General features: G+C 38.7%; 3 protein-coding genes and 1 long non-coding RNA gene across 17 annotated transcripts; all 4 read left to right on the top strand.

The window, feature by feature from the left end:
• Window positions 1-29,998: 29,998 nt before the first annotated feature.
• On the top strand, window positions 29,999-32,012 carry LOC120292199 (toll/interleukin-1 receptor-like protein). The gene is made up of 2 exons (XM_039310349.1): window positions 29,999-30,580; window positions 31,399-32,012. The coding sequence occupies exons 1-2, from the start codon at window positions 30,063-30,065 to the stop codon at window positions 31,697-31,699; spliced, it is 819 nt and encodes a 272-aa protein (XP_039166283.1). The 5' UTR covers window positions 29,999-30,062; the 3' UTR covers window positions 31,700-32,012.
• Window positions 32,013-34,175: 2,163 nt separating this feature from the next.
• Window positions 34,176-37,825, top strand: LOC104436190 (disease resistance protein RPV1-like). Its single transcript, XM_010048924.3, has 4 exons — window positions 34,176-34,457; window positions 34,658-35,755; window positions 36,212-36,493; window positions 36,578-37,825. The coding sequence occupies exons 2-4, from the start codon at window positions 34,829-34,831 to the stop codon at window positions 37,823-37,825; spliced, it is 2,457 nt and encodes an 818-aa protein (XP_010047226.2). The 5' UTR covers window positions 34,176-34,457; window positions 34,658-34,828.
• LOC104436189 (putative adenylate cyclase regulatory protein) lies at window positions 37,825-41,990 on the top strand. Of its 6 annotated transcripts, XR_005549841.1 has the most exons (4): window positions 37,825-38,758; window positions 40,119-40,493; window positions 40,737-41,564; window positions 41,639-41,990. XR_005549841.1 is itself a non-coding variant. In XM_039310158.1 (2 exons), the coding sequence occupies exon 1, from the start codon at window positions 37,921-37,923 to the stop codon at window positions 38,704-38,706; it is 786 nt and encodes a 261-aa protein (XP_039166092.1). In that variant the 5' UTR covers window positions 37,825-37,920; the 3' UTR covers window positions 38,707-38,758; window positions 40,119-41,990. The 6 variants fall into 6 exon arrangements, 4 of the variants coding, with proteins under 4 accessions (XP_039166092.1, XP_018725221.2, XP_018725220.2 ...); XR_005549840.1 differs by having other exon boundaries at window positions 40,737-41,990; XM_039310158.1 differs by having other exon boundaries at window positions 40,119-41,990.
• Window positions 41,991-51,076: 9,086 nt separating this feature from the next.
• Window positions 51,077-57,347, top strand: LOC104436198. Of its 9 annotated transcripts, none has more exons than XR_005549886.1 (8): window positions 51,077-51,737; window positions 52,671-52,890; window positions 53,204-53,366; window positions 53,463-53,725; window positions 54,426-54,476; window positions 54,701-54,848; window positions 54,935-55,651; window positions 55,799-56,044. It is a non-coding gene; the product is annotated as an uncharacterized LOC104436198 (long non-coding RNA). The 9 variants fall into 9 exon arrangements; XR_005549884.1 differs by having other exon boundaries at window positions 51,077-51,862; XR_005549891.1 differs by lacking the exon at window positions 51,077-51,737 and having other exon boundaries at window positions 51,921-52,890; window positions 53,463-53,558; window positions 53,633-53,725.
• Window positions 57,348-72,089: the final 14,742 nt, after the last annotated feature.

The raw sequence follows: 72,089 nt of genomic DNA, 5'->3' as shown, positions 1-72,089 counted from the left end.
ACCTTTACTTTTAACCTGAGTCTGAATAACAACAGACTTTTCAAACTAAGTCTGAAGAGCAGCAGACTTTGAGCGAGTTCAGACTTTAATAGTTAAATAGAACTATGAACAAAATAAAGGAGTTCAAGGAAGAAAATAAGAACACAAGGTTTATAGTGGTTCGGCTTAATCCAAGCCTATGTCCACTCTCCCATGCTAACAGCCTTTTTGGCTGGATTCCACTATACAATCAACAAGAGATTACAACTTTAAGTGCAAACACTTAGTAGTAGATCACACTATCTCACTAAGTCACTCGTTTGGTATTTCTCTCACGATCACAAACATTTAAGCTCAACAAAGATAAGTGTATGATTGAAGGTCGCTTAGACTTTGGAATTATAAATTCTACGCTCCGTCTCTTATTTGCTCATCAGTCCTTGATCTCCTTAAATACTCCTCCACTTCCAAACTAGCCATTGGATAGTATCACGAGGATCGTCTTCCAATCTACCCATTGGACAGATCTGTATCTAGAATATTTGATAGCCGTTGAGTGATAAAAGTAGAATCCCAAATTGATTCCGATCGCCCATACAAACAAAATCTTGGTTTCCATAAGTAGAGCTTCTTCGTATAGAAAGTTCTCGTCTTCAAGATCCAATCGTCAATCAATTAGATTGAGTCAATCAAATCAATCTTGATGTATAATCCAAACCAGATTACTAGTCGTTATATGATTGAGACTTGAGTTACGATTTATCTCGTTCTAGATGTAAAGTCTGAGAGCAATAGACTTTACAATCTGAGTCTAAACATATTATGTTTCTGAATAGATTTAGCTTTAAGGTCTGGATATAGTCTGAATAAGTTTAGCTTCAGCATAGAGTCTACCTTCTGGTTCTTCATTCACGTTCAATCTGGAATTTGTTAGAGTGAACAGACTTCTGATGTATAACAGACTTTGACACTAAAGTCTGGCAGTCTTTAGACTTTGACACAGAAGTCTGGAAATTTTCAAAATATACTTTGGACATGTGTTACATTCAGTCTTCTGGCCGTTTTTAGACTTTGTTAATATCATTTACATGTTCTATCATCTGCATGGTCTATTACTTAACCATTAAACACGTTAGTAGCTTTTGATTTATTTTGTCATCTTCAAAACATCATAAGGGATTTCCCTAACAATCTCCTCATTTTTGATGATAACAAAACAATCTCTGAATATGCAGATGTATAATCATGCTTTTAAAGATAATAATAAATCAAGGCAATCTTAAAAGAATAATGTAATTCAAGATAGCAAATAGATTGAGCATATAATTATATATGTAAAGATAATCGCAGCTCAATAAATATCAACACATATGCATATTTATATTCTCTCCCCTTTTTGTCATAATAAAAGCGATAACAATAGAAATAGTATCACGTAGAGAATATAAAATGATAACAAATATATCTTGCACAATTTTAAGAAAAATCAGCATTTATAAAGTAAGTCGAATATTAAAAATATGCAATATAGCTCACTTCGATCATATATATCAGCAAATATCCCATAAAAATCACGGATGCATTATAAAATTCACTTATCATTTTTGTCATAATAAAATGATAATATCAATAAGAGATTTGTTAATGACAAAAGGTAATAAGAGATGCACTAACCGGATTTTGTAGAACTTAAATTCTGACGCATTTACCTTTTCCTTCTTTCCATAACAAGATCACGATCAATCCAAAAAGATTTTTCCATAAATGATCAACACTCCTCCTCAATTTGTTGCCTTTTTTGAGATGATCAAGATTCTTTCCTTTCTTTTAGATTCACATTCTCCCATTGTGATCATGACAATATTTGCAAATAAAAACAATTGTTGCTTGTGCACGTTGAACATAATATTTTTCCAGTATTTCCTTTGTAGCGACAATATTTGCAACGATCACTTGCATTTTGAAATTCGAGGCAAAAATTCATTTTCTTCAATCAAGCTCGTCTCGAATTCAACTTGCATCAACTTAACAAACTTTTTGCACAAATAAGCTGTAATAATATCCTCAGAATATATAATACCCTTTTCTTCAAATAAATAAATTGAATAGCATATATCAAATTATCAATTATTAAAATTCATAACTACTACCTTTTGTATGACACATAAGGGTATCCTCAACAATTTGCAAAAACTTTGCACAAGGAATAGAATCTTTGAGCCTCCAAAAAAATAGTATAGAATCTCCATTGTGACATCCCGATTTTCCAATTCTATTTTCAATGAATTGAGACGGGCATTTCGTTGGCACGCATATAGTTCATTTCCTTGAGTCGGCTACTCATGTGAAAACTAGTTTATCAGGTGAAGCCGTTAAGAAATTCTAATGCATCAGACTCGAATATTTGACCAGGAAGTGATCTTTCGACCGAGCTAATCTGCAAGGGTCATTGCGGCACAATTAAAAATTGATTAGAGATAAGAGATAGGTCGACTCGACAGAGACATGCGATCAGGTGTGGGTGATTCCACCAGATTGCATAATTCTTGTCGATCGGCACTGGACCGACTTTTCTATCGATTGGGTACCATGTGTCCATATTTGAAATCTTGAGATTACCCCGACAACCGAAATTCACCAATGTTTCAAAGATGTACATTGTGGCTTGAGATGATCAACCACAGGTCAAATGCATGAAAATTTCTAAAGACTACCCGATAGGTTGGGCCGCGCTAGTATCGTGCCAAAGTGAAATTAACCGTGGAATTGAGATCGAATTCATAAATTGGAAGTCCGGGTGTGTCACAAATCATTTTAGAAATATTAACTCATCTTTGGAAGATTTTTCATGCAAGTTGAGTTTTTCGGCAAATTAATCAGAGAATGGCTAATTTGGCTCGAGAAATTAGTAGGCCCGTATTTGGTCGTGCTTTTGGGACTTAAGTGGGTTCTATGGACAAGTGAAGATGTGAATTGAAGTTTGGTGACATCAGATTAATTTTATGATCTTCAATTTGATTCAATTGGAAGAGAATCAAGTGGAATTAAAGAAATTAATGTACAAAGTTTCATGCCCCGACGGAAAAATAAAATGGACCCATTGAAGATTGTTGTGGAAGATTTGAAGTTAGTGGAGCATGTCATGGTGGGCCCTTTTGTTGGATTAAAGAAAGAGAAAAAGAAAAAGAAATTGCCCCCTCATTCTCTCTCCTCCCTCTCTTCTTCCCTCTCTCCCTACCGTGCGACCACCTCTCCATCTCCATCTCCATCTTCTTCTTCTTTGGACGTCACCGGAGCAGCAGCAACCGTCGCAGCCACCGCCGGAGCGAGATTCGCCGCTGAGCTGCTCGCTGTCCGCCAGCACCATCACCCGCACCACCGTTGCCCTCTCTCCTCCATCTTCGCTGCAGCTCGACGCACCAGTAGATCCGAAGATGCCGGAGCAGCCCACGATCCAGCTGGATCGCCGTCGCGCACCCCTCGCGCGCCATTCGCCGCTCGCGCGCCTCCAGCGCATCACCGCCATCCTGGCCGTTGTCCCGGCCTCCTTCTCGCCCAGCTCGTCGTCCCGAGCTGCTGTTCAGCTCGTGCAGGAGCCACCAAAGCTCCCTTCGACCGTCGTGCACTGCCGCCTCAACCTGCCTGACCAGCTACTGCCTTCCGCCGATCTTCCTTCGCCCGACCCGCCGCCATGCAGCCCTCTATCGGCCTCAAACAATAGCCAAGAAAATGGGTATGGTAGCCCGTGTTTGGCCCGTTTTGGCTGCCTTCCTGACCCCGGATGCTTGGCCCGCCTTGAGAAAAGTCGATCCCCTCGACGTCCTCGTTGTTTTGGTCCACTCGACTCGCTAATTCGGTAAGTTTAGCTCACTAAACCTTGATTAGAGGGTTAATGATGCTTTAGGTATGTTTAGTTTATGTTAAGTGTTATTAGGTGGTTAGTTTAATTTATTTAAGTGTAGATTATATTAATGTGCTTGATTAACTTAAAGTGGGTTTAATTTAAGGCTAAATGAATGTTTATATTAATATAAGCTTTGATGTGACTTAAAGGGATTTGTTTTTTATTTATTTAAGTATTCCGAAATTATTAAATAATTTAATAATACATATTTATTCGAAATTATTAAAATATTATTATTTAAATAAATTTCGGAATAAAATTAATTATTTAATAAATTTCGAAATTTATCTCGGACCTTATTTGCTTAGAATTTCGTGGCCGATCGCGGTTGTGTATTCGGATTTTGAAATTGATGATTGGATATTATAAATTGAGTGTGGATTGAAAAATATGGATATTATTATTTAATTAATTTTCAGAATAAATTTAATTATTTATTAAATTTCGAAAATTTCGTCGGGACCTTATTTGCTCAAAATTTCATGTTGATCGCTGCTGTGTATTTAGAATTTGAATGTGATGATTGATTGTGGCAAATAGAGTGTGATTGCGATAAATAGGGATTCCTTTTATAAGTCCCAAGTGTGGAAATTAATGGGAGATTGGCTACGATTAACCACCTGTTAGAGGTCGTGCTCGGTGAGGCAGTGATTGACCACCTATTAAATGTTGTGCCCGGTAAGGCCGTGATTCACCACCTGATAATGGTCGCGCCCAATCGGGCCGTGATTTGCCATCTGATAAAAGTCGCGCCTAGTGGGGCCGTGAATTACCACCTATTAGAGGTCATGCCCATCAGGCCGGGATCTACCACCTTTTAAAGGTTGTGCCGAGTGGGGCTGTGATGCCACTAATTCTAATTGTGCCCGGTGAGGCCGTGATTCGCCACCTGATAAAGGTCGCGCCCAGTGGGGCCGTGAGTTGCCACCTGATAAAGGTCGCGCCCAATGGGGCCGTGAATTACCACCTATTAGAGGTTGTGCCCATCGGGCCGGGATCTACCACCTTTTAAAGGTTGTGCCGAGTGGGGCCGTGATGCCACTAATTCTAATTGTGCCAAGTGGGGCTGTGATTGCCACTGGTTGTTAAACCTTCCTATATGGTCGTGATTGGAAGTAGTGATTGATTTCCTAGAATGACATGAAATCGGCCAAGTCGATTGATCGCTGAGACGATCCAAGTGGTTGAATTGTTTTGATGATGTGATTGTGCCGCAGTTGTTTGGTTATCATAATTGCACGTGGTTGAATTATATAAACTGTGCTAACCTGCAGATGAAGACTAATGCGAGGTAAGTCTTTGTGTGATATGGCTAGGCCACCCGGGGCGTATTTTCTATCTAATAGGGGTTTAGGGGGTTGATCTTGCTGAGACATTGTCTCATCCCGGTTTGGGGATTACAATTTCAGGTCCCTGGTGGATGGAGCGGCTAGATAGCTTTGGTTGGCCTTGAGGAGTTGCAGAGGCGAAGTCATAAGGATTGGAGAACGTGTCCTGCTAGTTGGTTTTAGGATAATTCCCATTTTTGTCGAGCTGGTCTATTTTGTAGACAATCTAGTGTTGTATTTAAACCCTTTGTGTTTGTAAATGAGTATTCGGTATTGTGATTGATTGCCTGCTTTGCTATCCCAAGTTAAATGTTGTCAGGGGATTTGTTCGCTTCCGCATGCGTAATGAAATGAATGGGTCAGCGACGTATCCTGGGATGTCGCATATTTGATCGACCACAAGTGGGATGTGTGCGCGGGGGTTCGGGCGTGACATCCATGATTTTCATATTTAGCTTTCCAAAATTCAAATGGAAGGTTCTTTTGCGACCTGCAAATTCTTGTATAACAAATGATAATCCTTGAAAAATATCACGTAATACCTTCATCCGATTTGCGGATCAAAACTTGCTAGATATAAGATATCTTTTAAATATAGCGAGAATATTCATAAATATGCAATAATATTTTCAAGATCAAAGGGATTTCCTTGAGCATAAATCTCATATATATATTATTGATGCATTTTGCAAAAAGAAAATAGATATTTATCACGTACCAAAATTGCAATGCCTTATTTTTATGACAAAAGATATTTGCAATATAATAAACAATGATCCAAAATTATGATAAATGCATGTAGAGATTTGTAAGGCGGGATGATAAAAAATTATCTTACCCATTGTATATGTTTGAAATATACAATTGAAAATAAAATCATTACCAATCTTCGCAGGAGATATTTTTCAGATTGTACCAAAATCTACGTAGATTCACGATCGTTCTTCCCTTATAGAATTTCCTGCAATCAACTCATTTCCTTTTTGGTATCCATCAATTTGGATCCTTTCATTTTGTTAGAGTAAAATAGAAAATCTCCATGGATAAACAAATATTCTTTCTTAACTCATCATAACATGTTATTTAAGGAAAGAATATTATGCAAAATAATATCTTGAAAAATAAATTCTCATTTAGTCAAAGCACAATAAAATCAGGGAGAATGAAATCTTTGAGTATCTAGGAATATCTTGCAATATCACGTAAAACAGATTTCTACTTTGCAAAATATGACAATTTGAGAGCACAAAATAAAATCAAATAAACTCAATTGTCTCTAAGCAAGATATAAAAAATAACCACACGTATTAAATCAAATCTCAACTCACGAATCACAAAAACAAATCATACGATTCTTTCTTCAATAAAGCAAATCAAAGAATATGATCAGAATAAAATCTAAATCAATCAAGGCACAAAGAGAATATAAGTATTATGTGCCCAAATCAAATTAAAAAAATTTACCTTCCTTACCAAATTCTCTTTCTTCTTCTTCTTTATATCCTACAAAAACAACTCACATTTTCTTTGGTACCCAGATTTTCTTGGGTCTATGAGAGTTAGTAGAGTATGTTGCTTTTACCCAATCTTTCTTAAAATGTCTCCAGACTTTAGGACATTCTTTCTCAATGTGTTTTGAGTCTCCACAATTTGAACACTTGAGGGCATTTCGACCAACAGGTTTTGTAAAAATCATTTCAAAATGTTTCTTGTAAGCAAGTCTAGGAGGTCTTTGTCTAAGTCTCTCCTTGACTTTAGGAAAATCTATTAGAGAATCACTTTCCTTTTGGAAACGAAGTTCCAACTTATTATAGTTAAATACTTGTATGGAAAGAATATGCTTTAATATTTTTAAACCATTTGAAAATCTTGTCGAAATATTTGAAAATTCTTTCTTCAAAAAATCATTTTCTTTGATAAGTAAATCTCGATTTTCTTTTGTTTGTAGAAAATCTTTTTGCAAAATTTCAAAATTTTCTTCTTGAGAAAGATCATGTTGCCTAAGCCGAGAATTCTCATTTTTTTTTAGTTCGGAGATCCTTTTAAGAGAAGATTTGAAATTTAAGCAGAGCTCATTTATATACTTAAGAACTTTGATAGGAATTTTTGAACGGCTTACCTCGATTTCCTCATCGGATTTTGAGTCTATGTCTAGGTTAAACTTTGATTTTGAGTCTGTATCTGAGTCAAACTCAGATTCTGAATGTGCCATCAAACATATATTTCCTTGCTCATCATCTTCTTTTATCATCTTCTTTTATTCTTCTTTTATGGCCATTCTGCTTATATTGTCTTCTTTCACTGAATTTCCTTCCTTTTCTACTTAGCTTTTTGAATTTCTTGATCATAAAAGCAAGTTCTTCGTCGTCCATGTCATTTTCTGAGTCTGTATCATCAGAATCAGCATTAGATATTAAAGCGATGGACTTCTTACCTTTGGAATCTTCGTCATTAATTTGTTCCACTTCGTAGGATTGAACAGTGCCAATCAATTCATTAACAAAGAGTGGCATAATCCTCTGAGTCTCTCGGATTGAGGTCTTGACATGTTTCCAATCCTTTGAGAGATCTTGCAAAAGTTTGTTGACCTTCATTGGGGAAGAAATTGGCTGACCTTGATATACTAAACCATTTACAATTTCTGTAAAACGGTTGAACATATCTCCAATTGACTCTTCTTGCTTCATCTTGAAGGATTCATATTGGCCAAGTAGGAAGTTTACTTTTGTCTCTTTTACATGATCAATCCCTTCATATGTAACATGAAGTCTATCCCAAACTTATTTTGCTATTTCACATGAAGAGATTATGTTATATTCAGCAAGAGACAAAGCCAATATAAAGAATAAATGGCTTTTGCATCAAGCACTTCTCTTTTGGATATTTCCGTCCGAGACATAGAAGTAAGGGGTTTGGTTTATTTGTCTTTGTCATTCTTATTTGATGTAGACGCAGTAGTGGGATTGATTCCTTTTTCCACAACATCCCATTGCAAGGGATCTCTGGATCTTATGAATGCCTTCATTTTGTTCTTCCAAACGTTATATTCCTTTCCATCAAAATATGGTGGTCTGATGTTACTTTGCCCTTCCATAAGTCCTGGTGCCAAGATACTAGCCATAGAAGATCTTTAGCTCAAAAGTAAAAATACTTTTATAAACCGAACACTTGGCTCTGATATAAATTGAAAGTGCTAATATGAACACCTAGAAGGGGGGGTGAATAAGTGTAAAAACAGATTTTGCAATATGCCGTAAAACCTTTATTTTTAATCTGAGTCTGAATAACAACAGACTTTTGAAATTGAGTCTAAAGAGCAGTAAACTTTGAGCGAGTTCAGACTTTAGCAATTAAATAGAACTACGAACAAAATAAAGGAGTTCATGGAAGATAATAAGAACACAAGATTTATAATGGTTCGGCTTAATCCAAGCGTACGTCCACTCTCCCACGCTAATAGTCTTCTTGGCTGTATTCCACTACGCAATCAACAAGAAATTACAACTTCGAGTTCAAACACTTAGTAGTAGATCACACTATCTCACTAAGTCACTCCTTTGGTATTTCTCTCACGATCACAAACGTTTAAGCTCAACAAAAACAAGTGTATGATCGAAGGTCGCTTAGACTTTGGAATTATAAATTCTACGCTCCGTCTCTTACTTGCTCATTGGTCTTTGATCTCCTTAAATACTCCTCCATTTCCAAACTAGCCGTTGGACAGTATCTTGAGGATCGTCTTCCAATCTACCCATTGGACAGATCTGTATTTAGAAGATTTGATAGCCGTTGAGTAATAGAAGTAGAATTCCAAATTGATTCCGATCGCCCATACAAACAAAATCTTGGTTTCCATAAGTAGAGCTTCTTCGTATAGAAAGTTCTTGTCTTCAAGATCCAATCGTTAATCAATTAGATTGAGTCAATTAAATCAATCTTGATGTAGAATCCAAACCAGATTACTAGCCATTATATGATTGGGACTTAAGTTACGATCTGTCTCGTTCTGGATGTAAAGTCTGAGAGCAATAGACTTTACAATCTGAGTCTGAGTGCGATAGACTTTACAATCTGAGTCTGAGTGCGATAGACTTTACAATCCGAGTCTGAACATATTCTACTTATGAACAAATTTAGCTTTAAGGTCTAGATGTAATCTGAAGAAGTTTAGCTTCAGCATAGAGTCTATTTTCTAGTTCTTCATTCACGTTAAGTTTGTAATTTGTCAGAGTGAGCAAACTTTTGATGTAGAACAAACTTTGACACTAAAGTCTGGTAGTCTTCAGAATTTGACACAAAAGTCTGGAAATTTTCAAAATATACTTTGGACATGTGTTACATTCAGTCTTCTGGTCGTCTTCAGACTTTGACAATATCCTTTACATGTTCTATCATCTGTGTGATTTATTACTTAACCATTAAACACGTTAGTAGCTTTTGATTTATTTTGTCATCTTCAAAACATCATAAGGGATTTCCCTAATAGGTACGATCTATAAGAATATACATATTGACTTTATTCGCCGCTAAGATGGAACCGTAGTGGGACAATCCTTGAAAGGCAACCACTAATCACGTGGATAGGAAGACTACTGGAGGTGAAACAGAGTGGCCCAGTTGAAATGATCATTCAAAGGATGATAGCTAATAAGACAATGACCCGTAGACTTTGCCAACAGGTCAATCGACTAGCTTATTTTTCTAATTACGTCAATTATATTATTAACAGCTGAGGAATTTTTCAGTCAATTGACAAGTTTTTTTTATTTTTTTTTATTTAAGCTTAAATTTGTGTACAGTCTATGCAAATAAGTTTGCAAATGGCAATATTTCTATTCCAAGGAACAATTTCTTTTTAAAAATAATTCTTTTATATTTCTACTGCCTTGAACAATTTCTTATTAAAATAGCGTGTTTGGTAACTATAGAAAATTTCTATTCCCAGAATAGAAAAATAATAGGAATTCCCAGAATAGAAAAATAATAGGAATGCGTTTAGGACGATCCATAAGAATAGACATATTAACTCCATTCACCGCCAAGATGGAATCGTCGTGGGACAATCCTTGAAAGGCAACCACTAATCACGTGAAGAGGAAGACTACTGGAGGTCAAACAAAGTGGCCCAGTTGGAATGATCATTCAAAGGATGATAGCTAATAAGACAACGACCTATAAACTATGCCAAGTCTAGGTCAATCGACTAGCTCATTTTTCTAATTACGTCAATTATATTATTAATGGTTTAGGAATTTTTCAGTCAATTGACAAGTTTTTTTATTTTAGCTTAGATTTGTGTACAGACAATGCAAATAAGTATGTGAATGGTAATATTTCTATTGCGAGGAATAATTTCTTTTTGAAAATAGTTCTTTTATATTTCTACTCCCTCAAACAATTTCTTATTAAAATAACGTGTTTGGTAACTATAAAATTTTTTTATTCTCATAATAGAAAAGAATCGGAATGTGTTTTAGGACCCGTGAGCTTGGTCCTTGTTTGTTTGTGACCTCTTATTGCCTATAAAAAGCGAGAATGGTGCATTGTATTGGGCAGAGTCCCTCGAGTAAAGTGAGTGTTTTGTGTATGTTCCTTGGATGATGTAGCTTGCCTGAAATCTTCGAGTACTTCCTTGGCTTTTGATGCTATGTCATAATGATTCCATGCAGTGGGTACATCATAATTCCATGCATATAGAGGAATGGTCATGTTTTCCTAGTATAGGATTCTCTGGAGTTCTCGATACTGGTGCTCACAGCAACCAACAGGTCATGGATAAGATTTGTGAACTCGAGCCTCTACACTATGTGGAATATGTCTATAGGATGATGTTCCTATACTCAGGGGAGCTTTGATGATGTTACCATTATTAGTGAGAAAAGTCCATGGTCTTCGGAAAAACATAATGGTATGAATTTCAGGGTTTGGCTGTGTAGGTCTCAATTTTTTCTCCAAGAGCCATTTTTAGTGAGTTGAAGGATAAAACCAATTAAGAAAATCTAAAAGGTTTTTATCATTCTCATTTTCAATCTTACCTTTGCCAAGTCCAAATATCTTGGTGAGGCTGGCAATGAATCTTTTGGTTGGAATTTCAATGGCTATTAAGTACTTATTGATTAAGTACCATAATAACTATCGAAGTTGATCAGGAAAATCATATTCTTTCCAAATTAAAGGATGTATGAACGGATCATCTGCATTTAATCAAAAATGATAAAGAATCGAACCTCCATTGAGTCTGAACAAGTCTGCATGGTATTGCCACATGAGTTTATTCAGATTTTCGGAAGACCGTCTTTCTGGATTTGTTCAATGATCTCCGGGGTATTGCCGGCTTTGGCCAGTCTTTAACTTTCTCAATTTTATACTTCTTATTGTGATGAGTAGTATGAAAGACATGCTTCATGATATACATGTTGATTTCTGTTGGGGCTTTTGGTCTTGACAAAAAGTCAGCAATCACATTTTTCTTTCCAGCAATGTGTTTAGTTTCAAAAGAATATTTTGAAAACCATTCAACCCATTGAAGCAGTTGGGAATTTAGAATCTGCTTCTATTTGAATTTGGTCATCTAAGGGAAAGATATCACATCCAATTTTACTAGGAAGTGATGGCCAATGAGATGAAACTCAAACTTTTTTTATGTCATTTTTTACCGCCAAGATTTTTTTGAAAGTGGAATAATAATGCATTTTAGTTTGAGAAAATTTTCTACTCTTGTAAGCACATAAATGTCTCTTACCATCAATTTCTTCGAATAGGATGGCGGCTCAGTATTCATTACTGGCGTCAGTCTGGAGAATTCTCTTCCCAGTTGATGGGATTTGTAATGGAGGAAGAGACTGCATAATTTCTTTGAGTTCAGCAACTGCAGTAGTCTGAGATTTTCCCCAAGGTGGGGGATTTATTTTCAACATTGTCTGCAATGGGATTAGTAGCTTTGCAAGATTTGGAATAAAATCTTTGAGATAATTAATTATCCCAATAAATTGTTGAACTTGTTTTGTTGTGAAGTTTTCTTCAGGAAATTTCAGCAATTCATGAGCAATATGTGGCCCTGGATAGTATGTTCCTTTATTAAGGTGCATACCAAGAATTTCAATTTATGTTTGAGCAATGTTCATCTTTCTTTAGGAAAGCATAATTCCATGCTTTTTCACAATTTCAACGAACTGCTCGAGAAGTTGGCAGTGGGACTACTCATCAGGACTGTAAAGCAGGATATCATCAATATATATTGCTGCACTTAAGAGGATCAACTGGAAGATCCGACACATCGCCTTTTGGAAAAGGGACGGTGCAACCTTTAACCCAAAAGGAATGACTTTCCATTGAAAATGTTGATTTTGGATACAGAACGCTATCTTGGGTATGTCTTTAGGGTGAATGCCCAATTGCCAAAATCCGGCTTTGAGATCAAATTTGGAATAAATTTGGGCCTTGGATAATTCAGCAAAAAAGAGAGTTTCTAGAAGGTAGAGGGAATTTATCATCTTGAAGGAAAATATTAAGGGGTTGGTAATTTATTACCAATATTATCTTTCCTCGGTTTTGCTCAGCACGTTTGTTAACATAGAAGGCTTCACATACCTATTGAGAATGTGAAACCTTAATAAGGCATTATTGCAACAATTATGAGCATTCCTTTTGAGCCAAAACTAGATGGTCTGGATTCATTCTCATATGACTCGCCTTAGTTGGATTGATATCCTCATTCTTTTTTAAAGGAAGGCGAATAAAGAATTTTGGATTTTTCCATAAACGATGGGAACACTTCTTAGCGAACTCGGCATGAGATTCCGAACAGGATTCTAACAATTTTTGCATGATCGGATCCAATGGAGTTATTTGGATGGAAAAAAGTCTCTGAATGTTGACAAATTCATAAAATTGATCTTTAAACTTAAGACCTTTTCCAGGAATGATACGAAGCTGAAAGATTTGAGTCATAATGTCCCAACCGATGATCAAGTCTTTGTTGGGAAGACTTGAGCCAAAAATCTTTATGGTTATGGAACATTGTGGAAAAAATTGGACAGTAATCGGAGTGGTTCTCACATTGTAGAGAATGTATCTCCTGAAGCAGAATTGAGATATCGGACACAGGAAATTCAATATTCTTTAGGAAGAACTTTAGTGTCTAAAATGGAAGAGGCAGCTCTAGTGTCTATAAGAGCAATGACAGTGATTGGCTTAGCAAACTTTGAAGTGAATATTTTCGCAAGAAAATTGGGACAATGAGTTTGGCTCGAAAATATGTCAGTGCTTTCTTTTGGAGGAGTCAAAGATATATGGAAGATATCCTCAAGATCTAAATCTGAATCAGTTTCACTAGGAGTTTGATAACAAGGAATGACATAAAGAGTTTGGTCACATGATTCTTTATCCGCAGAGAATAAAGATTCAATATCATCATTTTGAAGAGAAATACCAGTTTCATTCTCTATATAATGTATCAAATGATTCTGACATTTTTTGGCCTGAGGATAGTTTTTGGCAAAACGTCCTTTTTGGTTGCGTATGAAATATCGTTTTGATTTCTTGTGGCCTGATTGATCTTTCCTTTCTCGTAAGTATCTTCATTTCTTCTTTCTTCGGAAGTGCTTAGAGCCATGTTTGGATTTGTTTATCCAGAGCTTCTTGAAATGTTTATTCTTTTTGGAAGATTTTCCGCAAGAACCATCACAATCTTTCTTGGAGCATTTGATTTTCAAGTTCTAGCGAGAACAGGCCCTGTCAAGTTCTCTGTTGTCATTGACATAAGTCTGGATCATTTGCCTTTTAATACACAATTCTTCATGGTGCAAATGAATTTCTTGCTGTATTTCTCCCAATGGAACATCCTGAATCCTTCTCTATCTGGACACAAAGGTTCTTTCTACTGTCTGAGATAATTCTTTGGGGATGGAGGTCAATAAAACATGCTTCGGATTTGCATCAACTCCAATTTGATAGAAAAAGTTTAAGCATTTCTCGATAATGTTTATCAAGATGTTTTTTCTGGAGAGAGCAGCATATTATTTCAAAAAATTCTCTTCTTTTGAGCTTTATAAGATTAACAGGTTTTCCCATAAAGAAATGATATAGGAGAGTAATGGCATGGCCTAAATTTAGGAAGAGCAAAAAGTGAATTTGATCTTGTTCTACTAAAGATTGTCACCAAAGTTTGAGGCTACCTGTGAACCTTGTGACAAAGTTGAAAATAACATCATACTTGTCTTGGTTGGTAATAGCTTGGGTATTCAGCTATGCATGGAATTCCTCAAGTCTTTTTGGCCATTTGTGGTAAGGTATGTCATCAATAGTGAAAAACTGTTTTGATGAAGTGGACACACTTTGAGAGTGACCGTTTGGCTGAACAACCTCTGGTTCAGAAGGATTTGATTCCATATCATGGTCTGGGGGATCGGCCATGAATATTGATGAAGTTACTGGTGCCATAGGAAATGAATCAATGGTAGATATTAAAAAGGATGATGAGGATGAAAGAGATACCGAGTCTGATTCCGTGTCAAAAATATTTGGAAAAGCTGGTTCTGTTGGAAACAAAATTTGATCTGTTGGAATAACATGATAAATTTGGGATGGAGGTTGTGGAATAACAGGATCGGGATCAAGCTGTGGTTCCTGATTACCTAAATTTCTTAAAAAGGATTCCAACGGGTTTGACAACATCATTTGATTGGGTTCCCTTATGATAAGGGAGGATTTCTTGGGCATCTTTTCTTTTGCCTTTTCTTTCCTTATGCGATCAAGTTCTCTGAGATGATTTCTCATCTCAGCCACGTTTGTTTTGTCTTGTCTAACAGGTGCATCAGTAATAGCAACAAAGATAGACGTCTGGGGTGGTGGAAGAGGGAGAGTATCTGCTCGCAGAGTAGTTGGAAATGGATTGAGCCTTCCTTCCTCGAGGATCTGGATTTGTCTTTTAAGCTTGTCTATTTCTGCTCTAGGACTCTCAAGATGGTGATAGCTTAGATGTTGTCCAGATTTTAAGGCATGAAGCCTCTTCTAGAAATCTGAAAGCATTTTCTTGGTGGTTTCATCATATCTTTGCAAATCTTTTTGCATATTTCCAATCTTGGAATCAATTGCTTTGAAAGAATTGTTGTGTGCAAGGAGAGTTTTCGATTGCCAATTCAAGACAGCTTCAGCAACAGGAGTTCTTTTTTGTCTTCCATGCTCATCCACATCAGTTGGGGCAGGTATCTTGGGAACATGCCTATATCTGCCTTGTGGATTGATAAACTCTTCTAAGGCAGGAAAAGATAGTTTAGAACTTTCCCGAACAAGATGAGGAAAGTCTGTTTCTTGGAACATAGCAATGGAAGAACTAGGTGGTGTTTCTGGTGGAACTTCGAGTGGGTATGAATGTTTCTTGGCCCATTTTACAATTAGTTTATAAAACAGGGAGATGGCTGGTTCTTTCTGAGGAGGAGATGGAGGAGGTGATTGTGGTGGATCTGGTGATACTGGAGAGGAAGCAAGAACTCTGGTGGTGGTGTTGGTGCATATGAAATCATGAACTAAAATTTATCACATTCACCAAGAGCATCAAAGGAGGAGTCTCCATTCGGTGCCTTTGGTACATAGGGTTTTTTTGGCTTTTTTCTCCGAGGCAGAGATTTTGGAAATGGATCTACCTCATTAGGAGAATGGGTACAATAAGAACATTGGCAAAAAGGGTCACAAAAACAATTGCCATGTTGGTCTTTATAGTAATGGACAGGATGTCCATCACTGTTAAAGTATCGAATAAGTTTTTTTGGATCTGGTTCAGAAGACTCAGGAACACATGGTTCAATCATAAAAAGAGTCTGGAAGATAGAATGACTTTCTTCCTTTTCCTTGCCGAATTTAATGGAAATAGTTCCATCCTTTTTTCTGACGAACTCAGAATCTGATGATTGGAAATGCTTGTTGCTTTGGTGAAGCTTTTCATAGCTAGTAATCCACGTTTCTGGAAGGAGCATGACCAACTTTTCTTTTGGGATCTATCTAGGGACATGAATGCACGATGCTTGATCATTTTGCATGAAAATGAACAAAGCATCTTCATTTCCATTGTGGAAATTTAGATCAAGCGCATGGTTCTGCACTCTGTAAACCCATTTGGTAATACAAAGTTGCTGCTATAGAATCAGCAGTTTGAGGTGCCCCAGTTAGCTGAATCTGAACTTTTAGAAAAGAGAGTAGGTGAGGGTCTGAAAGGGCAATGTTGAAATTTGGATACAGTGTTACAAAGATTGTTCCAGCATTTAAAGTGGTCTGAACAGTACCTATGTAAGCATGCTGGTATTCTAAGAACCTGGTATCTAACAACACAATTCTTGCCACAACTGGCAAACCTTTTCGACCATGGAAAGTAAGAGCAAGTCAAACAACTCCATAATGGACATGAGAATATCCTTGCTAGATCCTGATGTGGACATCGAGTCATATCGAGGAGGAGGTGCTAGGGACCCATTGTCTATTCCTATTGGTTCGATTACTCGAGCGCGGGCCAAACAATTCAAGCAAGCTTGGCGTCATGGTTCGTGATCTTTGGCGTGAAGATGACCTTGGATCAAATCTTGAAGAATCTTGGAAATCTTGGTGCAATTTAATTATCTTGTCACCAAATAATTGACCAAGTCAATTTATATATATATATTCTTGTTTAAGAATATTCTAAAATAGGAATATTTTAGAATATATCGCATTAGATTTTTAGGGTTGGTTTTTAGGTTTGTGTGGCAGCCTATATAAAGGATTTGCCAAATTTCTTTGAGGACGGAGATATTTTATTTTTTTGGAGGAAAAGAATTGAGAGGTTCTCTTTTTACCGTTCTTTTGAGGACTTGACCTAATCAAGATTCTCTTCGACTTATCGAGCGAGATAGCGAATTCTTTCGCTCGTGGCGTCTATAACGTTGGTTGGTTGACACGTGTTCGTCAACAGGTCACGTTCATACCGAGGTTGCCAAATCACAGGTTTGATTGGAGGTCGAGGTTTGCAATTCGCACCATCCGGGCCTTCGTAGAACGATCCTTCCGCAACGATTCACATCAGTTTGGTATCGAGCTTGCTTCTACAAGGTCTATTTATCTTTAATTTTTTTGTTGATATTCAGCAATTTGAGAATTATTGAGTTCGGGTTTCGATTCTAGCTAATTTAGGGATCATATTGCTTTTGTGCTTCCATACGTAGTTGTTTGCTATTAGTTTTAAATTTTCTTTTCTAGCATCTTAAATTGTATCTGAGTTCGTCAAAAAAAAAAAAAGAAAAGTAAAAAAAAAAGAGAAAGAAAGAAACGCACAAAAAAAAAGTGTGCAAGAAAAAAAAAAAAAAACAGATTCGGCAAAAAAAAAAATTAGCCGAACAAAAAAAAAAATCAAGAAGGCGACTCGTTTGTTAGTAGACCAAATTGAAACAAAATCAGTAGTGATTTGCGTTTCAATTGGAATTTTGAAAGTTGTACTTGTTGGTTTGAAATTGTTACTTGCTGAAACAAAATCAATAGTGATCTAATCTTGTTTGTTTAGTTTGATTGATTGTCGTGAGGGGGTTGAGAGACAGGTTTTGAGTCCAATAAAGAGCTTGTGAAAAGAGAATACGAGAGGAAAAAGGCAAGAGTGTGTAAGCTTAATTGAGGGTGGAAAAAGCCTAGACTTGAGTTAAACACGAGAGGAGTGACAAACATCTCAAGAGAAAACACGTGAGGGAGCGATTGGTGAGGATTTTTTTTAGACTAACGTTTACTTGCAGGTCTAAAATATGTCACGCGAAGAAAGCGTGAATCAACGGGAGGTTGACTCCATACGAAGGGATGAAGCGCTCGTGGAAAGCATCCAGCAATTGAGGGTCGTAGTGGAGGAGCTTAGTGGCCGAATGATGGGGAATGGCATGAGGGTTGATGGTGACCGAGAGATACCCGAGGAAGGCCACAACATCAGCGAGATGCCTCTAGAACACAACATAGAAGGCAACGACAATATGATGATGATGAGGCCGACATGGAGGATGATCGAGATGCTCGATTTGAAAGGTGGAATGGAGGCCGAAGGTTTAGACACCGAGGAGATGATGAACTTGGCAACATCAAGATGAAGATTCCTTCCTTCCAAGGGAAGAATGATCCCGATGCGTATCTAGAGTGGGAGAAACGCATGGAGATGGTATTTGATTGCCAACGATACTCTGAGCTCAAAAGGTAAAAATTGCAGCTGTTGAATTTACTGATTATGCTATAATTTGGTGGGATCAACTTGTGACTAGTAGGAGGCGCAATGGTGAAAGACCGATAGAGACGTGGGATGAGATGAAAGCGGTGATGAGAAGGCGTTTTGTACCTAGTCATTACCACCGAGATTTGTTTCAAAAGCTACAAAATCTCACACAAGGCAATAAGAGCGTGGAAGAGTATCACAAGGAGATGGAGATTGCCATGATCCGTGCTAATGTGATGGAGGACCGTGAGGCCACAATGTCAAGATTTTTGAGTGGTTTGAGTCGAGACATAGCAAGGGTGGTAGAGCTGCAACACTATGTTGAATTGGAGGAATTGGTGGACAAAGCCATCAAAGTTGAGCGGCAATTGAAGTTGGACCGAAATCACAAGAGTGGAGGAGGTTCAAGTCAGAATTGGAGATCCAATTGGAAGAGAGATGAGAAGCCAAATTGGAGAGGAAACAACACCAAAACCGAAACCTCAAAGGAGAAGGAGAGGGACAGTAAAGTTGGAACGAATCCGGTTTCGGTAAAACCGAAAATCCTAACACTAGAACTCGTGAGATTAAATGTTTTAAGTGTTTGGGCAGGGGTCATATGGCGAATCAATGCCCTAATAGAAGGGTGATGATCATGACTGGACATGGTGATGTTGAGTCTGAAAGTGAGAGGGAAGAAGAGGATGATGAGATGCCACCATTGGAGGATTGTACTGATGGAGAAGTGGCTATAAAAGGAGACTTATTGGTGGTTAGGCGTTCTCTTAGTATGCAAGTAAAGGAGGAGGAGCATCATCAACAGAGAGATAACTTGTTTCATACAAGATGTGTGGTGAATGGTAAGATCTGTAGTATGATAATTGATGGAGGTAGTTGTGCGAATGTGGCAAGTTGTACTATGGTGGATAAGTTGAGTTTGAAGACGACAAAGCACCCTGGCCTTATAGACTTCAATGGTTAAATGATAGTGGTGAGGTGAAAGTGTCGAAGCAAGTTCGAATTCCATTTGAGATAGGGAGATATAAGGACGAGGTAGAGTGTGATGTTGTACCTATGCAAGCGGGTCATATCTTGCTTGGAAGACCATGGCAATATGATCGAAAGGTACATCATGATGGATATACTAATCGTTATTCATTGGTGATGAATCAAAGACTTATACCTTGGTACCAATGACACCTAGTGAGGTGTATCAAGATCAATTAAAGTTACAACGAGAAGCCGAGAGAGAGAGAAAATGTGAGAAATCTGAGGGCTTGCGTGGTGTGTCTGAGACGCAAGGAAAAGGAGAGGCCGAGAGAAAGATTGTGGTAAAACCGAGGGAAAAGAAGAGAGGAAAGAAAAGAGGCAAAATAATTTTTATGCAAAATCAAGTGAAGTGAGGAGAGCCTTAGTTCTAGATCGACCAATACTTGTACTTGTGTACAAGGAGGTTTTGTTTTCTACTAACGATCTTGACCCAAGTTTGCCTAGTCCTATTGTGTTTTTATTGCAGGAATTTGAAGATGTCTTTCCCGATGAACTTCCTGGGAGGGATACCACCTATTCGAGGCATAGAACATCAAATTGACTTGATTCCCGGTGCGCCATTACCTAATCGACCCGCATATCGAAGCAATCCCGAGGAGACAAAGGAACTTCAGCGACAAGTTAGTGAATTATTGGAACGAGGGCATGTGAGAGAGAGTCTTAGCCCATGCGCCGTCCCTGTTTTGTTAGTGCCAAAGAAGGATGGAACTTGGCGAATGTGTGTCGATTGCCGAGCAATCAATAATATTACGGTAAAGTATCGACATCCTATTCCTAGATTAGATGACATGTTGGATGAGTTGCATGGTTCTTGTATTTTCACTAAGATCGATTTGAAAAGTGGTTATCATCAAATTAGGATGAAAGAAGGTGATGAATGGAAAACTGCATTTAAGACCAAGTATGGATTATATGAGTGGTTAGTAATGCCATTTGGATTAACTAATGCACCAAGCACATTTATGCGACTTATGAATCATGTTTTGCGTGCTTTTATTGGTCGATTTGTGGTTGTCTATTTCGATGACATCTTGATTTATAGCCGAAGTCCCGATGACCATATTGAGCATGTGCGAGCTGTCTTGCAGTTTTAAGAGCCGAGCAATTATACGCTAATCTAAAGAAGTGCTCTTTTTGTTACCAACAAATTAGTATTTCTAGGATTTGTTGTTAGTGCTAATGGTATACAGGTTGATGAAGAAAAGGTTAAAGCAATCCGTGAATGGCCAACGCCTAAGACCATAGGAGAGGTGCGTAGCTTTCATGGATTGGCGAGTTTTTATCGACGATTTGTGAGAAATTTCAGCACCATTGCCGCACCTTTAACTGAGGTTATCAAGAAGCACGTGGGTTTCACGTGGGGAGAAGAGCAAGAGAAAGCCTTTAATCTGCTAAAAGATAAGTTAACTAATGCTCCTTTGTTATCTTTGCCGAATTTCAGTGCTACTTTTGAGATAGAGTGCGATGCTTCCGGTACAGGAATTGGAGCCGTGTTGATGCAAGGAGGGCGTCCCATAGCTTATTTCAGCGAAAATTGAGTGGAGCAACATTGAATTATCCTACCTATGATAAGGAGATGTATGCTTTAGTGCGAGCTTTGGAGACTTGGCAACATTATTTATGGCCAAAGGAGTTTGTGATCCACACCGACCATGAGACCTTGAAGTACTTGAAAGGACAGCAAAAGTTGAATAAAAGACATGCCAAATGGATGGAGTTCATTGAGACTTTTCCATATGTGATCAAGTACAAGAAAGGTAAGGAAAATGTGGTAGCCGATGCACTTTCTCGAAGGTATGCGATTCTAACTATTTTAGAAGCAAAGTGTCTAGGTTTTGAGCATATCAAGGGCTTATATATTGATGATGATGACTTTGGGAGAGTCTATGAAGCATGTGAACACGCTGCATTTGATAAATTTTATAGGCATGAAGGTTATCTTTTCGTGAAAACAAACTATGTTTGCCTAAGTGTTCTTTGCGTGAATTGTTGGTGCGAGAAGCTCATAGTGGTGGTTTAATGGGGCATTTTGGCATTAATAAGACTTATGAAGTGCTGTATGAACATTTTTATTGGCCACATATGAAGAGAGATGTCACACGTGTTTGTGAGAGATGCATTGCTTGTAAGCAATCGAAGTCTACAACTAAACCGCATGGCTTGTATACACCATTACCTATTCCAACGCATCCTTGGATTGATATTTCTATGGATTTTGTGTTAGGATTGCCTAGGTCTAAGTATGGTAGAGATTCTATTTATGTGGTTGTTGATCGGTTTTCAAAGATGGCTCATTTTATACCTTGTCATAAAACTGATGATGCATCTCATATTGCTAATTTGTTCTTTAAGGAGGTTGTACGTTTGCATGGCATGCCTAGATCGATTGTTTCAGATCGAGATTCTAAATTTCTTAGCTACTTTTGGAAAACATTGTGGAAAAAACTAGGAACACGATTGTTATTTTCTACTACTTGTCATCCACAGACCGATGGTCAAACCGAGGTAGTTAATAGAACTTTAGGGGTATTGTTGCGTGCTATTATTAAAAAGAACATAAAATCTTGGGAAGATTGTCTGCCACATGTTGAATTTGCATATAATAGGAGCATGCATTCTGCTACTAAATTTACACCATTTGAGGTTGTCTATGGTTTTAATCCATTAACTCCGTTAGATTTAACCCCTTTACCTGTTGATAAGTGTGTGGATTTAGATAGAGCAAAGAAAGCTGAATTTGTCAAGTCGTTGCATGAGAAGACGCGCACAAATATTGAGCGCAAGACTGAGCAATATGCAAGGCAAGCTAACAAAGGGCGCAAGGAAGTGGTGTTTGAACCTGGCGATTGGGTTTGGGTTCATATGCGCAAAGAGAGATTTCCTGAGCAGCGACATTCTAAGTTATTACCGCGAGGGGATGGACCATTCATGGTTTTGGAAAGAGTTAACAATAATGCTTACAAGCTTGATCTTCCAGGTAAGTATGACGTTAGTGCCACATTTAATGTTTCTGACTTGACTCTTTTTGATGCTAGTGATGATTTGAGGACAAATCCTTTGCACGGGGAGGGAATGATGTGGACATCGAGTCATATCGAGGAGGAGGTGCTAGGGACCCATTGTCTATTCCTATTGGTTCGATTACTCGAGCGCGGGCCAAACAATTCAAGCAAGCTGTTGGCGTCATGGTTCGTGATCTTTGGCGTGAAGATGACCTTGGATCAAATCTTGAAGAATCTTGGAAATCTTGGTGCAATTTAATTATCTTGTCACCAAATAATTGACCAAGTCAATTTATATATATATATATTCTTGTTTAAGAATATTCTAAAATAGGAATATTTTAGAATATATCGCATTAGATTTTTAGGGTTGGTTTTTAGGGTTTGTGTGGCAGCCTATATAAAGGATTTGCCAAATTTCTTTGAGGACGGAGATATTTTATTTTTTTGGAGGAAAAGAATTGAGAGGTTCTCTTTTTACCGTTCTTTTGAGGACTTGACCTAATCAAGATTCTCTTCGACTTATCGAGCGAGATAGCGAATTCTTTCGCTCGTGGCGTCTATAACGTTGGTTGGTTGACACGTGTTCGTCAACAGGTCACGTTCATACCGAGGTTGCCAAATCACAGGTTTGATTGGAGGTCGAGGTTTGCAATTCGCACCATCTGGGCCTTCGTAGAACGATCCTTCCGCAACGATTCACATCAGATCCACTGTCTAGGAAATTTTGGAGGGATCTAAAGAGTGACAAAATATTCATTTTGAGTGGCAGGAATGGGTTGCTGGTCGAACTTAGAGGACATATTTCTTTACTTCCTTTGGAGTCTGGCGAATGAGTTGGCGAATAAAGCGGATGGGTGAAAATAATGAAGTGGGTTTAGCAAAAGCTGAATAGGAGTTCATCAAAGGAAGTTGGGTTTCAAAAATCTTAGTTTCATCACTAAAAGAGACTTCATAGAGATAGTCTATCTTAGAAGCATTTGAAATACGAAAATCTGAAGGGGTTGAGGATGATGTGTTGTAGTGAGAGAAACAAGTGCTTCGAGAAAATCTAGTTCGGAAGACATGGTGTGAATAGATCTTCTTAGCACTGGATTCACCTATAAAGCACATGGAACGAATATCATTAGAAACAATACCTTTGGCTCTGATACCATTGAATGGACCTAGGCTTAGAACCAAGGAGGATTAAGTCAGTTTTTTTGCAGGTATGCCTTCCCACAGTGGGCGAACCTCTTGTTCAAGCCCTTCAGGGACAGCCTTTTAGGATCTATAAGAATAGACATATTGACTCCATTCGCCACTAAGATGGAACCGTAGCGGGACAATCCTTGAAAGGCAACCACTAATCACGTGGAGAGGAAGACTACTGGAGGTGAAACAGAGTGGCCTAGTTGGAATGATCATTCAAAGGATGATAGCTAATAAGACAAAGACCCATAGACTTTGCCAAGTTTAGGTCAATCGACTAGCTTATTTTTCTAATTACGTCAATTTTATTATTAACGGTTGAGGAATTTTCTAGTCAATTGACAAGTTTTTTTTATTTGAGCTTAAATTTGTGTACAGTCTATGCAAATAAGTGTGCAAATGGTAATATTTCTATTCCGAGAAACAATTTCTTTTTAAAAATAATTCTTTTATATTTCTACTACCTCGAACAATTTCTTATTAAAATAACGTGTTTGGTAACTATAGAAAATTTATATTCCCGAAATAGAAAAAGAATAAGAATGTGTTTAGGATGATCCATAAGAATAGACATATTGACTCCATTCACCGCCAAGATGGAACCGTCGTGGGACAATCCTTGAAAGGCAACCACTAATCACGTGGAAAGGAAGACTACTGGAGGTCAAACAAAGTGGCCCAATTGGAATGATCATTCAAAGGATGATAGCTAATAAGACAATGACCTATAAACTTTGCCAAGTCCAGCTCAATCAACTAGCTCATTTTTCTAATTACGTCAATTATATTATTAACGACAGAGGAATTTTTCAGTCAATTGACAAGTTCTTTTATTTGAGCTTAAATTTGTGTACAAACTATGCAAATAAGTGTGCGAATGGTAATATTTTTATTGCGAGGAACAATTTCTTTTTAAAAATAGTTCTTTTAAATTTCTACTCCCTCGAACAATTTCTTATTAAAATAACATGTTTGGTAACTATAAAAAAAAATTATTCTCAGAATAGAAAAAGAATCGGAATGCGTTTGGTAGGATCTATAAGAATAGACATATTGACTCCATTTGCCGCAAAGATGGAACCGTAGCGGGACAATCCTTGAAAGGCAACCACTAATCACGTGGAGAGGAAGACTACTGGAGGTGAAACAGAGTGGCCCAGTTGGAATGATCATTCAAAGGATGATAGCTAATAAGACAATGACCCGTAGACTTTGCCAATTTCAGGTCAATCGACTAGCTTATTTTTCTAATTATGTCAATTATATTATTAACGGTTGAGGAATTTTTCAGTCAATTGACAAGTTTTTTTATTTGAGCTTAAATTTGTGTACAGTCTATGCAAAAAAGTGTGCAAATGGTAATATTTCTATTCCGAGGAACAATTTCTTTTTAAAAATAGTTCTTTTATGTTTTTACTGCCTTGAACAATTTCTTATTAAAATAACGTGTTTGGTAACTATAGAAAATTTCTATTCCCGGAATAGAAAAAGAATAGGAATGCGTTTAGGACGATCCATAAGAATAGACATATTGACTCCATTCACCACCAAGATGGAACGGTCGTGGGACAATCCTTGAAAGGCAACCGCTAATCACGTGGAGAGGAAGACTACTGGAGGTCAAACAAAGTGGCCCAGTTGGAATGATCATTCAAAGGATGATAGCTAATAAGACAACAACCTATAAACTTTGCCAAGTCCAGCTCAATCGACTAGCTCATTTTTCTAATTACGTCAATTATATTATTAACAGTTGAGGAATTTTTCAGTCAATTGACAAGTTCTTTTATTTGAGCTTAAATTGGTGTACAGACTATGCAAATAAGTGTGCGAATGGTAATATTTTTATTGCGAGGAACAATTTCTTTTTTAAAAATAGTTCTTTTAAATTTCTACTTCCTTGAACAATTTCTTATTAAAATAGCATGTTTGGTAAATATTAAAAAAAAATTATTCTCAGAATAGAAAAAGAATCGGAATGCATTTGGTATGATCTATAAGAATAGACATATTGACTCCATTCGCCGCAAAGATGGAACCGTAGCGGGACAATCCTTGAAAGGCAACCACTAATCATGTGGAGAGGAAGACTACTCGAGGTGAAACAAAGTGGCCCAGTTGGAATGATCATTCAAAGGAGGATAGCTAATAAGACAACAACCCATAGACTTTGCCAAGTCTAGGTCAATCGACTGGCTCATTTTTCTAATTACGTCAATTATATTATTAATGGCTGAGGAATTTTTTAGTCAATTGACAAGTTTTTTTATTTGAGCTTAAATTTGTGTACAGACTATGCAAATAGTGTGCGAATGGTAATATTTCTATTCCGAAGAACAAAGTTCTTTTAAGAAATAGTTCTTTTATATTTGTACTCCCTGGAACAATTTCCGATTAAAATAACATGATTGGTAACTATACAAAATTTATATTCTTAGTATGGGAAAAGAATAGGAATGCGTTTAGTATGATCTATAGGACTGGGCGGTTGGCTGGCGGCGGAGGTGGCCAGTGGTTAGTGGTGGTGGTCGAGGTGGCTGGCAGTCGGCCGGGCGGTGGTCATGGGTGGCAGAGGATTTATGGGCAACAACTGTGGCAAGGAAGAAGAATAAAAGAAAAATAGAAAGAATAAAATGACTTATTTCTAAAAATTGTTTCCGAAAAGTTACTTTTTTTTTTTACTTCTTATTTTTGTTTCAAATCTATTACCCAGCTACTTTTCTATTCAAGCATAAAAAAATTAAATGACGTTACTAAATGAATTTATTTTCTTTCTTTCTTTCTTTCTTTTTACTCCGGAGAGGAAAAGAACAAAAAAATCAAGGAACAGAAAAGTTTCCATGCACCCCTAAGTGGTCGGTAGATCGCGTGTCTGCTCAAATAGTGGAAAAGAAATGTTCCAAAGACCCCTCACTTTTCATTGCATTATTAACAATTTTACGGAAAAAAAAATGATGGAGGAAAATATCGACTTATGTTCCTCATTAAGTATTAATCACAAATGTAAGCTGTCTCTTTGTGGATAATCCTATTACCATGAGCAAACTTAGTACATCTCGCTCATTTTAAAAATTGTAGCTGTTAGAGATATATTTAATTGTGCATTATTTCTCTTAGGCTTAATTTATTTCACAAAAAATAAATTATTTGAAAAATATTTTCCTAATAATTAATCAACAACAAAAAAATTCATTTTCAACAATAATTTATGTTATTATATTTTCGTGGACAATAATTTATTTTTTTCGATCATTCATTTTATAAATGATGTAAGTAATTATTTTTAGGAAAAAAAAATTCCAAATCATTTATTTTCCACAAAACAAACAAAACTTTAATTAATCACGATTAATTGTGATTGATATTGCAAGATATTGCAATATTCTGTAACTACAAATAGTCATTTTTAAAAGTTTATAAACATGCCAATGTACTCTTTTTATTGAATATATATTGCTCAATTTTTTTTCCGCATTATTCTTTTCTTAAGTAACTCTTCAATTGAAATTGGTTTTCTCATTAGTAACAGTGCCTGGAAAAGACAAAAATTTGATATAAGTCCTCGTTTTTTTCTAATTCCAGGATAAAATCATGATAGGAACTGAAACTAGAATATGGCTTAAGCAAAAATAAAAATATAAAGGAAGGATACAATTGGGATGAATCAGTAACCATCCCCAACAGTGATTTTACAAAGTATTGCTGTCTATAAAGAGTGATTTTAAACTTTTAAGGCACTGATCAATTAACGAAATCATGAATGCCTTACAATTTCTAACGAGCCGACTTCTTTTATGTATAGTCAATGCATTTGACATGGACTCAATTCCTTATTAAATACTTTTAGCAGGAATTTTCATAGCATCGATATTCCCCATGCACTTGTTAATGGAGTGTCCCAGTTCGCAGGTTCTGAATGTTCTCATTCTAAATTGTTTTTTTTTAGGACGGAATTCATGCTAAAGTGTTACAGTGTGAACTTTGATACACTGCAAATTTTTTGGTCTCTTTATTAAGTTTTTCATTAACCGAGTTTCATTGAAGGCAGAATATTCATCACATCCATTTAGGAAACTTCATCATTAGCAAACTATTCACCTAATTGATCCAGTTTGCAACTGCCACTTTCCCTTCTCAATATCAGTTTCATACGAATGATTACAATGACTTCGGTGGTCACAAGAAAACAATTAGCAAACATAGGAACATACACAGCTCAGTATAAATTAGAGAGACATCACAAATAAAGAGCATCTCTAGATGCAACTGCAGGGCAATCAAAGTGAATTTCATAGAACAATAATGAAATTTTACCTTTGCACCCTCCTTTTTTTTCATGTACTTAGGCTTTTTTAATTTGAAATTTGGGGGCAAAATTGATTGGACTAGAGCTTTTTTGGGTCATGGCTTGATTCAGAAATTTTTTGTGTGATAATAATTGAGAATAAAACAAACTCTGGCTAGTTCAACTCAGTGAACACAGCTTGTAACAACTAGGTCCAATGAGGGCGGGGAGTGATCGCCATGGCTTGAGGGCCTGGATAATGAGTGACTCCTCGTAAGCTTCTAAGATGGCGCAAAGAGTGAGAATTGATCGAATGCGCCTTTTAACATAAAGACAATGCCTAGTTTTGGAACTCTAAAGTTAAATGTGCTCAAGTGAAAGAACTACGAGGATGGATAACCTCTTGAGAAAGTACTTTGGATGAATTAAATTTAGGATGTCATAATATAGTATCCTCCGGTTGGTGTATGATCCGAGGACCAATCATGCGGAAGCTGCCAAATTTGTAATGAATAGAATTACATACTGATTGGGGAGAGAATGTGCCCCTTTAGGAAAATGATAACTTGTATGCCATAGGACAAAGTGTGAAGATTTGTATGACATGGGTCAAAGTGAATAATATTTCGAATGAGTTAAATTCGATGTGTCACACAAGACAAAGCCGCTCACTATTCTAATTGCCTCAAGTAGTTGTCCAGGCTACAAATCGAGAATTAGTCTCTTTCTGTATGCGCTAACTCAGGAGTATTTTTCTGACCCAAAAAATAAAATAAAATCCGAGGAGTGTTACTTTTTGGTCGGGAAAGATTAAAAATGCTATAGACGAGCGCAATGAGGGCAATGACGTCAGACCAAAGAGGGCAATGAGCGGGTAAGCATTACTTGATTCCAAGAAGGTAAATACAAAGTAAGCATTAGATTGTACTGCTTAGTCAATGAATAATTAGTTAATCGCTTAATAAGCGGTAATGTGCATGAGCCTCTCGGAACAACTAGTCAACCATTTCATGTTCACATCCATCCGGACTCATTCAAAAAGCTGTGCACTTTTGCCAGTAAGCGAGTACCGCTAGTCCACTTCTGGGGCAACATCTTCCCCTTTTGTTGACTTGTCAACCTCCTTTTATTTTCTTGTTTTTTTTCTTTCTTTGACTTTTCAACGCTCTTTTCTCTCCCCGATTCTCACCGCGCAAGCTCTCGGCTTAAAAGAAAGGAGCCATGTACTATTTATCCCTTTTTCCGATTCTCTGACTTTTCAACACTTGAATTTTTTTTTTTCTTTTCGGGCCGCGTCACTCTTGACTTGGTCAAGATATTACAGGAAATGGGTTAGGAACGCGTTGACTTGACGAGAACTCCTTTGGCGCAAATGATGAGCCAAGTTGGATTTTTGGTAAATGTTTCCCGTAGCCATTCGCAAGAGTCAAAGTGCATCAATTGCTAAAAGAAAAAAAAATCGAAATTTCAGTGCATTTAGTGATTGAAACTACAGCTTAGTGATTGCACTGCAGACACCTCTTTATGTTTAGCGAGGCTCAGGGAAATTTATCTTCATATTTACACTCCATTTACTTCGTGAAAAATGGATTATTCGAAAAATGTACTCCTAAAAGCAATCATCTGGAATAATTAGTCGATGAAAAATATTTTTATTATCAACGATAATTTATATCTAAATATCTTCATGGACAATGAAAATATTTTTCACTTATTCATTTTTATAAACGATACAAGCTATTATTTTGCAGAAAAATATTTCCAAATAATTTATATTAGGCGAAACAAACAGAGCTTTGGTGAAGGATTAGCTTGACTTTGTCAGCTAAGGCCGAGCACCTACTGTTTTGAGAAGTGGGGAGACTACAACCTCGGGTTGATGAGGTCCAAGATTCCCAAGAACAAGTAAACTTAAGGAAATAATTGTTTTTGCAGCGTAGGACGGGAAAGTTGAACTAGCCTTTCTTGGGTGCATTGAACGAGAAAGCAAACAATAATAGATAGTATTAGTACCCTCTTGGTAAGCCTTATTCTCTTTCATTCATTATAAATACATTACACAAACTTATCTTTTCAAACACACCTCTCTTTCCTCGCTGTTGTGCATTTACATTGTGGTTTTCTCACCAAAAAAATGCCAAGAAGGAGCACTTATGCAGATCATTCCCGAGATCCCCGAGATCCCCGAGCTGAGGAAGAAGAAGAAGATTACTACGAAGTGTTCCTGAGCTTTTGTGGGGGAGACACTCGTACTGGCTTGACTGACAACCTTTACAGGAGTCTGGTTGAAGCGGGAGTCTACGTCTACAGAGACAACAACGAGCTCCATACAGGTGAGGTGTTCGGCCCGGAGCTTCTCAACGCGATTCCTCGATCTGGGATATTGATCCCAATCCTCTCGGAAAACTACGGCTCAAGAGAATGGTGCCTCCGCGAGCTCACACAAATGATGGAGTGCAAGAGAAACAATGGAAGGTATATGGTGGTGCCTGTATTTTACAAGGTGAAGCCAGCACACGTGCGGCACCAGACTGGGATTTTCGGGGAGAGGTTCCGATCCGGTACAAGGCGATTCAATGAACAAGTTGTGGAGGAATGGAAGCAGGCGCTTGGAGAAGTCAGTTCCATACTAGGATATGAATCTGAGGGAGGGTACATCTCGTTTCTAAACTTACCTTGTTTACCTCTTTTGTATTCACAAATATCCTTTGTTTTCTTTTTGCCAACACAATACCTTGTTTACTTCCATCAATGATTTTAGTTTTGTTTATTTCACCAAAACTAATGATTTAGAAAAAAAATCGTAAAAAAGTATCTTCATTATTATTGGAAAAACAAAAACTTCCATTATCATTATCATATCCGTTGACAAGAATGAAAGATCACCTCTCCGCATCTTTTCATGCTTCTCTCTGCCTTGTCACCGAACGAGCCTCACATGTATTTTTTACTTGTTTTCCCCCCTTTTTATCACACAAGGAAGAACGATTACATGAACGCGACCCCATATATAGTTTGGTTTCATATTCCCAGATTTCTTGAAACATCGAGATTCATGAAAGATGTGCAAAATGATTTCTTTTTAAGTTTAAATGAGTAATAAGTTACTTAAGTAATGAAAAATAGTTGATTAATCAATACTTATGCCATGAGCAACACAATTTTCTTTTCCAACCATTAAAAGGGTTAATACATGAAAATCCCCTTAATTTGTTTATCATGAAAAAACCCTAAACTGGTACGCTTGTGATAAATTTACTTCAAACTAACTTTTTGATGAATTAACCCTATGTTAGTGAACAAACGTAAGATAAATTGGTCATTATATACCGGTTTGGGGTTTTTTGTGGTTAAAAAATTAATTTAAGGTATATTTGTCGTATGTGTACTAATTTTTGATTTTTCGTAGCATTGATTCATATTGCAACAAGGTTCTAGTTTCCGGACTCGACTTTATTGTTCTTTGACAGGCAGGAAACAGAGATGATCGAGAAGGTAGTTAAGCAGGTTTGTTGCGAGTTAGAGGAAGCCCATCATCTCACCTATTCCATGGAAGCGAAGGTGATAGCAAGACTGCAGGAGGATTATCACTGTGAGTTGACACGCCTCGTGAAAGAAAATCGTGGTGCGGAGGAAAGGGAAAAGTTACATCGCGATTTTCAGGATAGTCAGAAGAGGACACCGGTGCCGAGGAGCATGCGGAGCGATGGGAAAATGGTGAGAAATAAGATACATATAACTTTGCATGAGTACCCGCAGCCTCGGAATTGAGATTCCATGACTCACGACAGGATGCAGTGATTAAGTTCGTAATGTATTATTACCTTGAAGGTTACTTCAATTCAAACCCTAGTGACCTCAAATTCAGTTGCTTTACCACGCATTTTTTTCTGGACCAGTTTCTTCTATGTTTCGGTTGGGTTCAGTTTACAGTTCGCTGTTCAAATTTCAAGTTACTTACTACTTTGTTCCTGCTGAATTTATTTGAGTGTTGTAGTTGCACAAGCATGTGAATGCACGGTGTATATTTGTTGTGAATTGAACAATTGGAACGTGTAGGTAAGCGACAACCTCTTTTGATTCATGAGTATAAATTGGAGCACATTATCGTCGGGTCCACGTTGAGTCCTCGAGAACACTTTAGCTACAAGAGTTCAAGTCAGGAGACAATCGATAAACTTACCAAAAAACATGCTCAATTTGTCGATGATCTTATTTTGTTACTTATGGTATAGATAGGCCAATCTCTATATTGAAAACATGGAATTTTGTTTTAGCTATACTCATATAGAGATCAGAAATTTGTTATTAGATTGGAGATAGTTTTGTATTTTTTTTGGGTCAGAAAGAAATGACCTTCATTACTATCCAAATGACGGATTACAAGAATTTTCAAGATCAAGACATAAAATCTGCCATAGGAAATAGGGAGGTTCAGCAAGCCAAGTGGGCGGAAGGGTTTCAGTTCTATGAGCCTTGGCGACTCGGGATGGATTACAAGGGTTTCGAAGGATTTCTTTTACAACTCTTTTAACGAAGATCTCATTTAGTTTTTGGATCTTCCATTCGCCTGAGTCTTGATTAAAGCTTGTTTAGTGTTGTGTTCTGTCTGTTTGTTAAGATGATGTATGTTAGACAAAGGTGGTCCAAGGGACAGATGCTTCTAATAACATCATCATGCAAGCATTGAGATAACGCCATTGTGAAGCATTGTGATGACGGAAGTGCATATCACCGGTATGCTGGAATGATGAGAGAAAGGAGTCCAAGTTAGGAAAATGATAAGCTAGTGGTGCTGTTATTCACAATGAAAGTGACGATACGTTCACCACTACACATATTGTAAAAAAAAACCGGTCAACTTGCTTTACCGGGTTTTCTTTACTTATTCATTCTCTGTCATCCGCAAGGCACTAACACCAAGATATTTCTTCTGAATAACTAACAACAAGAGAAACCGATCAACTTTTGTGGTCCCGATTGCCAATTGTATATCGATGGTACTTTGTGGTAAAAAAGGCACCGTTATTTCTTCTGAATAACTATACTGTTAGCTTAGTAGCTCTCGCCAAGTTAATCAAAGAACATGTGAAGATGAATTGGAGCAGATGAAAGGGTCATGCTGACAATGGAAATGCAAACGAGAATTTCAATCAGGTGATGATGGGGTTGATTCAACTCCTTTTTATCATATAGAGACTTCGGTTTATGTCATAAATTAGATATTGTTTCATAGTCTTTTTTTCTCATGCCACAATCGTGTATTCATTTGATTCTCTTCACTGTTCTTCCAACTTAGCGTTAGGATTGTAGTGTTGATGTCAAAATTATCCCAAGTCAAGATACAAAGTGTAGTGAACAATTGTGCAGTAAAACCCGATATATGTAATCACTATGTAATGCTCATCATTAATAGAAACTTCTCATATTTTTAAGTACCTGCCATTTATAAAAGATGTGATTTTGTCACAATAAAGAAAAATATTAATTAAGGATACATTTTAGTAACTCATTAAAAGTTTTTTCATAAATTTCACATTTCTTATCTTATGAAACCGTCATTGGTACTCCTGTTGCATTAATTTCCCTAAATTATCTCTAGCTGCAATTTGAAAGATAAGATTCAAATCTTTAATCATGGTATGGAAAGATTATGCTGAGTCAGCACGGACAAATCGACACTTTGGCGCACGTATGTGTACAATTTCAAAAGTGAATTACGCTTTTGGTCCTCGTACCTTTGGGAGTTTCAAGTCCAGTTCAGTTCAGTCCAGTACATTAAGAAGATCCGTCCACGTCACTAGGACGGGGGAACAGCCGTAGAAATTCAGCATAGCCGTGGTCGCTCGCCGCGAGAAGTCCGAGCCGAATCTCCTGTTTCTTCTTCCCTGCTTCGAAGGAAGCCAAACCAGAATGGGAATCGATATGGCAATGCGTAATCCTTTGGCCATCGCCATCGCATCCATCTTGGTCGCCGTGCTCGCACCCCGTTTCCTGAAGAAGAAGGAGAAGGAAACGATCGGGAGCACCAAACCCGACGAACCCATTTCGGTGGAATCCGCTCCGTCTACCTCCGGCAACGACTACGAGGTGTTCTTGAGCTTCCGGGGCAGAGACACCCGCACCGGCTTCACCGACTACCTCTACAGCAGCCTCGTCGACGCCGGGGTCTCCGTGTTCAGGGACGACGACGAGCTCCGCGTCGGCGAGAAGATCGGCCCGGATCTTCTCCGAGCCATTAGAGCAGTAAGATCTCCATCCCGATTCTCTCTCCGGATTACGCTTACAGCAAATGGTGTCTTCGCGAGCTCGCCCGGATGATCGAGTGCAAGAGAAGTGAAGGGCACATCGTCTTGCCCATCTTCTACAAAGTCGAGCCCGGGCATGTGCGACACCAGACGGGGAGTTTCGGAAAGGCCTTTCATAAAATTAAGAAGCATTATGAGGCAGATGTGGTCCAACGATGGGAGCGAGCTCTCCAAGAAGTAGGAAGCTTAAAGGGATGGGAATCAGAGAGAATTGCTAACGGGTACTTCTTCTTTCACTCGTGATCCTGCTTAGCTAGATCAAAAGTCCGAAAATTTTATACCGCGATCACTTTTGCAGTGGAAAAAAAATGATGGGTTTTTATCAATTGGCTGCTATTTGCTTCCTGTTTATATGTGGATTTGCTTCCGCGGAGATATTGATGATCGGTTTCTTGTATTGGACTTTGCTGTTATTTCACAGACATGAAGCTGAGTTGGTAAAGATAATTATCAGGAAGGTTTTGGGCGAGTTAAAGGAAGCTTTTGCGTTAGACATCACGGAGAACTTGGTCGGGATTAGTAATCATGTAGAGGAGATTATGAGAATGTTAAAAACTGATGACACTGATACTGATTTGTTGGAATCCACGGAATGGGCGGTGTTGGTAAGACGACTCTGGCCAAGTTCATCTACAATAAACTCTCCAGTCAGTTCGATCACTGTAGCTTCTTGGCAGATGTGCGAGAAACAGCAAAAGACAGGGGTGCCCACCATTTGCAGAACCAACTAATCTCCAATATTCTAAAAGGAAAACACAATGACATCTCCAATGTCGATGAAGGACTTAGAATCATCAAAACTAGATTTAAGCATAAGAAAGTCCTCATCCTTCTCGATGATGTGGATGATGTTTCTCAGTTGAACTGTTTGGCTGGAAAACGTGATTGGTTTGGTTCCGGAAGTAAGATCATTATTATGGCAAGAAAAGTGAGTTTTCTTGATGAGGCTCAGGTGGATAACTCGTATGCACTCAATGGATTGGATCCTGACAACTCTTTGCTTCTTTTTAGTAGACATGCATTCAGAAGGGATTTCCCTTTGCCTGAATTTGGGGATCTCTCGCGTGAAATTGTGTCCACTACAGGAGGGCTCCCTTTAGCACTCGAGGTTATAGGATCGTTCTTGTGCGGAAAACGCCTAGTAGTATGGAAAGATACATTAAAGAAGATACGGCAAATACCAGATAAGGAAGTGCAAGAGAAGTTAAGGGTAAGTTATGAAGCATTAGATTATGAGCAAAAACAGATATTTTTGGATATTGCCTGTTTTTTCACCGGAACTGATGGAAGAATTGCATCCTATATGTGGGATGACTGTGAATTTTTCCCAGGGATGGGTATTGAAGCATTGAGTGTGATGTCCTTGATAAAAGTGGGAAATGACCATAGGCTGTTAATGCATGACCAACTGAGAGATCTAGGTAGGGAAATCGTCCAGCAGGAAAACTACGAGGAGCCCTGGAAACGTAGTCGCGTATGGATTCACAAGGAAGCCTTACATGTTCTAGAGAAAAACAAGGCGAGAGTTTTCTTTGATTTACTTTTGTGCACTTAGTCAATGTTTAATATCTACCATAAAGAGGAAAAAGAAGTTAGTAAATTAAATTAGTCCAGCCCTAGTTAATAGAAGGCCTGTTCGTAATATTTTCAACATTGTGTTACTCATTGCATAATGCAAGTCTGTAATTCATGGGAGTAATATCCTTAGAGGGTGCTCTTCTGTGATAATCAAAGGTTCTCAGCTAACTTATGGAGTTTAACTCATTTTAAAGGACATGTTAGCAAACTTAATTGTAGCAGTGTTGAGCATTTTATATATTAGCTTCTAGTGGATTGCGTAAGATAAATTTGTTGAAAGATACTATCCAATGAGTTTAGCTGCAACCATGTGAGCATAGAAATTATTATGAAACAACATATCATAGTTTTGTTTTCATGATGCTTTATTTCTGATCCGTGGAATTCTTACTTTCAGGGAACTAGAAAGATAAAAGCCCTCCGTCTTAATAAAAGTGGCTTAGGCAGGGTGTACAGCAATGTACTGTTTGAAAAGCTACCGAACTTAAGGTTCCTTGAGATGAATAATTTCATCCTCTCTGGAGATTTTGAGTATGTTCTTTCTGAACTACGATGGCTTTATTGGAAAAATTGTCCATCAAATTTGGTAGCAACCAACTTTCATGTGAAGAAATTAGTCATACTTGACTTATCAAGGAGCAAAGTCACAGAGCATTGGGAAGGATGGAAACTTATGGATGTAAGATGAAAAGAGTAGATTTTCCTTTCAAAATATGATCAATAATTCCTAGTGGCTCATGTTTCCCTGCTTTCTTTCTTACAGGTGGCAAGTAATCTGAAAGTTCTCAACATTGCTAATTGCCGTGACTTGAAAACATCTCCTGATCTCACAGCTTTTCAAAATCTGGAGATTTTAATTCTTGGAAAATGTGAAAATCTAACAAAATTGCACCCTTCTATTGGAAGCATCAGCATTCTGATTTCCTTGGATGTGAGAGACTGTTTCAGACTCAAGGAACTTCCAATAGGAGTGGGGCAGCTACAAGAATTAGAGGAGCTTTTTATGGATAGAACTCGGATGGAAGAAATTCCCGTATCTAAAGGTTCAATGAAGAAGCTCAGGACTCTTAGTGCCCAGTATTGTGAATCATTGGCTCGAATACCCAGCTTGTTAAGCCATCTAGCATCTCTGTCAACCCTTGATTTTACGGGATGCAGAAAGCTTGCTGAACTTCCAGATGCCCTAGGGTGCCTTCAGAAACTGCAGCGCTTATCATTAAAAGAATGTAGCTCATTGAGAGGGATCCCCAACTCAATTGGCAAGTTGGAATGTTTAACTGAGCTGGACATATCGTTCACAGGATTTACAGAGTTACCTGAATCCATTGGAGACTTGAGTAATTTAGAAGTTCTGCAAATGGTGCGGTCACATGTAACAAGGTTACCTAGTGTTATTGGGATGTTGGGGAAACTCACCACATTAGATGCCACAAATTGCAACATCCTGGCAGAAGTTTGTAGTAATATTGGTGAATTGTCTTCATTGAAGGCCCTTCGATTGTTGGGGACAGAAATTTGTGGCTTGCCAGAAAGCATTTGTAAGCTTTCTTGTCTCCAAGACCTCAACTTACAAGGGTGCAAGAAGCTCCAATTGCTGCCAAACCTACCCTCTGGCTTGAGAACTCTAGGTCTCACTTGTCAGAGTCCTACATTGCCAATCCTTTCCAACCTGACAAATCTAAAGGAACTCTCTGTCCTAGAATGCACTACACTTGAATGCCTCCCAGAGCTTCCCTCCAAACTGTCAAAGCTTTCCTTTATAGGATGCCAAATGTTGAGAAAGTTGCCAGATTTGTCAACCTTGAAGCATCTTTCAGAATTGAGTCTGACAGTTTGCTCTGAACTGAGAGAAGTCAAAGGTCTGGAAGGATTAGTATCACTCACAATGTTGGATGTGTTGAAGTGCCCAAAGTTATCTAGGCTTGGTAAGGTAGAATGTTTGATGTCTCTGAGGTGCTTAAAGATGGGACCTTCGGAAGCATTAGAGAGGTTGATGGATCGCTCGAACTGAGTAATTTAAAGGTGCTTCCAAGTTGTGAGAATCAAGTTGGATTTCAAGTTCTTAATAGCTTCATTTGCTTGGAAGTTTTGGATCTCACTAAATGCATGTCTATGGAAAGATTGGACCTTTCAACTTTGAAGCTTTTAAGGAAAGCAAGTGTTAGGAAATGCAAGAATCTAGTCGAAATTAGAGGCCTTGACAGCTTGGTATACTTGGAGAGGTTGGATATCTCTGAGTGCACATCCATTAAGAGACTGGATATTGCAAAATTGAAGTTTCTGAGATATTTTTGGGCTTCCAAATGCAAGAATTTATCTAAAGTCCAAGGCCTTGATGTCTTGGAGTGCTTGGAATGGGTGGACATCTCTGGGTGCACATCGATTGAAATATTACCAGACCTTTCATGCTACAACACCCTGAAGTTTCTGAACATCAACCACTGCGAGAAACTACGTGATATTCTGGCCCTGGAGAAATTCTCATCCTGCCAATGGCTCTGCATTGATGGATGCAAGTCCCTAGAGAAACTGCCAAACCTTTCAAAATTTGAAGGTTTGATAGAGTTGATAGTGAAAGATTGTCATGAACTTCTGGATATGTCAGAGCTTAAAGAGTTGAGATCATTAGAATTTATAGATATGTCAAGATGCAAGTCCATTGAGCATCTGCCAGATATGTCGATGTGCAAGAACTTGAAATGTTTGGTTGTAAGAGACTGCGAGAAACTTATTGAGCTTATGGGACTTGGAGACTTGGACACGCTGTGGCAAGTGGATATTTCTGGATGCAAGTCACTGAAACAAATACCAGAATTAACTGGAGCACACATCATGCAGAATTATGGCGAACCTATGTTTCATCCCTTGTATGGGACTATCACTTTCAGCTGATATGCTGCACATAGTTCTACTGCCATGTCAAAGTTGAGAGATTAAAAAGAAGGTGATCACCCATGCCCTGTTCACACCTATTTCCTGTGTTTTAATAGTGTTATCTGTATCAAGAAGTAAATTTTCCTTCATGGCCTTTTCTATTATCATTTCTTTCCGCTATATAGTTCAAGCAATGGAAAGAAGTTGATGCTCTGGCAATTGTTTATTTCTAGAGTGGAACTTCTTCACCCAGTTGGAAACCTTCTCTAAGTATTTTTGATATCATCGTGGGTTGACAACTCGAGTTCTTAATCTTCAACACGAGATTGATTAGTGATGTGCACGTACAGACTTCGGAGGTTATTTTGCTTGGATACCTGATATGTCCTGTTTGTTTCACTAACACAGGGAACAGGTGACTAAAGTAGAACATCTTCTGATGAATTTTTATGTTAGATTTGTAGATGTATATTTGCTGTTACTTGCCTTATCTTTATGAAAATTACCTTATCACGACATTCCATTTCTTGAATTGTTAGCAGGATTCATGCAGTTTATAGAGGCTCTATCTATAATTTGTTTGGGATTGACTACATATTGCAGCTTTCTGTGGAAGGACTTAGACATTATTAAATTTTGGAACGCTTCTCCAGCTTGGACCTTGGAAATTCCTCCGAGTTTATAGGAGAGATGAATCTCAAAGAATTAATATTCCTGGCTATATTGGAGTGCAACAAGCAAAGCTTCATTTGATTTTCACCGAGGAACCAGCGTTTTCTCCTAAATATGATTGAGGAGCTTTCCTCCTTTTCCTTTCATGATAATATTATGCCTGAGAACGTTCCTCAATTTCATTATTGGATCATTATGCAATCAGTTTTGAATGAAGAACTAGAGTTCTTTTTCATTATGCAGTAACAGTGACAATACTTGCAGGAACACCCACGCCTGGTGAACCTATTCTTCATTTTATCTCGATACTTCCTGCACATTCCACGTAAATGAGCAAGGGCAAGGGTTAATGACTATTCTAAATTGAGTTAATAACTAGGGCAGCTGCTTGATCACTACTTATGCTCGTAGTTTTAGTTTGCTTCCTTTGGGGCTTCTTTCATGGGAGTGATGCTTTTCCAAAATGTGTGTTGGCCAGCCTCTCCGTTTGTAAGCTGAGAATTGTAGGATCTGTGGTCGTGGGAAGAAGGAAATGAATCGTGATTGTATCAACCCAGAGAGTGAAAACTGCATTGTATCTAGTCCGTGTATTCGCTTGTCAAACAATGCAGTCTTTGGTAGTTAGCCTGTGTAAGTTCACGATGTAAGAGAACGAGATTTATTTACCTACTCGTGTATCACAGTCGCCATGAATTGACCAGGAAGACACCAAGCAGCAAAACTATGCACTGATTTGCCTTTTCTCTCTTTCTTTTTAGTTCAAGGAACCAGGAGACTCCAAGAACATATGGAAAGCTAGCTGCCTTGTCGAAGAACATTTTTCGACATAGCCACTGGTATTGTGTACCAGCTACGGGAAACCATATATGGCAAGAAAATATCTTTCTAAGACACTAGATGCTATCAACTCGCGATTCTCCAGTTGCTGACTTGCAATTGGCAAAAGTGGCTCCAACCATTCTGGATTGAGAAAGAAGCAATTAGAGTGGAACTGAATATTTTGCATCCTCTGATACGCGAAGAAGTGTGAGAAGTTCACTACATATCTGCAGAAATTTTTGAGAGATATCATTTCTGTCTGAATGGACCATTCCAAATCTTGTATTGACGTGAGGGGAAGACAAACAACTCAGGTATGTTATAAACTGCTTCTGAGGCTATAAATTACTATTAACTCTAATTGCCACCTGCATAAGAAGACCGGTTTATTAAAGATCTCACGTTCCCATGTGTCCAAACTTGTTCAGAAAGATGTGCACTTTACCCTGTAAAGCATATGCTCCACTTTTAGTTCATTTATTAGAGATCTTCTATCTGTTCTGGCTTATAATTTTCTCAACAAGAAGAGAGAGTGTAAGCAATGGTGCTGATGCCAGCAATTCAGGCGCCGTGGGAGCATCCACTTGTCCATTCATCTCTCCAAGTGGTGTGGGAAATGACTGCAACAAAGTGTTCTTGAGCTTTAGAGGCACAGATGCTCACACAGGATTCACAAATCAACTCTACCATTCGCAAACTTGTGGATGTAGGCACTGTGCCAGCTCATGTTCAGAGATGATAAAGACCTCCAAGTCGGCAAGGAGTCTGGGTCAGAGCTTCTCAGCGCAATCATGCAGTCTAAGATCACGGTACCAATTATCTCTCCCAATTATACTTCCAATAAATGGTGTCTTTGTAAGCTCATTCAAATGATGGAGCAGAGAAACAGAGGAAAGTCTTGCTGATGTTTTACAAAGTCGATCCCTCACATGTGCGGTACCTGAAAGGGAGTTTTCGCAAGGCCTTCCGCTCACCCAAAAAGCATTTTGATGCGAAGGCTGTCAAGCCAGGGCAGCGAGCTCTCCGGCAGTGAGTTTCTTATACAGATGGGAATAAGAAAAAATCGCTAATGGGTACCTTCGTTTCCGTTGAACCTTGCGTACTTTCTTTCAACAAGATCTTACTGGGGGTAAAAGAAAGACATTATTTCGTTGCCATAATCATCCTGAACTCTTGCCCGCAGAACCAGGACAACCTATGTACAAAAATTTGCTGTATTCATCCTTCGTCCATATTTTCACCCTAGGAAAGCGTGTGTGATTTCTCTGTGATTATATTTCTCGTTTTTGCGGTCAGCTTTGCAGACGCGACAGCATTGAAAAGGAAAGCGCTGGGCAAGACATCAAATCATCTCATTGCTGAATTGAGGAGTCTATGAAAAGATTGTAAGTACCCAACATGAATTCGTTACCAAAGATATACTTCCTTAAGCTAAATGGGGCCCACACGGAATGAATAGGAAAGCAATGGCCAATTTAGGAAATAAGGAAGGAATGCCTCGTGTTGACGAGAACTCCGTTGGCGCAAATGATAAGGTACTTGGCTCCCTCAAGAGCATTATGTCGCGAGTTGGATTATTCGAGATTGTTTCCTTTGGCCATCCACAAGAGTCCCAAAACCGTGCAATGCTATGATTACCGGTGTGGTGGAGATAGGTAGCTTGCCATATATTGGGATAGATTTCATCAATTCATGGTCACTAAATTTAGAAGATACGCACAATTTGATTGGCGAACTTTGATTTCGATCGTTGCATGCGCTGAACTTTAAGTGCTTTTCTTTTGCAATCCATGCACTTTGATTGGAAACTAGCCAATTCTTGATCCAAACACTGACACGGCGGATGTGCGGTGCCGGCGTGGTGTCCACCTTCGGCATCATGTTAGCACAAAGAAAAAGATTAAGAAAGTGTTTTTTTTTTTTTTTTTTTGGGGGAGGGGGAGTGTTTGTGGAGGAAGGGAAAAGAAGAAGTGAAGAGAGCCACCATCTAAGTAACACTAACACGCGACACGACACGACACGATATGCCGGCACGTTGTTTTTCAAAAAACTGAGAATTCCGGCATGTTGGTACATATTATATATTAAATATATATTTTATATATACATAATAAATTATCATTTTTATGATTTTTTTCAATTAAATTAATTTGAATCAAATTCATAAATAAATAAGTAAATAAAAACTCTTAAAATGAATTTACACTAAAAACATTCATCTGCTATTTATTAATATCATTCATTATTTTAATTTGACAAATTCAACTTTATTTCAATAATTCATAAAACTTTGAAAAAAAAAAAAAAAAACAAGCTATCCATATTTTGAACTTGCATGTTAGATATGTTGGAAGAGGAGAAAAAAAAACGTATGGGATGAATTGTGTATCATCGAAGTGGGAGTCGAAGAGAAGAGAAGAGAAGAGAAAACTAGGTTTCTCAACCACCGGCCGGTGGCGTGGATGGTAGAGCCTTGGCCCTCCCCGGTGGAGGCCAAGGTTCGAAGCCCCTGCGAAGTAGGGAGGCTGAAGCGCCGTGTGGTGACTTAAGCGTGACATCGGGTGGTGGTTTCCCTGCTAGCTTCACCGGGGTTTACGGCGCACCGTCGGTGCAAGCTGGTTCCTCCTATTCCAAAAAAAAAAAAACTAGGTTTCTCTTCTTTCTCCATTTATTATTTTTATTATTGTGTTTTATTTTTTTCACATATATATTTTTTGACGTTTTGTTTATTGAATTTTTAAAATTGACATCGATATCATAATCACATGTCGAAACTCGTATGTCAAAATTCCGACTCGAATGTCAAAGAGTGTCGGAAAAGTTAACCAGGTGTCGAATTTTCCGACACGTGTTGACCGAGTGTCGGAGAGTGTCAAACATGTGTCGAAGTATCCGACACAACACGAAGGCTCTTAGAGAATGTCGGTGCTTCATAGGCCACCATCAGCCCTTTGCCTACATTTCCCAGAATTTGTAGAGGGCGCCATGACCCTCTGTCATTGCAAGGCAGGGTTGCGCAACCCTTGGCACTGTCCTTGAGGGTTTTACCATGTTTGGATGAGTTTCCTATGTTCTTGGTCGGGTCTTGCCGAGTCGAGCCCATAGTTTATTGTTTAGTTTTGAGCTGTTTACTATTTTGTTTCTGCGGAATTTATTCGAGGGTTCTAGTTGAACTAAATATATATATATATATATATATATATATATATATATATATATATATATATATATTGTGATAGCATCTTCTCTTGTCCACATCGCCTAGGGAGGGAGGTCTTGATTAGCTTATAAGGCTTGGGTCCCTTTAACTTGTGTAACGCGTTTTAAAGCCATAAAGGAAAAGACCGTGGCTGGGATGGCGGTTCGTCTGTGCTAGGACAGGTAACCCAAAGCGAACAATATTACACAGTAGGGCCCGGGATGTTACAAAGCCAACTCCCGAGAGCGTGTGGGACCACGGCTCGAATGCTATTCTCGACGCCCATGGCCAACTGCGTGTGGCATGTGGGACCACAGCTCGAATGTTATTCTGACGCCCGGACAATATTACACAGTGGGGCCCGGGATGTTACAAAGCCGACTCCCGAGCGTGTGTGGGACCACAGCTCGAATGCTATTCTGACGCCCATGGCCGACCGCGTGTGGCATGTGGGATCACAACTCGAATGCTATTCTGACGCTCGTGGGGCCACAACAAGGATGCTCTTCTGTTAAAAGGTGACATCGCTTGGATCCCTCTGACCTGTGTAACGCGTTTTAAAGCTGTGAGGGAAAAAACCGTGGATGGGATGGCGGTTCGTCCACACCAGGGTGGGTGACCCAAAGCGGATGACCCAAAGCGGACAATATTACACAGTGGGGCCCTAGGATGGCGGTTCGTCCATGCGAGGCGGGTGACCCAAAGTAGACAATATTACATAGTGGGGTGGGGCCCGGGATGTTACATATATATATATATATATATATATATATATATATATATATATATATTGAAAATTAATAAAATGGAGCAACAAAGACCTCTTGCTATAGCCTCATCGATCCACGAATGGAATAAGGAGCGCGTTGTCCATTGGATAGTAAGGAGCACGTTGTCCATTGGATCCACGGCGAGTCTTCAAGAACACTTCCTCTTACGGTAGCAATAATTTATCAATCTAGGCTACAGATGATATAAACTTAACGAAATTTGCTCATTTCTGGTCAATAGGCCAAAATTATATAGACCAGATGATAAAAAAGTTCATGGAATTCGTAACTGAGATTTTTCATTTTAGAAGGATTACACACATAAAGTTTTGGGAAACTACGTTGCACTTTAGCACTGCGTTTAGACCTCAGGAAGATGGTCAATTAGAAAGCAAAATCCGAACATTCTAAAGTGATGTTAAAGAGCATAAGCGATTGGCACGGCTAGACACAAGCCGATATAATTTTCAATTTTAAGCTAAAAAGGCATCTATTCTAATTGAAGTCGTAAATAAAAAATCGTCGACACATCTAATTTAAAATGTTGCCCTCAACAGAACTAATCTAAATCTTATTAAAATATACTGCATCGCCCCCTTTCATGTATCTTAACTATTAAAAGAAAATTAACCCAACTTAACTATTGTGGAAGTATCACAATACATAATTTATTAAAAAAACATGGTTTAAAATTTTTTTTTTAAAAAGCATATCTTTTTTTTTCTTTCTGTATCTCAATGAATTTCACAAAACAACAAAAAAGTTAATTGAACGAGTGGTACTTTACAGTTAAATTCCTTTGCTTATATGATCAAATTAAATCTTAGTAAAACACTACAAAACACTACAAACGGCCTTCCTTTTCCTTGCGTTTTATGCTCTAATTAACTTCATTTTCGCTCCAAAAAAAAAAATTAACTTCATTTTCGGCTGATATAATTGTGAAGCATGTTACTATTATTAAGACAATCTTATGCATCAGATTACCTCTGGGGCCAATATTATTTCTTATGTTGGATGCATAAAATCATAAAAGTACGATTTATATTTATTGTTATAACAAGAAAATGCAGTCATCTATTATGTGCCTGAATAACATGAGAAGGGCCCCTTTTTCAGCTAGCAATTTACTTTGACCTGACAATTTTAGCTTGCACTTTATTTTATTCCTCATCACGTTGAAAATTGTCATCTTTAGACGGTACTACAGAGCTACAAAACGACGTTCCTCATAAGTTTACTGATGAGGACACAGTAGGCATATATGTCACATCCAAAAATTCAATGTTGAGAACGAAGTCTGGGTGCCTTGTCGAGGACATCAGTAGAGATGTCTTTTTGGGAAGTTACCTAGAGAAAATGGAAAAGGCAAAGGCAAAGGCAGAGGGAAAGGAAAAGGAGGAGGGAAAGTGTAAGACAACGAGGGGAAGATTGCAGAGAAGAGGGTGAGGTAGAGATTTTGGGTCCTTGTGTCGACCTAAGACCCGCATTTGAGGAATCGGGTGGATTCACACTTGAATGACCCTCTTGAAACATCCTTGGGGAACCTTCAGCATAATTCTCGTAACGCTCCTCCCTCATGAAAGCAACAAGCTGTGAATTGTGAGAATCACCCATCATTTGCCTCTCCAGGATCTCCACGTACTCCCTCCACCATTGCATATAGCTGCTTTTCTCCAAAAATATGTCAGGGGAAACCTTGTACTTCTCGATCAGACCCAGAACACATTTCTCAAACTCCACCAGTTTCACTATTTTGGAACCGTTTGATGATCCTCCGCTTTCCAGCAATCTGCACGACCGGATGGCCTCCTCCACGTGTGCCCAAAAGCACAAATCCTCCGTCACGCTCGACTTGACATTGTTCAATTTCAAATTCGAAAGGCCAGCCTTCTCCTGGTATTTTTCTCGTTCAGATGATCGTCCAGCCATTCTTCTACCAGCCTGTAGTGTTTGGATTTTCCTCGATTTATGTAATCCCTTCGACCCCTTCTGTAATATTCTGCTATGTCCAGTGGTTCCACTATCCTGCAGTAATTTGTCCCTCCAAAGAGCCAACGGTACCGCAGTGGCGTGCCCCATATTTGAGGCTTTTCTCCGCTTCTTTGACCACACCCTCCCAGTAATCCGAGAGGATTGTCTTGTACTTATCAACTCCATTGTCGTGCCTTTCTCGTGCATTTTTGAAGCTGTCACAGAAACCAGGACCCCTGCCGTTGGCTTTGCATACCTTCATGTACCACTCCAAGAAAGGTACACTTTCATTTGGTCCAGTTGCTTGGCAGGATCAAATGCCTCTCTTTATTGTCTTAAGACGTCTCTTTCACGCTTTAGTATTTCATCTATCAGAGCATCACTGCCCTCATTCAGCTGCTGTCATTGCAATGAGAGTCCACTCGATCAAAATTTATAAACATTCATAACATTTAGAAGCTTCCAACTTCAGCAAGTTTTCCTTTTATCCTGTTAAAATTCTGAATTAGTCTATCCGCATTTTAATTAGGTTAAAACATGGTCAATGGCAAAAGTGAGATATATGTGTGGTTCCAAGCAGCACAACTATCTACTAAAAAGCAAACTTCCCTTGATGGAATGTAACCATGAGAAGAAGGTCAAGTTCAGATACCTGTATTGGCTTGAGGCCAACCACTGTGACTTGAGTAGTAACCCTAGCCTTATATGAATCTGCTTCTTGCTCATTCAACCATGAACAATCATTGTGAATTAATCTTTGCTCTAGCCATCCAATGACAGTCTTATAATCAACACTTCGGGACTCTCTGTTTCCAACAGCAATTTCCGACATAAGCAGCTCCATGATGGACTCGGGCTTCAAAATAGGTACCACCTGATTCAGAACACATAAGGAAGGTGCCAAAAGGTTTGTATTGACTTGAGTTAGTGGTGGAAGAGTGAAGGAATGGTCTAGGAAAACAATCATCCATATGAGCTACACACAAGAAGCACGAATTCCATGTTAAATATTACGATACAGCTTGTCGGAAGGCATTGTCCATGAGGAGTGGCGAATTGCAATTGATACAGAGGGGGAGTGTTCCCTTTGTTGTGTCGAGTGTGTTTAAAGCCATAACATGAAAAGGGAGGCGATGAATCCACCCGGTCAGTGTCCTGTAATAATATAGGGAACTGAGTCCTTGGACTTGGCTGAAGCTACCACCTGCGTTGAAGCAAAATAAACATCAATTCATATTCTCAACTTATAGGTGCCAAATACAGTCTTTCAAATGAGATAAATATGCACAGTTAATAAATGAAATGAAAATCTGCGCAATCATATGATTCAGTTCAATGAAAGATTCAATTTATAGGGATTTTTGCAACTATGCTCAAAACAATGAGAAAAATCATTTCCATAGCAGAACAGTGCTTCACTTCTCATCTAATAGGCTTAATGATAGATGGTGAACAACTCAAAACTCCTCAATTGTAGCAATTATTAGCATGTCTACATAAGCAACGATTTCTGTAAGCAGCAATTCCTAGATACATGCGTACTTATGATCTCACAGCCGATAATAGTAATAACTAGAATGGATAACTTGAGAGAATATATAGAGTTGCTACCTTTTCTTTGAGTCGAGAGAGCTCGTTTCGAAAAGAGTTAAACAGAGAAATTGCAGCTTTGTTTATATGAAAAGTTGGATTGTTTTGGAGCATAGGAACTGAAAGTTGGGGATCTTCAATGAAGGAACCAAATCTCTTTCCTCTTCAAGATTGCCTGTAGTAACCGGTGAGGTGACAAAGGCAATGATATTGTAGTTCAGGCAGTGAAATTCATTGATTATTACAGGGTTATCCCCATCTGACCGGAAAATCGCGGATTTAAGTCATGGAAACACCCTCTTTACACAACGCAAGAGGAAGTGTTGGTTGATTCGCCACTCAAGTTCGATATGGCAGTCCATGAATCCTGAAGAAGATTTGATGACACAGCCAAGTTTGCCAAATATAGTCCATCGCTGAATCTAAAGATCAAGAAAACAACATACTTCTCATCAAGAACGTGGATTATCAGTAAAGTCGATGCAAAATGCATTCTCTCCACCGGTTGCCGAACCTAAATTTCTGTTTCAGAAATAAAAGGCAAAGGAAAGAAAATTTCTTTATGCACAGAGAATCTATATCTCGGTCCATCTTCAGAGCTTCGTTGGATCTGCGCAGACACAGCTATTTTTAACCTGATTCCAGAAACAAAAAATGAAGTGCCAGCTTGCTCAATAAATCTTCCAAATCACCCAGCCGGTATGAGTGAGATATGGATTTGACGAAAACTTACGGAAAAAATCATAGGTTCGCATTCACTGGTTTTTTTAATAGAAATTGATCAATAGACTTGACCATTGACATTTTAATTGTGATGGTGATTAATCGAGTATTTTTGACTTGTTTATAACTTTGTTGAGATGAAATTACTCATATGTCATTCGATATGTAATTTTACCTTGAATTTGGATTATGGAGTTTTGGTATTATTGTGTATACATACATAGTGATTGTTCGATTTGCTTAGAAGAGATATACTATTCACTAAACTATGGTTATTTATTTCACTCATTTTTCAGGTTTTTCAAGCTCCTCTACTAGCGGCCAATAGTATGAGAATGCTATCGATGGGATTTTCAGGAGCATGATTTTGATATGAGCTTAGCTAGTTTTTTTTTTTTTATATTTTTTGTAGATAGTTGTTGGGTTGGATGAATTCTAAATTGAACATATTCTTTATGATAATGATAGAAATTCTTATATTGTAACCAACCTGTTATTTTATTCAATATATATGGATGGAGATATATGTTATTGTTAATAGGTAATTGGTTATGTTTGACACAATGTCCTTCATACGAGAGGATGGCTGAGTCATCCTTTTTCTTATTGGTTTCAGGATGATATATGATATGGTGGTTGACTCTATCAAGAGTGAAACATCCTAAATTGGATCTTCCGTAATTGTTGTCTATGGCATCCCCAAGAGTCATGAGCTTGCATTGGATGTTATAATTATTTGTCATCATTTTGTGGTCGGTAAGAGGGTATGCGCAATCCGGTCGGTGAACTTCGGATTTTAATCATCGAACGCGCTCAAATTTCAGCTGCCGACGTAGTGTCTAACTTGGGCCAGCGTAAGCCCCAAGAAAAAAAAATATATTGATATCGTAAAAATAAAGATAAAAAAGAAACAAAAAATGGGTAGAGAGCCATTAAGAACATGTGGGCCGAAAGTTATAGAAAGAAGCAAGAAAATGAGTACCCTCCAATTAAATTGTTTAGTTTTTTTCTTTAGTTCATAAGTTAATAAAAATCAAATTGTTGATATGCTTGCTAAAAAAAAGAAAGCAAAATTTCTTAGAGCTTAGAAATAAGCTTATAAAATCAATTACATCTCATGTGCAAATCTAAAATACATACAATGAATCCATCTTATTAGATAAACGCACAGTGGTGCTCCTGAGCTCTTTCGATGTGTGGTTGACATTTGGTGTTCTTCATGAGTGACATCTTTCTTTACTTTCTTTAGAAAAAATTTCCTTTTATTTTTTTTATTTTACTTGAACTAAAAATTTTACATCTTAATTTAAGAGGTATACGATTACTTTCGATATCACGAAAGTCCCTTATTCTCGTGATGATTGAGTATAATCATATCGGTTTACTCCATTCAGTAGACAATGCCAAGAAGGCACCACCCAGCACTTTGTCGAGTTTGAAATTCTTGTCAAAATTACATATCAAAAGGTGCGGGGAGCTGATAGAAATCAAGGGTTTGAAAGGGCTAAAATCCTTAGCAAAACTAAAAGTATCTGCATGTGAGAAGTTGTTCGACATCAACGGCCTTGAACCCCTAAAGTCTTTGAGACATTTGGAATTGTCTGATTTCGAGTCAGATGCTCTACCAGTGATTAATGATCTATTTCAAGTTTAAGGCCTTGACAAATTGAAAAACTTCGACGAGCTGCTTTTCTAAAGGTGCCAGCCCCTTATGAGGCTGGACCTTTCACAATTAACATATCTGAAATTTTTAAGAGTTGAAAAATGTCACAATCTAGTCGAAATTAGGGGCGTCAAGGGAGATTTGGTCCCCTATGGGGGCCTTCCTATGCCGTCATCTATAGTTGGTCTAAAGATGTCTATCGCAGGATTAAATACGCGGTACAAGACGACCGACAATTTTTTTCCTATTATATGGAGGGCAACAAATACTTAGCGCATAGTTACTCTTATTTAAGACAAAGAAAGTGGAAATTTGAAAGGCCCATGGGAGTGCATGTCTCCCGCGCCCATTTTTCTCTCCATGCGCATGCATGCCCACAAAAATAGGCAGGCGCCTTGCGAGAAAATTATTGTGCAGGCCCGGCCTCTCCACGTAATCATGGGCCGGCTTATCCACGTGGCGTCATGTGTCGTCCAATCATGGTCCCATTTTCTCTCTCCATCTTGAGTCCTCTCTCTTCATCAATGACATCTGTGTCCTTCCTCTCTCTGTTCCTTCATTTCAAAATTCCACTCCCTTTCTCCCTCTCTCTCCTGCGTGTGAAGACACTCTTCCTTTTTGTCTCGTGTGTTTTGGCTTCCAAAGATGGGTGTGACTTCTCCTCAAAACCACGGGCAGTTTTTTTTTTTTTGTTTTGTCAGCTTCCACAAGAAAACATCCCTCCTCAAAACCAGTTGCCATGCTCGCTATGCATCCTGAAATGATTTTTTTTTTTTTTAAAATGGAATCTTGCACCCCATGGATGAGGCTTTCCTGGCTCTTGGTGGTGCATTTCAGGATTTCTTGAGGTTTCGCTGACTTGGGTATGTTCTTTTTATCTGTTGGGCTGTGTGGGAATACCTCTGTTTTTTCATTGCACGGGAAAAAAGTCTGGTTCTGGGCATTTGACCAGGTCAAAGAGAGTGCCTTTTATTGGAAAAATTGAGAATAGGAGATTCATTTCTGAGAGGGAAGGAAGATTCGTAGCAGTGAACTGAAGATAAAAATGTCTCTTGTTCTATATTATGTTGGTGGCGTGATCTTTGGACGCATTTGGGCATTGAAGATTCGTTGATGGAACCCAGATAGAGAGAGCCAAGCTCGAGAACGAGAGAATGGTGCTTCTCATCCGCCAGAAGGAGCTCTAATTTGCTCGATCTTCAACAGCAGCAGCAACATTCATCCAACAAGAGGAGTGGTGGCAGCGATGAGGGTTGAAAGGCGAAGGATTTTGAAAGAAACTAAAAGCCAAAAACTCCGGCTCACGCAAAGCCTCGTTACCCGATTCAAAATTTGTTTCGATTGTGTCTTTCTCTTGACCTCCGTGATTGGGCCGAGGTCCGATGGCACCAGCAGTGTGCGACTGGACGGTGGCTCTGCGACCAGGAAGAAAGCTCCGACCACCAACCCAACCGTGGCCAATTCGAGGGTGGAGACGTTGTGTGACTTGCTCGATGGAGGATTGATAGCTTAGGACCCTATTCTTACAAAAGACATGTGTGTCTGCCTTTTCCATGAGTTATGGTGGATTTCTAAAGAACAACCACCTCTCGCTCATTTCGTAGTGCATGCTGGCGGACTTTTTAATGGATTTTGTGTGGTACGTTTTGAAATTATTTTGATTGACTGAAAAACGAAAAGTGGTATGTGCAAGTCTGATACCAGTGGATGCCTTAAGGCTTTTACTTCATTTTCAACGACTGAGAAAGGGCACTAGCAATCACGGTATTTTCACTTTTGCCTCCGTTAGTTCTCTGTAATTGGGATATGCTTCAAGCTTTCCCTTTGTTCAATACTGCTCTTTCTGCTTGGATGCTTTTTCGTGTTTGATTTATCGAGGAGACTAAGGTGATTTGTGTAGTTCCCATCCTTTTCTTTCAGATGTAAGTTGATGACTGTGTGTGAGTTAACTATGAGAAGTTAAATTAGTTTGTGAAAATCATTAGCCTTCTGTTGTTTGCACCTTTCAGCTAGATCTAGAATTCGAAATCTATAACTATGACAGGCCAACAAAACTTGGTTCTTTCTTGACACATAGATCACCAACCACCAACAAGATAACTCGTGTTGGTACTGTGAGATGAGGTATTGAATGTTAAAGCTACTACTGGATTGTGTTTTCTGAGTATAAAATGCAGGTGCCTGTGTAGTCTGCCTTCTTGTTTTTGGAGTGCTTTTGGTGTGGACTTTATTCAGGAACATTCACCATGGTTTAGATCCCTGACCTACATAATGCAATACAAGGGGGAAAATGATTTTTTGTTGTTAGCTAAACATCTCTAAACTCTCGTCATCATATTGAAATCTAATTTATCAATTCCCTATGCTCGGTCACCATTGCTCATTTTTTTAAAAGATTTTTTGATCCTTGTACTGATCTTCTGTACATCTTACTCTAATATTTGGTTCATGTCCATTCATCAGTGATTTTTCTAATGTATCTTGCCTGATGTTGTCAAAATATTCTAAATCTCCTTCTCTTTCATGCCTGTCTTTTTTCTTTTGATGTTTTATCTCTGACTTTATTCGGCAGGAATTCGCTTTTACATAGAAGCTGGCAAGCCCAGAAGAAAACAATGATGTGAAAACTCTGGAAACACAGCCCGATAAGCAAAGAAACAAGAAGTCCATCATCTGGGAACACTTCACAATAGAAATTATGAGTCCTGGACATATAAGGGCATGCTGTAAGCAGTGCAATCAAAGTTTTGCCTATGGCACAGGCTCAAAGGTCATTAGCACCAGCCAGCAAAGTAAGTTGACACAATGCTTCAGGGGTAGTCATGTTCTGGATCATTGGAGGCATTAAAATGGATCACGGTGCCTCATCAAATTTTACAAACCTTAAAATGATCTTACCAATGTTCCAATGAATAAGTTAGCAACCAACTTTTTCTCAAGTTTTACAAGTGTAGCACTCTAATAAATTTACAAATATGTCAATAAATTAGTAAGTTTGTAACTTCTTTCATTATGAAATTGATTTTTATCAACTAAAAATTTTCTATAGTTAGTGTTAACAAATTTTTTTTGGTCATAAGCAAGCTCTTCATTCACTGAGTACAGGCCCAATTACATGAAAAAGGGGCATCAATTGGTTTACGGCAGACCCATCAATTAGTTTCCCCTCGAAATCAAGGCAGATGCATGCCATGGAACCTTTGGAAGATCCTTCATGGAAAGTTATGTCAATGTTTGGCTTGAGAACTTGGTAGTTTCCATCTTGTGGGTAAGTGTCTTGGGCTGTTTCTATTCTCTGATTCTCGGCCATTCCATTTTGAGAGATTCATATGCATAGCCATGATAGACACCATTGTTGTTGCAGGATCTGGTAAGTGATGCTTGAAAATAAAGGAATATCTTTATGTCCAAATATGCCAAAAAGTGACCGTGATCAGTTCAAAAGACGGGGGGCTTTGAGGTGATTACCAATCTCCAATGGCCATCCTTCAATTCAAATAACTTCCTGATTTGAAATCCCAATGCCTATCTCAGAGGCCAACCTTATCTGTTTCGTCCTTTGACAAAGAAGGAACAGATGTTTGACAGTTTCAAGTTCCTTTTCGCAAAGAGGGCATCTCGACTCAGGTACAATCTTCCTTCTGAATAGGTTTTCTCTTGTGGGTAGGGCATTTCAGCACACACTTCACGTAAACACTCTTACTTTGGGTTGAGTCTTTAGATTCCACGCCTTAGTCCAAAGGGCTTTTGGAGTTTGGTAGGACGATGAGGCTTGATTTGCTTCATGCTTAGTCTCAATGTCCTGGAGTTGGTGTAGCCACTTTTTACAGCATAGCCTCCCTCTTGGTTGCGTGTCCAGACTATATTCTCTTCTGTCGGTGTTGTTAAGAGAGGGATAGCTAGAATATCATTTACTATATGCTCATCACAAAGAGAGATCAGCATGTGCTCATTCCATTGACCTTCCTCAGCATTTCTATCACCCTATTCAGCCAGTATATTCTTGAGCGCATACCCCAGTAAATTTCTCCCTGTTTCCACAGATATTTAATTTGCATTTTCAGTTGCTGCATTTTGTCCCTGTCATGATGCAAGCTCTGCTCATTTGTTGACTCCTAAAGTTCCCTATTCAAGCAGTTGACTTGACTATTAGCATTAGAGAACTTCTGCTTGCTCCACTTCTATAGGGCCTCTATTACTTTATGTAGTTCTTTAGAAAGTGTTCATTTTTTATGCCTGGAGTATTCCATGCTGAACTTACTAGCTGACCACATTCATTATCTTCAAGCTAGTATGCTTCAAACTTAATTTCTCTTTCTTTTTGCAGGTTCTGCTGAGAGAGTTGGCAAGATAGGACTATGGTCGGAGCCTATAGCAGGTAATGCATATGCTTCCACTTCTGGGATGTCATTCTTCATTCTACATTGCATGGAGCTCTATCTAGTCTATCTTTCACATAGGCATCCCCATTCCTATTATTTGCCCATGTAAATGCACATCTTTACATCAAGATCCATTAGAGAGCATGCATTTGTAATGTCTTATATCTCAAAAGCCACTGACCTATGGTGCTCCGCCATATGCTTGCCTACTTTTTCCCAGTGTACAAAATTTTCATTGAAGCTCAGTCTCCCCCACCCCCAACCAAATTGAGGAAGCTGGTTTTGGAGGTTGATTATTGGAGCGTATACAAATTAGGTCAAACATTTCATTGTGACTGAGTCCATTGTTGGCACCACCCTGTCAATTGGTAAAATTGCTGATCCCCCTGCTATTCCATTTGAATTCACCCCTGCATAGTTCTGGAATTTGATTCATTTCAAGCTCATACCACAGGTTCTTGACTCTCTGTTCCCATCAGAAAAATAATGCCAGGCCTTTCCAGAGCCTCAATGCCAAGATTGTCTAGGGTGTGCCCAACCACTGATAATTCCAGCATAAAATTTTCATGGGAACCTCAAAGGCTTATTAATGCTAGCCGCCACCAAAGCCCATATCTGAGGATCCTCCCAAACCTGAATTGAAGTTTCCAAAAGTTTGGTCTCATCTAAGGCAAGAGAGTTCACCTTTTGAGAAGCATAAGGACTATACCTTCACTGTGTTTTGTCTCCGCCTGTTTTCTTCATCTTGCTACATTTCTTTTGGGGCCCTTTTGAGATGCCTTCTAGCATTGTAGAGTCGTTTGGAGCTGTTATCAGCATCAAGCTCTTTTCTTAGTTTTTTTTAATGGATCCGTGTCACCTTTTCCAATTGCTTCCATCTCCTCAGCAAAAATCTATGCTGACTTTTCCAGATTGTTCCCACTACTAGGAACCAACGAAGTCTTTCCCCTGGGCTCAGAGGACACCGTTTGCTGGGGGGGCTGGAGTTTCTGGAATAATCTCATTATCTATGGTTGTATCCTCTAGTATTGCATAGAACAGCTTCCAAAGAGGATCTTCTTCCAAAGCAACTATGATCATCAGTTTCTAACCGGTTCTCATCATATTCTTCTTCCAAAGCCTGTTGCTGCTGCTATTCGCCTTATGGTTTCCTCCGAGACGTGATCCATAGGTAATCTGGGCACTTGAACCCAAAACTCATAATGTGTGTAATTGTAACTGTTCTGTGAAGTAGTTGGCATCCATGGTTTAAGCACCAAACGATTGCTGGAGAAAGACCAAGGCCTCATCTCACGAATTCTGTTCATTTCATTTTCAGACTTAAAGGTAAAGGCTAAAGTTCTCACAAATTCTGTTCATTCCATTTTCAGACTGCTAAAGTTCTCAAGTCTACCCGATTAAAGGTAACTGAATCCACTCTCCATGCTCACTTCATAGTGTTTTGGAAGGCTTAGAGATTGATATTGGGGTTGTAGAACAATTGCCTAAACATAGTTAGACGACATTCTTATATTCTACCAGTTGGGACCATACCATCTATCTCAGCCAGGTCTTTTTCTGACCACAAATTGCACAATTTTTTGTATAGTAACTCGAGAATCTGAGTTATCTAATTCTTCCATCCAAGAGGCACGAGAGGCAGACAGCTTACTCCATATGAAAAAAGTATAGCAGAAGCAGCTATTCCAATAAATTCATTCTCGGGGTTGTATCCCAATGGAGCGTAATGGTAAAATGCTATCCAAAGACAATGCAGTGCTCTAGGAGGATGATGGGGGTAGGGGGGCTTTTGGGTTGGGGCTTTTGTAATGGGTTTGATATTTGGGCGAGGATTAACCATAATTGTTCCTTTCAGCTAACACGATGGTCATTGATTCCATGCCTTGTAGGGCGTGATGCAAAGGGAGATCGGGTTGTATCAGAAGTTGGGTTTGGGTTAGCTTATGGAACAGTGAATATGGTTCACGGGGAGGTTGGGGATTTTGGGGAAAGGGTCAAAGTTGAAAAGGAAATGGGAGATTTTCATCTTGGTAAAGACTAGATGAATAGACTGCTGTATTCAGCGAAGAACATTAGGGTTTTTTTGGGTGGAAACTGCCACTGTTGGGGTAGGATTCCCATCGAGAGAGGATATCCATGAATTCCAACTCAATTAGGTAAAATGTTGGTGGAAAAGGTGCAAAATTATAGATTCCAAAGACACAGCAAACGGGTTTAAATTTACATTCCTATTTGAAGTTCTTATTTCTACAAGCCAAACACATGTTCAAGGGAACAAGAAACTGGGAATTAAAAATTTTCCTTTCCTTTGAAAATAATAAGTGCAGACTTTGTCATTGACCATAAGGCTCCTTAGAACTTAAATGTGGGTTTTCTAGTTCTTTTCTTTAATTTGTAGTTTTCATTTTGGGCTGAAAATTGGAACGCAGGCGTCACGCTTTATGTAGCAATTGTCAAGGCCACTGCAAGGTCTCGATCCTGAACATCAATCTGTTGTACAGAAGCCCACACTACTTGCCATATTTCAGCGATGCAGGCACCATGTCATTTTGGATAATAATTGTTCTCGTGTTCAGTAGTAGTTGATCAACAACAAAAAAAGCCCGACATTAATGGAAAATTCTTCGTCACATTATGCACAAAATGAAGAAAAAAGTTGAGTTCTTTCTAGAGAAGAGCAAGCCCCATTGCATGCACGAGCAGAATTGGGATTCGCATTTTCTGCTACGTCCTTTGCTCTTTGAAACTATTCTTTCGTGTAAGAAACAATGCTGCCGCTGGAGCCCACAAACTTCGAAAGAACCTGAACTTTCACGCATGACTTCAATAGCTCCTCATCCTCATGCTCTTGGGAAAGTGTCTATCTATTGTACACCTCTTAAATAGCTCACTTCCATTATTACTATGCGTTTGCAGGGAAAGCATCTTTCTATTGTACACCTCCCAAGTAGCTCTCCCATTATTATTATCCTTGCCATTTCCTACGTGGTAGCCTCGATAAGTAGATGTTGATTTCTAATAATTATTTTCATCGAAATTACGGTATCTCTTTTGTGTTGCTTGCCTCCTTTCAAAAATTGCAAATTGGCACAAGAAAAATTATAAATGAGCGGAATATGAGATTCCATAATTATTAAACTGTTTATGATAAAAAAAAAAAATCGCAAAAATCAATATTACTTAGAACAGCCGGCCCAAAAGTTAAAGCAAAGAGGCAAGAACATTTCTTTCCCTTACGGATGGACGAGCCAACTCTCTTTTTATTTCTATTAGCGAAGCTTTACATGCTGAAGCTTTCTAATGTCCTATTTATAGGCACCAATCTACTGCTTTAGGAACCTTAGCTTTTGCAACGAAATTTTTTGAAATGTGTAACCAAAATTCCTGAACAAAAGATTCACACGTTTAGCCATGAAGATTGAAGCCCACAAATTTTAAAAGACAAATTCCTAAACTTTAGGAACCTTAGCTTCACGTACGACATCAAGAGCTCCTCATCTTTTATTTTCTTGTGAAAGCGTATGTCTCCCGAATAGTTCCCTACTATTAGGCTTAATATTCACGACACGGTAGCCTATGGACGTTGATTTCTAGATCCCATGGTGCGTTCAATTAGAGAACAAAACTTCACGCGGACGTTTCTAAGAACATGCTGATTGCTTTCCCTTTTTCTTTTGGACTGGCAATCAGTGCTTTTTCACATTGACTCTAAAAAGTAGAGGTCATGATGACTGGGAGACACGGAAAGGAAGAGCGATTGGGACAGATGAGAAAAATAATTGACGAATGCATTGTCTCTATCTTATCCCTGTTATACACAAGCATTTAGGAAACACGGGAAGATTTGAAATATAGGAAAATTTTAGGTATTACTAAAAGAGAGAAATTGAGTAAATTTTATGTATTTCTCAAAGAAAAATTTTACTACTCGAAAATGTGTGTGGGTGAGTGGTTTCTTTCTTTTGTTATTCTAAATTGCATATGGCTTAGATATTAGTACTTGATTGATGAAATTTGGGATTTTGATGACGCGAGCAAAGTGTTGGTTGAGTCATAGATAAGCACTATCACTACAAAATCTGACTTATAATTTTCTCGAAGCGCTTTTTTTGAAGAATGATTCGCTTCCTCTATTTAAAATATATTTGGTTATGTTTATTCCCTTATGCAAATTCTTTTCATTTCATATTATCCATGAGGATGCTCAGTTGGAAGAACAATTGCTTCAACTAACCCATATGTTCTCTTCAACAAATTCCTTAAGTTCAGCCATCTCTGTCCTTTAACAATTCTTTTCATGGTAAATTATTAGTATGTTTTGATCATATGCTATATTTTCTTCACAAGATTCCCCAGTCATCTTAGATTCCTTAATTAGATTTACATGTCAAACTTGACCAAGTGCGGAATACCGATCAAATTCATTCTATATGGAAAAATCATGTTCTTATTTTATGTTATGTTCATTCAACATCAAAATATAGCAATCCAGGCTCAAAATGGATGCAAAGTTCAAGTCGAGGCACTGGATCAAGGCAATGCATACAAGCCCCCCAAACAGTCATTGTGTAGATAGGTTTCTTGAAGGTTCACATTCCCTAACCCCAATCGAAGGGAAAGATCTCGAGGGATGGTCCACAAAATGCGTATGATGGTCAAGCCATGAAGGATCCCCCCTTGTCACTTCCCCCGTAATTTTCCACTTACATTGCTTTTCCAACTCGTGTCTGTACTCTGTCCATGCCAGCCACAGACCGAGCTTTCATGGATAGTGCATGTCGGCCCATTCGTACGAGTGCATTCCACATTTTCACAATGACTCCAAAAAGCAAGTCTCACGAAGGCTTCCAATAATTTCAGCAGTAGTGCCGTATCGCAACTATTGCATCACCCATCAATTCCGAAAACAATCTCGGTAGAATATAACAATTTTATCAACTTAATCATATAAACTTTTGTGCGAGATATTGATGTAACCTTTGTGGCCTATTTCTATTGAAAATCATTGATGTGGTGATTTAGTTATCTTGGATTGTCAAGGGATTTCCATAAAAAATTGGTCACAAGAGCTATATTGAAATATCGCATAAAGGTTTAGAATTAAATTAAAGAAATTGCAAAATTAAAGACTAAATTGACATCCATATAATAAGTTCAAAACTAAGTGGACAATTTTCTTGACATAATAACCGGTTTAAAATATGAAAAACATTCACGAGTATGACGTGCATGGCATGTGGTACAATGCATGTGATCTCGCCTACCCATTCAGATCTTGTTCCCACTTGCCTATCTTTGAGGAATGAGCATTGCAAAAATTATGCCATGTCTTCAATTTTTTATTTTAGAAAGAAAGGCCGTTGATGGTTTGGTTGAAAAATCATCTTGAGGTAACCTTGGAGCAAAATTCATTTTGAAACTAGACATCATTTATCACTCATTGTTGTCGGGAACGGAATCATGATAGTAGCAACACAAGAAAATTGTAATGAGCAACTTAGGTCAGGACATACTTAACTGAAAATACAGTATGAATATAACATACACAAAACAAGAATTGTCGCACAATTATCATGCACATAATTTATGATTAGTGAAAGCTTACACTTACTATTAAGATTGTTTTTCTCAAATGACCCGCAAAAACACTTGGAGCAAAGAGAACTTTTTTTTTTTTTTTTTTTTTTGTTTCTTTCCCGCACGGACGAGGCAACTCTTTCTTTTTCTCCTTAGTTTGGAGCCCAAAAACTTTGAAAGAACCTGAGCTTTCACGGATGGCTTCAATAGCTCCTCCTCTTCATTTTCTTGTGAATGCATCTATCGTACGTCTCCCAAATAGCTACCCTACTATTACCCTTACTATTTCCTACGTAGTAGCCTTGACAAGTAGACGTTGATTTCTGATAATTGTTTGCGTCGAAGAGAATAATTACAGAATCTCGTCAATTTGTCGATCCGATGATGTGCGTGCTACACAGAACTTGAATAAGAGTGAATAAAGGCTACTCGGACAAAACGTCAGGCAGACGATTCGGAGAACGTATTGATTGATGTGGGTGCTTTAACCCTCTTTTCCTTTTGCTTTTGAAAAGCTAGAGCAACCAGCGTGTTTCACATTGACGCCTAAAGGAAGAGGCTCGTGACTTTGCAGACTCGGAAAAGAAGAGCGGTAGGGACGGATGAAGAAAGCGACAAAGGTCCCCCCGGAAGCAGTCGATCAATTATTATGTGTGATTCTTTATAGATTGCTCAAGCACTGTGAATTCAATGAGACGGGGATTGCGTGTTCGTTGAGTGAAGTAGAGAGGTCTCTTGTTTCTCTGCATCTGTTCGTCCATGGAATAATAAGCAGAAAAGGAAAGGAGGAAAGGAAGAGGGAGATAGATGTGCGTGCAAAATCCACATGAGATAGAAAGACTGATTTTTCCATTTGCGAAACGCAATGATTGAAAAAGCCGCCGACTGATGTAGTGGAGGTGTAATTACACGTCGCAATGCATTGCTCGTGACTCAAATCATGAAATTACCATTCATCATCCTTCATCAAATTAATTGTGAGTGAAGTGGTTTTGGTCATTTTTCATTCAGATCTAATTGAGATACAATCCCACTTGTGACTTGTAAGGTGTAACATGAGGTTATTTTCCTTTTCTTCTCTTTTCAATTTTCTTCTTGTCGTTGTTTTTTCACACCCAGACACAACCTTTATTTCTTCAAGAAAATCCACGATTACCCCCTCTCTCTCTCTCTCTCTGTGGCCACGCACGAAAGGAGTAGGAGTTTCTTTCGGTAGGAAAGAAAAGGATATTTAACGAAAATAAATTAAAGAAAAAGGAAGGAGAAAAGTGTGGGAAATGGAAAAGAGGGCATCCGAAAGGAGAGGTACTATTCATTTTGTAAATATGATTTCTACAATGCTAAAGAAGCCGACAAGGTACTCCTTTAACTGAGCACGAAGATAAATTTATAATTCACTAAAGATGTGATGCGAGAGATAACGCAAATGCAACAAAATAACATCTCATCATTTTGGGTAATTCATCACCAATTAAATAATTGATGCTCGCCTTATTAAGAATTTATCTTTTAATAATATAATAACCTGATTCGACGAGGATAGAGTGATCGTTAGAGTTAGAGAGTCTAGATAAAAGTAATTCCTTACAAACTTTTAAGATGACAAATAAAATAGAAATGAATCGAATTATGCATCAAATAATAAGATATTGATTTTAAAATACTTATATAAATTGAAATTATATTAGGATCTCACAACGACTCAGTTCGGAGTAGTCAACGAAGCTCAAGGATTTAGATAAAGAACGGTTCTTATTAAGTTTTTAGGATGACCAAATGGTAGTAATAAATCAAACCGTGCATCACATGGGAGGCCGATTCACACGTTAACCCACAAAGGTTTCAGCCCACAAATTTCGATGGGCAAAATTCTAAACTTTATGAACCTTGGCTTCACGTACACGTCAAGAGCTCCTCATCCTTCATTTTCCTGTGAAAGCATTTATTGTGTGTCCCCCAAATAGTTTCCTACTGGTAGACTTTTTATTTGCTACATGGTAGCCTATGGACATTGATTTCCAGATCCAATGATGCCCCCACTACACGGTTCAATTAGAGGACAAATAATTCACACGGATTTTCTGGGAACGTACCGATCCATCGTGTCGGTGCTTTAAGCTTTTCCCATTTGTTGGGAATTACTGATCCCCGAAAAACCGGATTCGACACTCAATCGAACCCCTAAATCAATGCGGAAGACGAAGCCCGGGAAAAACACGCATCACCGATCGTAAAGCACACCACGGATTCGAGCGTACCTTGTTAGCCACAGATTAAACACCGTCGTCAATGGAGGAAGAGAATCCGGTCGATGAAGCCTTGAAGGGAAGAAATTGGAAGCCGTATGCCTATCTTTTGTTCTTCGGGAGAGAAAACGCGGGAGAGAAACGTACGTTGATTGTGCCAAAGGGTGCGTTTCTCTCTCTCTCTCCTTTTTATACCTCTCCCTTCCACGGGCCCTTTTCCCGTGGGCCGGGCTTTTGGGCCCACTTTGAGCGGACGGGCCAACTCAGCCCATCTCATAAATCCATCATCTCCCACTCGCACATGGTGGTACAAAACCAACATGGGCGGACAAGCCCTACTCGGCCTCATTAGAGAAAAAAATCCATCATAGACTTTCTCTAACATGGTGGGTCGAACATAATCCTCTTTTCCTCTATTCAACATTCATACCGGTGAATAATCCGTGCGACCAGCATACTTTGAGAGCTCGTTGCCATACATCCGTTAGGAATACATAGCAGCTCATAATGGGCATCACTTCCCGAGTAGATTTAGTATGCGTACCCTAGATCGATCGATCACATTTATATCTCTCTTGATCTCTTTTAAACAATGATATATATATTGTATTCACAATTATGATTATCACAAAGACAGTCATAATTGGTTAACCGATGAATACAAAACTATAATGTGATTCTCCAAAATCGATCTTCCTCTTTCCTTCAAACTCTCAATTTCAGTTCAGCTTGCTTTTCTAGAAATGCCCCATTAGATCGAATCAAACATGACCATTGGCAACATCCTAAGATAGCAAACACTAAATAGAAATCTTGAGAATAAGTAAGAGTCATGAGGGGACTAAGAAATTGAGGAACTCTCTTCCTCAAGAGTCTCACACGACATAAAAGTTGAGATCAAACTTTTGCCACTCTTATTGGTCGTCTCATGCATACGTAGTATGAAATACGTATTACGGTATTAACTCATTTCCCATGGAGCGTATGTCTACACCTTTCAATACCGTACAGATGATAATTCAGACATACCCAATGTCTTACTTGAGTTCACATATCTACTCATTCACTAAATTCATCAGAACTCACATCTGCATCTTAGACGGATAAAGTAAAATATGTGGGGTATTTTACTTTCGAACATAGTAAGTATTATGTCCTCATCTTAACATCTAGTTAAGGCGACATACGTGTTTTAAGCTTGAGCTCTCAATTATCACCTAGATAATAAGCTTAAAAACAGTCTCATCTCTATTTATCACACAAGAAAAGAGGCGATTACCCATGCGAGTGGGCTAATCTCATCTGTCCGACATACTTCTTCTAACTTAAAATAATGCACCGAGCATTAAGATGCATAAAGATCAAACAAAGATTCATAGGCATTAATGATGAAAACACAAATTCATCAAATATGAACTTTTAGGGAAATTACAATATTTAGTACATCAGTCTCTACGCAGTCCTAGAGATTTCACATGGCCACAAAGACACATCTCTAGGCACTGGCTTTGTCATAGGATCTCGCTACCATTCTATGCGTAGTATGTACTCTAAGTTCATATCTTTTCGTGCAATCATATCCATGACAAAATTATACTTGGTATCTATATGTTTGGTCTTGCCATGATATTTGGATCTTTAGTGTACACTTTTTGCTGCTTGATTATCATAGTTAACTAATAACAAATCTGCAGCACTTCCAATAACACCTAAATGATCCAATAATCTCTTAAGCCAAACATCTTCTTATACTGTCACTGATAATGCCACGAACTCAATTCCATCGTGGACAAGGCTATATACTTTTGTTTCTTACTGCTCCAACACATGGTGCCATTATTCGGTAAGAGAACAAACCTAGAGGTAGATTTCCTTTCATTTAAATCTCCTCCCAATCAACATCGAATAGCCTTAGAGTCGCAGATCCTTTCCATAATAACTCAACATATAATCAGCAGTCCACTTTAGATACCTCAGTATTCACTTAACGGCTTTCCAACGTGCTTGACCTGGATTGGATTAGTATCTTCTCACCATTCCAACTGCAAAACATATGTCAAGTCTTGTACACATCATAGCGTACAACAAACTTCTAACAGCACTAGCATAATGAACATGTTTCATTTGTTCCTTCTCTTGTGGAATCCTTGGACACAGTCTATAGCTCAATCCTTCACCTTTTGCAATAGGAGCGTCAATGGGTTTACAATCCCATATCATTCAATTCAAAATTTGGAAGACAACCAGCTTTTGACAGTATTGACTAGCTCCATATTGCTTCCAGCAATTAGTATATCATCAACATATAATGATATGATCACAAATTGATCATTGGATCTTTTGATATATACACAATGATCCTCATCTATCATTGTAAAGTCATATGCTATTATGGCATTATGAAAACGTATATATCATTGTCTTGACGACTGCTTAAGGCCATATATCGACCCCCAAAGTCGACATACCTTTTCTTCTTGGCCTTTCACTATGAAACCAACAGGTTGTTCCATATATCTTTCATCCTCTAAGTCTCCATTGAGGAAAGCAGTCTTTACATCCATTTGACGTAACTCAAGATCCATACCAAACACTATTGCCAGAATTATGCGAATCAAGGTACATCTCAATACAGGAGAAAACGTATCTTCATAATCAATTCATTCATGTTGATTATACCCCTTCGCCACAAGGCGAGCCTTATGCCTTTCAATCGAGTCATCAGCCTTTCACTTTATTTTGAGAATCCATTTGTTCCCAATAGCTCTGCGTCCTTTTGGCAGATCAACCAGTTCCCAGACTTGGTTTGATTTCATTGACTCCATTTCCTCTTCCATTGCATTAATCCATTTTTCCTTACTAGGGCAATTCAGAGCCTCATTAATATTTCTTGGCTCATCCTCATCTCGTGGAGCAGCCATAAAAGTTTCCCTTTCAATGTCAAAACATCGACGGGGAATACTTTAGCGACTTATTCACCGTATGGGAGATTGTACACTTAGCACATCATTCCCCATTATGCTCCCACTTGGATTATGTAATGATGATGTCGTCACATCAGGTGGTTGCAATTGAGAATGAGTTGAATTCAATTCATCACATCTCATATTACTCCCACTTGGATGAACTCCATTAATATCATAATCTTAATCCAAGGTTTCAAATAGGAAGTAATCTTCCCCTATTTCGCCCTTCTTAGGAAATTCATCCACTAAGAATGTGACATCTTGTGATTCAAATTCAGTTATTTTCCCACTTTCCTGCTCACTTACGAACACATACCCTTTTGAGTGTTCGGAGTATCTCATTAAAATACTCTACTTTTATATGGGACTCAATTTCCCAAACTTGTGAGAGGACATATGAGTATAGACAGCATAACCCCATGGCTTAAGTAAACTTAAGTCCGGTTTCTACCTATCCATAACTCATATGGAGTGGAACTAATTAATTTGGAAGGCACCCGGTTAAGTATTTAGGTAGTAGTTAACAGCACATCACTTCAAAAAGTGATGGGTAAGTTAGCATGCGCCTTCATGGACCTAACCATTCCAAAGAAGGTTCCGTTTCTTCTCTCGCAACACCATTTTGTTGAGGAGTATACGGAATAAACAACTATCTTTCTATTCCTTTTCATCACATAATTTTCTGAACTTATCAGATAAATATTCTCAACCTTGATCGGATCTAAATACTTTTATTTTCTTGTCTAATTGATTTTCAACCAGGTTCATGAACCTTTTGAAACAACTTATGCTTCAGATTTATGAGAAATCAAATAGACACATCCGAATCAAGTAGAATCATCCATAAAAGTGATGAAACAAACAGCCCCTTGCCTTCCTCTCACATTTATTGAACCATAGATGTCCAAATGGATAAAATGCCGAGGAAATTCAACTCTTTCACCTTTTCCAAATGGTCTCCTTGTCATTTTCCCTACTAGGCAATGCTCACATATGGACAACTCGACTTTTTCAATGTTGCCCAATAAGCCCTCTTTGGCTGGTCTGTTCATATGTTGTTGGCCCATATGACCAAGTCTAGCATGCCATCATATTCACATCATTATCATATAAGATAGAAGACGTGAAACAAGGGAATAACATATTGACATCACCACAGTCAACATTTAGTACAATGAAACCATTTAGAAAGTGACCACAACCATAGTAGTTTGTACCTAAATACAAATCTACACCTTTATTATGGAAGTTCATTCTAAAACCAAGCTTAACCAACATCAAAACAGACATTTAAATTTCGACGAATCTCCGGAGCATATAGAACATCTTGTAGGAATAAGGTGCGTCCACCACGCATATTCAATTGGCCGGTGCCAATTCCTTTAACTTCATCTCTGAGTTATTTCCTACATAGATACACTTAATTCCAGCTTGGTACTGCATCAAAATTCCACGAAGGATTTAATATCCTTCGCCGCATAGTCTGTCGCTCCCGACTACATCCACAAAGGATTGGATTCAGCCAATAAAGCAGAACTTGACACATAAGCAAAGTTCTCAAATGTATAAGAGGTGTTTACATTCTTTAGCTCACGACAGTCGCGAGCATAGTGACCTCTCTTGTCACAATTGTAACACCCTTCCCTTGACATTTTCTTTACTTGAGGACGTTTTCCTCTCTTGTGTTGGTTAACTCTCGATTTCTTGCAACAAGGACTTGATCCTTTGCATTCCCACATATTGAACGAATCAATATGCTTGCGCTTAGAGCATAAAGCCCTTTTTCTGAGCTCGAACCAGCATAGAAAATATCTATTTACAGCTCAAATGCCGTTAGGCGGTCCTCAACTAGCTCAAGGTGGCGCACAACATTTATAAGATCTTCCATAATATGGTCAAGAGCTTCTAGTGCTTCTTGCTTTTCCAGCACATATTGAATCTCCATATTTAATATTTCACAATAGTTGCCGTTCATATCAGCAATCACGTTCTTAGTTGCCGAAACCATCGGTCCAACACATCGACATACATGCACGAATAATTAATGCCTATCATTTATGCATCCCTATTTACATAGACCCATCATATTAATGAATAATTTCAAGTAAGGCTTCGAATCAAAAGGTCACTACGTTTCCAATCATCCTCCAAAAATCCTAACTTAAAACTATCATTAATATGATTGTCATATGCAAAATCAATTCTATGAAGTTACAAAAACTTCTATAACTACCCACAGCTAACTACCCACAAAGAACCAGCAATAATAGCGTAAAGCAAATAAAAATCTTAACATCCAATAAAATAACAATGCTTTCACATGATACAACTAATATATCGGTTGCTACATTAACAACAATCAGGTAGTAATCATTACACTAAGCAATATATATAAAGAAAAATATCAACATGGAAAGAGATATTTACATCTATAAAAATCTCACAATTAATCTAAGAAATAATTAGGAATGTCCCTTCTAATCTATCACAAAACATCGAGAAAACTCAAGGTACATTTGCCAACCATGGAAAAACTTTTGGAGAGCTTTCATGTCGCCACCAAGGCGCATTCACTCGCGCCACGTAGCGCACAATCTAAGGGTTGAAGTTTTGGCCAACTCAATCCTATAGTACTCTCTTACAAAAGCTTCCACCAGCCTCCCTATAACCCGGACCACGTTGACCTCCCATAGCCGATCTAACACTGCTTGCCATTCAGGTGGAAGAGTGTTCAACAAAGCCGGCACCTTCTCAAAATCCGGCATAAGATAACCATTATTGATGATTTCCTGTATCATCTGATTGACCTTGACCATATGTGATACTAAATCACCATCAAGCCACCGAAAATCAGCTAACTCTTTCATCAGCCTTTTCAGTCTAGCTCTTCCTTCGTCCGTTCTCGGGATTGTAGGTATCCGTGCATTACGCATCATAGTTTCTGCAACAAATGCAGAACTAAAAATGGATCACTTATCATCCATAATTAATATCAGAGAAAATACATAATTTTCCAAAATTCATGCAACAAATGCAGAATTAAAATGGATAACCTACAACCCACACAGATATAATTGAAAAAGAAACAAATTCCTTTTTTTTTTTTTTTTTGGTCAACGGTCAACGGTCAACGGTCGGTCAACGGTCAACGGTCGTCGGTCAACGGTCAACGGTCGGGTCAACGGGCGCGCAGGTCGGACCGGTCGGACCGGTCGAGACGGTCGAACCGGTCGGACCGGACGGGCGGGCTCGACCGCTTGCACGGATTGACGCACGTGCCTCGCGCGTGCGGGGATGACGTCACGCAGACGTCATCCGCACGCGTCGTGCGCTGCGCGTGCCTCGCCGGTCGGGTCGGTCTCCGGTAGGATCGGGTCGCCGTCCGCGGCGACCGTCCGGCCAAACGTCATCGGTGACGCCATCTCGTGACGTCCGGCACGCGTCGGTCCGCGGACCGGCGCGTGGCAGGCGCACGCGCCGGGCGGCTGGCCTTCCAGCGCGTGGCGCCCACGCGCAGCGCTTCGGCCGCGCGTGTGAGCGCGTGCGGCGTCGTCCGACGGCGTGCGACATGTCGCCGGCCTCGTCTTGACGTCGCCTTTCACCCAGTGCCTTCAGAATTTAATTTCGACTTACGAAAACTCAGAAAAATGGCCGAACAATGCTCGGGTGTCGGGATTTCTCGCCCGGTTCCGTACGGCCGAAGGGATTTCGCGAAAATCAATCAAAACATCAGAATTGATCGGGAAAACGTGAAACAGGGCTCGATACCAATGTTGGGAATTACTGATCCCCGAAAAACCGGATTCGACACTCAATCGAACCCCTAAATCAATGCGGAAGACGAAGCCCGGGAAAAACACGCATCACCGATCGTAAAGCACACCACGGATTCGAGCGTACCTTGTTAGCCACGCATTAAACACCGTCGTCAATGGAGGAAGAGAATCCGGTCGATGAAGCCTTGAAGGGAAGAAATTGGAAGCCGTATGCCTACTGTTCTTCGGGAGAGAAAACGCGCGGGAGAGAAACGTACGTTGATTGTGCCAAAGGGTGCGTTTCTCTCTCTCTCTCCTCCCTTTTATACCTCTCCCCTTCCACGGGCCCTTTTCCCGTGGGCCGGGCTTTTTGGGCCCAATTTGAGCGGACGGGCCAACTCAGGCCCATCTCATAAATCCATCACCATTTTCTTTTGGACCTTCAACCAGCGCGTTTCACATTGACCCTAAAAGGAAAAGTTCATGATGGCCTTGGAGACTTGGAAAGATAGGTGGCAGGATGGACGAGAGAAATAATCGGCGAATGCTTTTTAGTAATGTGAAGGTCGTTGTCGTCTTAAAAACAATATTGCTGATGTCATTTGGGCCAAAAATCAAAGAAAAGTAAGTGAAAATATGAGTGCCCGACAGTTAAGTTTATTATCTTAAATCATTGTCATTGTCATTGTCAAAGTTCATAAGTTAATTAAGAGCAATATTGTTTTTTTGGGTAAACATTAAGAGCAATATTGTTGATGTGTTTGCACATAAAAAAGAGAGCATAATTTTTTAGAGCTATGAGTTAAGCCTATAAAATAAAATACGTTTCATATATAAATCTAAAATGGATACAATGAATCAACTTATTAAATAAAAGTAATAGTGACTTGCCAAAAAATTTCAATGGGTAATGGGTACACTTGACACTTAACGATGGATCTATCTATAGCTAGTAGATAACATTTGTATAGAAGAATGAGATCATACTTTCTCTACGAGTGCCAATGATGTCGAGGCTCCCATTATTAATAACTTTTTATAAATGATAATTTTTTTTTAGTGTCCGGGATTTTGAAGGAACTTATTCTTAATGAAGAATTGTAGTTTTCCTATAATGTAGCAAGTAGCTTATAGAATGCATATGAAAGTGCACAGCTTCCTCTCTCAATCAAACGACTAACATGCTCGCCTAATCCCGTTCCATTTTCGTCGCCTAGGGACCTTGGAAGGACCCCTTTTGCGGGTAGCGGTTATTAGCAGAGGAAGGCAAAGATTGGTAGAACACACCACTTTGAGCAAACTGCTTCAGGGTCCAGACACTCCCATTCGAGTAACTGAGACATTCCAAAATTGACTTAAGTCATGGCGAAGGAAGTTTTGAAACTGTAATATAAACAGGTCCTATTTCAATATCTATAAAAGCTGCTTATATTATTTGATACCATGCTTTTTCTGCTCTCTTGGCCCAAGAAAGCTTTCATTTCGTGCCTCCCACCATGCCGGTTCGGTGCTCTTACAGGTCAGCTGATCCCAGTGCAAGTATCCAACTTTGATCTCAAATACTGCTTGTTTGTGATGCCCAACTATTTTCGAAATTCCACGAAATTGGATCCCCATATGTCCCTTGGTGGGTACATGGAGCGTGCTGCTCTGTCAGAACTTGAATTAAGAGACGTTGAAAAATTTTCATTGAAGGTAAAAATTACGGTATCTTTTGTCAATTTATGCGCGTGCTGCACAGAACTTGAATAAGAGTGAAAAAAGGCTACTCGGACGAAAACTTCAGGAGGCTGATTCGGGAACGTGATGGTTGATGTGGGTGCTTTAAGTCTGTTTCTTGTTTTTTCTTTTGAACAGCTGGAGGCAGCCAGCTTGTTTCACATTGACACGCCAAAAAGGAGAGGTTCATGGCTTTGCAGACTTGGAAAGTCGAACCGTACGGACGGATGGGGAAAGTCACGAAGGTCCCCGACTCATGAGATAGAAAGACCGATTCTTTCCATTTGCAAAATACAATGATCGAAAAAGGCCACCCATCCAATGTAGTGTAAGGTGTAATTACATGTCGCAATGTATTGCTTAGTAACCGTGAATGAAGGGGTGCCCACCGTTCTTTGTCCAAATCTAATTGAGATAAGATACCACTTTTGACTTGTAAGTTGAAATATATGAACGTCCTCAGCACACGTACCCTTCCCTATGTAAAGTTAAACGTGTCATTTCCATTCACACCTCATTTCTATATCATTCATTTATTTCTTATTTTCTTCTCTATCTTCAATTTTCTTATCGCCTTAGTTCTTTCGCACCCAAACACAACCTTCTTATTTCTTCAAGAAAATATACAATTACTCAATCTCAAGATCGAAAGGAATATGAGGTTCCTTTGGTAGGAAAGAAAATGATATTTAACAAAAATAAATTAAAGGAAAAGAAAGGAGAAAGGGGGTATCGCGCTTCATGCAGCAATCGTCGAGGCCTTTGTAGTGTCTCGATCCTGAACAGAAGCCTGCACTACTTGCCGTATCTCAGCAATGCGGGCACCATATCATTTTTGATAATAATTTTTTCTCATGTTCAGTGGTAGTTAATCTATTGCTTGAAAACTATCACTGTTCCATTTAAAGCTCCATGAGCGAAATGTGTAGCCAAAATTTCCTAAACATTGAAGCCCACAATATTGAAAGACAAAATCCTTGATTTTAGGAACCTTAGCTTTACCTTTGCATGCGACTTCAAGAGCTCTATTCTCCCATGTAATTCCCTACCATTAGACTTGCAATAGATGTTGATTTGTCGATCCAATGATGCCCACTACAAGGAAGTTCAATCGAGTGGAAATAAGGCTCTTCGAACGAAACTTCGCGCGAACGTTCCTGGGAATATTCCGATTGCGTTAGCGCTTTAAAGTTCTTTCCTTTTTCTTTTAGACCGGCAACCAGTGCGTTTCACATGGACGGTAATAAGGAAGAGGGTCATGATGGCCTTTGAGACTCATAAAGAGGAGTGGTGGGGCTGGTTGAGAAAAATAATTGGTGAATGCTTTCTAGTAATGTGAGGGCGGC

The sequence above is a fragment of the Eucalyptus grandis genome, chromosome 3 (genome assembly GCF_016545825.1).
Source record: "Eucalyptus grandis isolate ANBG69807.140 chromosome 3, ASM1654582v1, whole genome shotgun sequence".
Lineage (NCBI taxonomy): Eukaryota > Viridiplantae > Streptophyta > Magnoliopsida > Myrtales > Myrtaceae > Eucalyptus > Eucalyptus grandis.
Note: the sequence above shows the minus strand (reverse complement) of the source record. Positions and strands in the feature narration are given on the sequence as shown.

Bases quoted from the DNA above. Each gene is read 5' to 3' on its own strand.
- LOC120292199 (XM_039310349.1), top strand. From the start codon at position 30,063: ATGCCAAGAAGGAGCACTTATGCAGATCATTCCCGAGATCCCCGAGAT. The intron at 30,581-31,398 runs GTACATCTCGTT...GTTCTTTGACAG, and splicing joins GGATATGAATCTGAGGGAGG to GCAGGAAACAGAGATGATCG.
- LOC104436190 (XM_010048924.3), top strand. From the start codon at position 34,829: ATGGGCGGTGTTGGTAAGACGACTCTGGCCAAGTTCATCTACAATAAA. The intron at 35,756-36,211 runs GCGAGAGTTTTC...TCTTACTTTCAG, and splicing joins ATGTTCTAGAGAAAAACAAG to GGAACTAGAAAGATAAAAGC. The intron at 36,494-36,577 runs GTAAGATGAAAA...TCTTTCTTACAG, and splicing joins AAGGATGGAAACTTATGGAT to GTGGCAAGTAATCTGAAAGT.
- LOC104436189 (XM_039310158.1), top strand. From the start codon at position 37,921: ATGTCTATGGAAAGATTGGACCTTTCAACTTTGAAGCTTTTAAGGAAA.